Source organism: Aricia agestis, chromosome 3 (assembly GCF_905147365.1).
Source record: "Aricia agestis chromosome 3, ilAriAges1.1, whole genome shotgun sequence".
Classification (NCBI taxonomy): Eukaryota; Metazoa; Arthropoda; class Insecta; order Lepidoptera; family Lycaenidae; genus Aricia; species Aricia agestis.
This window is the reverse complement of record NC_056408.1, coordinates 12,152,717-12,209,839: the sequence shown is the minus strand read 5'-3', so window position 1 is coordinate 12,209,839 and position 57,123 is coordinate 12,152,717. Positions and strand designations below refer to the sequence as shown.

At 36.3% G+C, this 57,123-nt stretch overlaps 2 protein-coding genes across 6 annotated transcripts; one reads left to right on the top strand and one right to left on the bottom strand.

Moving 5' to 3' along the window:
- Positions 1 to 16,139: 16,139 nt before the first annotated feature.
- LOC121725409 (eukaryotic translation initiation factor 4B) lies at positions 16,140 to 24,364 on the top strand. Of its 2 annotated transcripts, none has more exons than XM_042112377.1 (14): positions 16,140 to 16,228; positions 16,681 to 16,791; positions 17,259 to 17,455; positions 17,529 to 17,636; positions 17,751 to 17,839; positions 18,034 to 18,164; positions 18,824 to 18,920; positions 20,623 to 20,691; positions 20,826 to 20,893; positions 21,145 to 21,328; positions 23,105 to 23,189; positions 23,293 to 23,332; positions 23,602 to 23,966; positions 24,092 to 24,364. In XM_042112377.1, exons 1-14 carry the CDS (start codon positions 16,147 to 16,149, stop codon positions 24,146 to 24,148), a joined length of 1,683 nt encoding a protein of 560 aa, XP_041968311.1. In that variant the 5' UTR covers positions 16,140 to 16,146; the 3' UTR covers positions 24,149 to 24,364. The 2 variants fall into 2 exon arrangements, with proteins under 2 accessions (XP_041968311.1, XP_041968310.1); XM_042112376.1 differs by having other exon boundaries at positions 21,142 to 21,328.
- Positions 24,365 to 27,824: 3,460 nt separating this feature from the next.
- On the bottom strand, positions 27,825 to 32,444 carry LOC121725410. 4 transcript variants are annotated; one of them, XM_042112378.1, is made up of 6 exons: positions 32,217 to 32,444; positions 30,776 to 30,854; positions 29,743 to 30,003; positions 29,503 to 29,620; positions 28,694 to 29,337; positions 27,825 to 28,579 (listed from the first exon to the last, which is right to left on the bottom strand). In XM_042112378.1, the coding sequence occupies exons 3-6, from the start codon at positions 29,911 to 29,913 to the stop codon at positions 28,001 to 28,003; spliced, it is 1,512 nt and encodes a 503-aa protein (XP_041968312.1). In that variant the 5' UTR covers positions 29,914 to 30,003; positions 30,776 to 30,854; positions 32,217 to 32,444; the 3' UTR covers positions 27,825 to 28,000. The 4 variants fall into 4 exon arrangements, with proteins under 4 accessions (XP_041968312.1, XP_041968313.1, XP_041968314.1 ...); XM_042112379.1 differs by having other exon boundaries at positions 27,825 to 28,576; XM_042112380.1 differs by having other exon boundaries at positions 27,825 to 28,573.
- Between the last annotated feature and the right edge of the window lie 24,679 nt (positions 32,445 to 57,123).

Sequence of the window (57,123 nt, the reverse complement as noted above, 5' to 3'; positions counted from 1 at the left end):
TCGTTATGGAGTTTGAGTCAGGAGAACGACTTAAGATCGAGATTCGGGAGTGTTGTATCCGGAAAATGTACGGTTGCTGTGCTGTAAACGAATCCAGGTGGGATAAAGTTCTACAAGTGGTCAAGTGGCGAGAAATAAAAGCTGCGTCAGTCAATGTTTATGCTTCATTTAGAATTCAATTATTTAAAATTGATATTTTTTATGCTTACGCAACACCCGACTTTTTCTTACAGCTCAGCGGGGCTAAAATGGTCGCTTTGAAGAATCATGATATGAATCATAATATGATTCATTTTTCTAAAATCGCAAAATGCAACTCTGCTTGCAATTCATTTCTGTATTTTTGTACTGATTTGACATTTGTCAGTTTGACAGTTTTTTTTAGCAATTTTTAGCAATTCCTCTCAATTAGAATTGATTGAGAGGAATTCGCCCATGACCTGCCATGACTATTAACAATGTCGGATGTGAAAAACGACAACTTTACAGGAGAGCGATTCAAAGTCTAAATTGTGCATAACTTTTTACTTATTTCAAGGAGGATCATGAAATTTCAGGGTAATATACTATAAAAGTTATTTACGTTTAATATGTTATTATGAGTATCTCTTATTTTATGCCTAAATATGAGAAAAGTCACTTCTGACCTTTTTAACGGGGTACGAGTAATGCTGATTTGTCGGAAGTGCCAGGACCGACATTGTTGCTTGTAGAAAATCGATGATTGCTTGTCGGACATTTATTACTTAGCAATGACGTAAATGCCACTCATTTACGTCATTGTTAAGTGATAAATGTTAATTTAAAAATATGTCGCATATAGAAATTACCAACAAAAACGACAACAATTTAAAGAAAAAAAATAGTTTTATGGACTTCTGTCAAATAAAACGTAAAAACAATGTACGTATGAAAATACAAAACATTTCTTATGATTTAAATAATTCGGAAAATCACATTTTCATCCGAAATGAAAACTTACTTAAAACATTGAAATTAAAAATTATTACCAACACTATTTTGTTGACTTTTTGATAACATAACTTAAATTAACTAAACAAAATAAAAAATATATATTAATTATAAAGAGAAAAAGTTTGTTTTATTCGTATGTTTGTTTGTATTGAATGGGCTCAATAACTACTGAACTAATTTAAAAAAATTCTTTTACTTTTGGAAAGCTACATCATTTGCAAAGAACACAGGCTATGTATTATTCTGAAAAATATTAGGGATCCTACCGAAAATAGCAAAAATATAACCCAAAAGTGGTAAAAATTTGCCAAAAATTTCATTATTTCGCTTCCGCTACGAAAAATACTGATGATACATCAAAATAATGTTATACTTGTTTATAGTACTCATCATTATCTACAAAAAAGCCCAGGGCTGCTTATATGTATCTTTTATAGTTAACGAATAATAACCATTACTTTCATTAAAAAATTTACTTCAAATCATCTCCTTCTAGCGTGACTTTTTTGCATATTCGTTGTTAATCCTAACATCCTACATAAATATAAAAAATATTAATTGGAATTATGTGAAAAATAGAATTGTCCTTTAAATTATTACCATGGGCCAAATATTTTAGAAGTAAGGACAGTTTGATTAAAGCTCAAAATAAGGCGCCCGCGCCGACGCGGCAATGGCGGCGGCTACCACGAATGTGTAATGGAAAATATTATATTTGCAAGTCGAACGACCGGCTATCGATCTCATCTAGATCTTCCAAATATGCTGGAGAGATGATAGTGCCTAAATGTGTGGGGAATACAGAAAATACTGACGAAGGACTGACTGTTTTGCAGGCCCATGAAACGAAGTTCGCGGAGTCAAGTAGTTCTTAAAAATTTCTACATTTTAGGTCACTTACGTACCACCACAGCCTTTGTTTACATGAAAAATTGAGATTAGTATTTATTAGATTAATTATTCAAAAGCAGTCTTCTTCATCCGAGATTTTCTCTGATCCATTGTGGTATTTTAAATAGCATTTTAGATATTATTTTTGGGAATTATGTCACTTTTACATAATTTGAGTAAATTTTTATGTTTGTTGCTTACCTGCGTAATAGCAAAATGCCAAAAAAGTCTGGCTTTATTGAGGCTACTAGTCACCAAATCGCAAAACCATGAAAAATACGATTAATAAATAAAAATTGTATAAATTCATTATGTATGACATGTGCCAACAAAAACCTAATTTTCGCACAAAAATTACCCATTTTAAAGCCTTCTGAAATTTCTTAAAAGTCGGTAAGCAACGACAGATATGGTACAAACTACAAGCGCCATTTAATCAATAAGAAAACTTAATGAAATGATTATGATTTAGTACTACCGACATTTTACCAATTTATAAATCCACATAACAATGTCAGAAGTGGCACTACCGACAATTTAACCATTTATAAAATCGATTAAAAATGTCGTATGTGGTACTACCGACATTTTACACATTTGAAAAACCGGTTAAGAACGTTGGATGTGGTACATCCTACAATTTTAAGTTACCGACGATAAATTAATATTGATGAAGTTCAGAATTCATCTCAATCAAATCTAAAGCAATAAAACATAAGCTATACTGTTAAAAATATTTAAAAAATATTATAAAGAATATAAATACCATTTTTCGCACTAGCGTTAGCTTTGGACATAATATTACCATCAGCATTTTTTGCCTTTTACTATATTTTCCTTCATTTCATTGAGTACCAAGTTTTAATTGGCCGTGCTGATCTTGTAGACATTGAAAATGGCGTCGAAAAGTAAAAAAAAATATAACTATGGTAGCAAAAAAACAAGTGACAGCGCGACGTCCATTCTTTCCGTTAACATAGTCGGATGTGGCACATCGTGCGCTCTTACTCGTTTCCGCGTTCCGTTAATAACGTAGGTAGTAACTATCCGACATTGTTAGCGGGCTATCTTAGTAATATACGACATTTTTAATGTGGCTATTTCAGAAACTACACATAATATAGATTTTTTCTTTTCAGCTCATGATAGTCTTGGTTATAAGGACATATTTTATGAAATTAAACAAAAATGACGATTTTGCACATCCGACATTGTTAATAGTCATGGGCGAATTGCTAAATGTGACCATTTTAGCCCCGCTGGTAGGTAGGTGCTACTGATATATCTACTTAATATAAACTTGTATAGTCGACTTATTATCATCTTAAAGTAAATTATACATAAAAATAAAGCCTTCTTCAAATTAGAGAAAAATGTGGAAAAAACGGGTAAAACTATTATTTGAACTCGCTAATCTTACGAATTATTTGACCGATTTTTATGTTGTTTAGCACACATAATTACATATTATGTATATAGTAGACCACGGGAAAGGGTACCTTCTTTATTGTGGAAATGTTTCCGCGAAATATCTTAATTTAAGTCGCGGGCGGAGCCGAACTCGAACGGTACGTCTAGACCGATCGGAAAACTTTTTCCTTCGCGTGCCAATATAATCCTAGCAAAATATATGGCGGGCCAAGTAGTTGCATTTTTTATAATTAAGTACAGAAATCTATACTAATATTATAATTGGGAAGAGTTTGTTTGTTTGAACGCGCTAATCTCAAGAACTGGTCCGATTTGAAAAATTCTTTCAGTGTTAGATAGCCCATTTATCGAGGAAGGCTATAGGCTATATTTTATGGCGCTAAAACTAATAGGAGCGAAGAAATAAGGAAAGTGTGGAAAAAACGGGAGAAATTGTTTGAAATGGCTTATTTGAACGCGCAAATCTCAGGAACTACTGGTCCGATTTAAAAAAAAAAATACAGTGTTAGATATCCCATTTATCGAAGAAGGCTATAGGCTATATTTTATTACGCTAAGACTAATGGAAGCGAAGAAATAGAGAAAAATGTGGAAAAATGGGCGAAATTATTTGAAAGGGCTTATTTGAACGCGCTAATCTCAGGAACTACTGGTCCGAATTGAAAAATTATTTCAGTGTTAGATAGCCCATTTATCGAAGAAGGCTATAAGCTATATTTCACCACGCTAAGACTAATAGGAGCGAAGAAATAGAGGAAAATGTGTAAATAAACGGGGGAAATTATTTGAAAGGGCTTATCTCACGAACTACTGGAGCATTTTTTCTGTTATTTGGCACAGATAAGAAGTAGACCATGTGAAGGATCTTAGGTTATTTTTTGTGGACTAATTTGTCTGTGAAATATCTAATTTACGCGGGCGATGCTGCGCGGGACGTTATATTTCGCGTGGTCACGACATCACACGTAAACAGCTGGACCCATTTTGCTGAAATTTGGTATAAGTAAAGATACTTTGAGTCCCGAAAAAGAACATAGAATATATTTTGTCCCGGAAAAATGTACGGTTACTTCACAATATACTTTTATGTTTTGCGCGTAAACTATTCAATCTATTTTGATAGTTCAATTTGGTATTGAGATACTTTGAGTCTCGGGAAAGGACAAAGGAATACTAATTTTGTCCCGGAAAATATACGGTTCCCGCACAATAAACTTTTGTGATTGTCGCCTAAGCTATATTCAATCTATTTTGAAGAAATTTGGTATGGCAATACTTTCAGTCTCGGGAAAGGATAAGGGCTACTTTTTATCCCGCAAAATATACGGTTCCCGCACCTTAATCTTTTATGATTATCGCCTGAAGTTTAGGCGATAATCATAAAAGTTTATTGTGAATATACTTGCTCTAGAGTCGTCTAGACTCTAGAGCAAGTGTATTTTGAAGTTGGATACAGTCGAGTATAAAATCTTTTGGGGGGATGGACGGGAATTGACGGGATGGTCCAGTTGTTTATACATTTTATAGTACGATAGTAGTCCCTTTCGATCACCTCCATATAAGAGGCCGTAAGATCTAGTGAGTATCTAGCAGAGTTCTTCGTAATCTTATATCTTTAAACGAGCAATTCTTGTTTATGTTACTGTAAAAGCTCGAACTTCGGTAAATCTTAAGATTTAAGTGTAAATCTTAGGATTTACCGACACAAGTTGGTAAATGTAATATGACGATTTTTTCGAACATTTACCATTACAATTCGGTATATGCTAAGTTTTACTACTGTCAACTGGTAAATGTTGGTTTTAGGAATAAAACAATGAGTAATTCATAATTACTTACAAACTGAACTATTAAACAAAACAGGTAGACACATAATGCCATGATATAAGCTCATGATATATGGCTTATAATAGTGATAAATTGGCTTTCAAATTATTTTTTTCTCCAACTTTTGAAAAAAAAAAATCTCTGGCTTCATACTAATCTGACCACCTCATCATAAGAAAATCGTTATAACTTCTAAACTATCTGACTGAAAACATTGAAGTAAAAGAATTTTGGAAGATTTATGGAAGAAACTTTTCCTATCTTTTAAAAATAAAAAAGAACCAGTTTAATGTCCTAGATTTTTTACAAAAAGCCATTAATAAAAAATACACAATTTTTTTTTCTTAAACTTGGGTTTTTCTATGTTTAATTCCACGAAATTTATAACATATTGCCTGTGTAAGCATAGTCCACAAATATAGCTATCAAATGAGACCTTTTTTATCTTCATAGGATATTTACAAGAGCAGTTCTGGTCAGATTAGAGTGAAAGCCCGAGAAAAACTAAAATGGCTGCCATTTTACAACCATGAGAGAGAAAAAAAATTTGAGGGCCAATTTGTCGATAAAATATGCCATAGATCACGATATTAAAGGATGGGACACCGGTGTCGGGACACATTGTATATTTTAAATTTCACTTGATTTAATGAAAGTTAAATTAAGGTTTATCATTAATGACGTACAAAAAAAACTACTTGCTCGCTCGTTCAAACCAATTTTCGTTGGTAGTTTTTTAACCCCCGACAAAAAAGAGGGGTGTTATAAGTTTTACGTGTCTGTCTGTCTGTTTGTCTGTGTGTGTCCGTGGCATCGTAGCGTCCAAATTGGTGGACCGATTTTGATCTAAGTAGTTTTTTTTTTGTTTGAAAGCTGACATGATCGAGAGTGTTCTTAGCTATAATTCATCATCATCAGCCTGCTCAGTGCTGGACAATCAGGGTTTATCTGGTTCATGAAAAGCCGTTAGCAACTTTTAGTCGTTTGATGGGTTTTATATTTTTAGACGTGGGAGAGCCATGCTGCGGCATGAATGGGCCGGCTCGACCGGAGAAATACCACGTCCTCACAGAAAACCGGCGTGAAACAGCGCTTGCGCTGTGTTTCGCCGAGTGAGTGAGTTTACCGGAAGCCCAATCTCTTACCCTATTCCCTTCCCTCCCTTATTCCGTTCCCTTTCCATCCCTACCTTCCCCTATTACCCTATTCCCTCTTAAAAGGCCGGCAACGCACCTGCAGCTCTTCTGATGCTGCGACTGTCCATAGGCGACGGAAGCTGCTTTCCATCAGGTGACCCGTTTACTCGTTTGCCCCCTTATTTCATAAAAATATATTAGGTACATTCTAGTAGTACATACAATATACTTACGTAACACGTATAAACATAATAATGGAAAGTTGACCTGGTGTTGCAGCATCACCTGGTAATCAATAGGATATCCAACTCCTCGCCAACTTAGAGCAGAGGTTTCGTGTTTGGGCTCATTTTGATTGCGACAACCAGTAAGAAGTATATAAACACTTAATATAAATTACATGCTACTGCAGCATCACCTGGATTCTATAGGAACCAAGCTTCGTATGAACCCAAAGTGGAGGTTTCATGTTTGAGCTCATATTAACGGCCTCATCGAAAAGGACATTGATAAATGGTAATCATGAGAATATGATTTTGTAGATAGGAATTAATATTCTGCACTATAACCAACACACGTTTAAAAAGTATGAAATAAAATAAAATTAAGAAATTAAAAAAAAATCCCCGCCAAACTTTAAAAAGTAATGAAATGGGGGACAGCTGATATAGATGTATGATTTCACATAACAAGTTTATGGATATTTCACAGCGAACTGAATCGAGATAATCAGCAAACAAAAATCAGCAGTTGTAGGTTGTAGTTTACTTAGCGGTCCCCCGACACACCGTGACAACAATTATGGACTAAAATATTACTTTACACAAGTTAGGAATTATTTAAACTTGAAGGCAGTAAAGCCAAGTCGAGCAAAAAAGCGGCACGGCCGTACCATGCTTTTCTCGAACCATAAGTAAATAAAATGGACATCATCATCGAATGGACATGGAGTCCAATTATTCGACGCGACGCTGGATTTACGACTTTATCACGTAAAAAATAAGTTACAGCTTGTACTTTTTTTAAAATAAGCCGGAGTTGGTAGTTTTAAAGGGCTTTTGGCCGCCTTGCATGGCCTTGCCGTCATAATGGGTGCCCCGGGTTGGGGATGTGCCTCACTTAGCTGAAGCACACCGGGGGTATGTGAGACTCTTACTCAATAAAACCCCTGCGGTTCGCCTTCAGCCGTATAAAGGAGGGATGTCCCGGATCTAACAAACACAGGACTCCCTCCACGACCAGCCGGTCTACCTCAGAAGGGACCGGACTTCCACCAAAGTTAGGGAACGCTTCGGCAAACTAAAGTGTTCCCCTCCACGTCGGGACTGGCTAAGCCGGGGAGGTTCCCATCCTCTCCCAGAGCCCTGTTAGACGAGACTTAGGTGGTTCGCATAGCATAGCCTCCGCCCTCCCGTCCCTCCTTCTGCGCTTCTTTCAGCGACATAACAATTTCCGCCGCCTGCCAGGCCTCATCGCTCTCGAGCATGCAGCGCACCATGCTCGGGAGCGAGAGGTCCCCTCCCAGCACTGCCACGAGATCGTGGCGCTGCACGGCCCAACGATCGCACACCTCAAGGGTATGCTGGGCCTTGTCTTCCGCAGCGCCGCACTCATGGCAGGCTGGCGTTGGCTCTCTCCTGGCGACCTGGTGAGTACCTGCGTAAGGCGGAAGGTGAGGGGTTACTTCTTGCGGCGCATCCACGCCGCAAAAACTGAACGCAGTGCCTCAGCGGTACGTTTACGAGTACCATACCGGGTCTGCGCCAGATCCTCTGCTCACCTCCTCAGCACCTCAGCAGCAGCAGCAGCACTGCTCTCCGAGTCTCCGGAACCACCTGAGCTCTTCCCACGAAGAGGCTTCGCCATTCGACCTCCCCTGAGTGATGAGGAGGTTCAACTCGGCGAGCACCCTCGCCGTGAGCTCGCATGGCGGTTCCCTCGCTAGAGCAGTTGCTGCCGCCCAAAAGACTGTACGGTAGCCCCTCATGACTCTCACCGCAATGACCCGCTGCATTTTGTGCAGCAGGGCCCTATTACGCACGGTGAGAGCATCCACCCATACTGGGGCACCGTACAGAGCCATACTTCGGCACACCCCGGAGTACCTGTACAGCTGCCGACAGGCTTGACTGGGCCCTCCTATATTCGGCAGGAGTCGACCCAGAGAGGATGCCGCTCTTATGACCTTCGGTCCCAGCTGTTGGAAATGGGGACCGAAGGTCCACCTTTCATCCAGGGTGAGCCCAAGATACTTGATGGTGGGGCTCACCCTGATCTCCTCGTCTCCGACACGAAGTAGTGCACCTGGGGGAGGTCCCCTTTTACCGGGTCCGCGAAACCTTTAAAGATATTATTATTTTTAACAAAAAATTAAAACCGACTTCCAAGGTAAAACAATAATAATATGAACTAAAAAGTATTAAATAACTCTTACTCTATAATATGCCTTTTTCAGAATTCGTCTAAATTTCAACTATTTCTGTACTGTTTGTGGACCGATTTTCAAAATTCTTGTGTTGTTGTATAGGATATAATCTTTATTTTGTATAATAATTACGAAAGTGGTGAGCTGATGATGGGATATATGAGCAATCGAGGGAAATCCTTGAAATTTATCAAAAGACTCATAGTGGTTAAAATGTTGTTTCTAGTAACTTAAACATATGTTACGAATAAGAGAATGTTCATGCGAAGGTGTCTCTTGGTCCAAAGGCACTGAACAGAACTCCTGAACCTTTAAAGACTGCAAGCATTTACGACAATTTCGCTTATAACATAATGTGAATAGTTAACATTCGTAGTGGTTATTTACGCATAAAGCCTTATCTTGTAAATAACTAATAGCCTAGTAAACGAATGATTCTGCTTGGAAAAGTCGAAAGCAGAAATTTTGACTTTGGTACTTTGTATAGACTAGTTAGGAGATAAACATACTAAAAGTCCTAACCCCTCCACAGTGTTTTAGAAATCCCCAAAATCGGACATGACTAAGTTAATGCAATGAGTCGATGGCGTCTTATATTTCAAATGCAAGAGTAGAACTCCCGTGTGCGCATTTTACTTCGTTTTTGAGAAAATCAATTTTTAAATTAGTCATTTTTTGACTCCCTGAAAACGAAATTATTTTATATAAATTAATTACGAGGGTTTGTAAACTTGCTACCCAGTTGATTAGATTAATCATTAAGAGATACAGATTTTGTACTTTATTTCATTCCTACAATTCAAGTAGTTCCTGAGATTTTAATGTTTTTAAATATTTAGACTTTATTTTTTTTCTGCTTTCCTATATGATTACCGCATTTCTGTCCAAACTGAAAAATACTTTGATATAGTCTTTACACTACAATATTTTTATTTTTTGTGAATCGCGTCTCATACCAGAGATTTACGAATTTCAAATTTTTATTTGCGCCTTAAAAAAATTAAGAGCAAACAAACATTAAAATCTCAGGAACTACTTAAATTGTAGGAATGAAATAAAGTACAAAATTTGTATCTCTTAATGATTAATCTAATCAACTGGGTAGCAAGTTTACAAACCCTCGTAATTAATTTAAATAAAATAATTTCGTTTACAGGGAGTCAAAAAATGACTAATTTAAAAATTGATTTCCTCAAAAACGAAGTAAAATGCACACACGGGAGTTCTACTCTTGCATTTGAAATATAAGACGCCATCGACTCATTGCATTAACTTAGTCATGTCCGATATTGGAGATGTCTAAAACTCCGAGGTGAGCCCGATGGAGGGGGTGGCAAAGAAAGTCCCGTTTTTTGTTTTTTTGCTTACTCATCATAAACGGTGCTTCGTATAAAATTTTTTGTACTACATAATAAAAGCTAATTAAATTCTCTACAACTTTGTCCTTTACACTTTGTATCTATTTCCAATCATTGCCTCGCTATGAGCTTCTAAAATTGGCCGAGTGTGTTTTTTAGGGTTTCGTACCCAAAGGGTAAAAACGGGACCCTATACTGAGACTTTAATGTTTGTCCGTCTCCCTGAACATCTGTCTGTCCATCTGTCTGTTCGTCTGTTTGTCCGTCTGTCTGTCCGTCGGTCTGTCCTTCTGTCTGTCCGTCTGTCTGTCTCCGGCTATAACTCAAGATAGATCATAGCTAGAGAGTTGAAATTTTCAGAGATTATGTATTTCTGTTACCGCTGTAACAATAAATACTAAAAACAAAAGAAATAAAATATTTTAGGGGGGCTCTCATACAGCAAACTTGATTTTTTTTTGCAATTTTTTGCTCGATATCTATCATGGCATAAGGTAGCCTGAAATGTTCACAAAAGATTTAGTTATATTTATACTTTAATAATTAAAAATAAATTTTAAATAAAATAAATAATTAATTATTAATTTTTAAAGGAGGGGCATATCGTCGAAACTAATGTAGCACTTTGAGACATACGTAAAATAAAAGGGCTTAAAAAGTTGAACATTTTATTGTATGACGAAAAATCTCTAAACCATGGGAGAAAAAAGTTAATGAGGGTAGAAGGTAAGAAAAAATCACATAAAAACACCCTATATTATTGCATCAATTTATAGTGTTGCTGGTTAGGAATGACTTCTGGAAAGTAATCGTATATGGCAAACTTGAGGAAAGTGTTGTATTTTATTATATTGTTTCACATTTTTAAGAAATGTATGAGAAAACAATTAAACCTTAAAAATCTAACCTTTCCTGGATGTTACCGTACATCGTTACCTTGGAGAATTTGTTTATAATAAGCAATACTAGTGAATGGTGCAATAATACACGGTGTTTTATTTTTCCTAAGAAATAAAAAAACACCCTTTATTTTTGCACCATGCGCTAGTTTTGCTAATTATAAACAATTTCTCCAAAGTGACATTAAACGAAAAAACCAGGCAAAGGTTCGATATTCAACATTTTATTGTTTTTAGTATGAAAAAATCAAGTTTGTTACGTATGAGAGCCCCCCTAAAATATTTAATTTATTTTGTATTTATTGTTATAGCGGCAACAGAAATACATAATCTCTGAAAATTTCAATTCTCTAGCTATTATCGTTCTTGAGTTACAGCCTGGAGACAGACAGACGGACAAACAGAAGGACAGACAGACGGACAGACAGACGGACAGACAGACGGACAAACAGACGAATAGACAGACGGTCAGGAAGACGGACAGACATCAAAGTCTCAGTAATAGGGTCCCGTTTTTACCCTTTGGGTAGGAAACCCTAAAAAACACACTTTTGAAAATTGGCCAATTTTAGAAGCTCATAGCGAAGCAATGATTGGAGATAGATATAAAGTGTTAAGGACGAAGTTGTAAAGAATTTAATTAGCTTTTATTGTGTAGTAGAAGAGAATTTCGTACGAAGCACCGTTTTTGATGAGTAAGCAAAAAACCAAAAAACGGGACCTTCTTTTTTATTCTTTATAAACACCTAGCTTATAAAAAATCTTATTTGCCCCCCCTGGCCCAGAATCTGCGTAATTTGAAATCGAATAATGAAAACGAATTAATACCGATGTTGTGATGATGTGATATATAGTATAGAACATGAAATTTAAAGTAAAATTGAAGTACTTAAGCGATATAAAATTTACGTTTTGGGGTTAGGCTTCTTATCGTCAGTCAAGAACTCAAGACTCAAGAGCACATCATGGTCAAAAACGAAAAAAACTTCAATCTACAAACAAATAACAATAGAGTTTGTTATCTATTTTATATTGGAGAAATTTGACAGTACCTATGTGGTAACTTGATGTGCTGTTATAGTTCGTCTGGTGGAACGAAAAAAGCCACCGCTTAGAGTCCTCACCCTTAACCTTTGATTTGATTTGATTAAGCGGCCGGACAAACTGTACTTTTACTTTTACCCATTTCATTTTGACCGCGCGCATGCTTGTTAGGGGGCGCTAGGGTAATGTCTGCACACGGGCGCCACATGGGCTAGAGACGGCCCTGTGCCTGTGTAAGCGTAGTCCACAAGTTTGGCTATCAAATGAGACCTTTTATTATTTTCATAGGATATTTTACGACAGTATATTATAAGTTTATGGGAGATATATATATATATATATATATATATATATATATATATATATATATATATATATATATATATATATATATATATATATATATATAAAACTAAAATTTCACAACCGTGAGCATAAAGTTAATATACCTGGCGGAATAGAGAAACAAAGGCCTAAGCAAGAGAGATGTCACTATCAGTAACACTGCGTGGTAAAAAGAGACGTATGATATAATATGACAGCAGCACTCTTTTTTTGACGTGTTCAATCATGCTTGTGTAAGTGTATACGTACACATATTTTTACACACAGATGAAACCAATTTCGGTTTCGTTTGACAGCTCGAGATTGTTGCTCTATTACGCTAGGTACTTATATTAACTTTATGACCGTGAGAGAGAGAAAAAATTTGAGAGCCAATTTGTCGATAAAAGATGCCATAGATCATGACATTAAAGGATCGGACACCGATGTCGGGACATATTATTGTATATATAAATACAGTGTGTAACAAAAATAAGTTATAATATTATATTAATATTTCGATTTTCGTCTAATAACGTCCAATAACTGATTGTCTGCACCACTGACCTCTATAATACACTGGACAGGCTATGCCGTACAAAATGACAGCTATTTCTAATGCCGATTTGAAGCGCTGCGGTGAGCGTACTGTGAACTAATTTATATAGAAAATGACAACCGCCATTTGCAAAATAGTAGTTCCAAGTACACTCACTACTGCTTTCACATAGCAATCAGCGCCAATATGGCGACTTTCAAATAGGAATATTTTATTGATAGCGATCGCCTGTCCAGTGTATTATAATAGAGGTCAGTGGTCTGCACTTTTACAATACCTTGTATCTAGTAGGACAGGCAAAAAAAACATTTTATAGTCTGTTAAGAAAGTCATGAACTCATGACAAGCGTGAAAATTTTTATACGGTATGAAATAAAAAATAAGAGAACTTTTCGAGATAAAAATGTGCAAGGTGACAATAGGTATTTAAAATGTATTATGCGTTCTCTGTGAAAATACAAAGAAAAAAATACACCATATAGGCGTGATTACGTTTAGAAAATTTTCCCGCCTGTCATGACTTTCTTGAAATTTTGACACATATATTGACATCTTTAAGCCGGAAAGTAGTATGAACGTAACAGATCTGTATAAGTACACACAGATACAGATCGTTGGTATCAGTGCATTTTTTGGTGGTCATTATATATTTTGTTTCCATAAAAAATAATATTAAGTATTAAAAACTTTTGCATGTTTCTTAATTTTTTCTTTTCATTTGCAAAACCAATAAGCACGTGATGACTCATGAGTCATGACCATGGCGACAAAAAGATCTGTAATTTTGGTTACACCGCAATCTGAAAAAAATACTCTATTTTTATTGTAACGTGAATGCCCCTCAAATTCAATATTATTTACTTCGTATAAAAACCACAAACTTTTATTTTTACGATCAAAATGTAAAGTGTCCCAACGATTCGTATATTATTGGTATATTTAGGGGTTTCGGAGGTGATAAATCGATCTAGCTATATAGGAATCATTTTTAGAAAATGTCATTTTATTCGTGTTTTATCGAATACCGAGCAAAGCTCGGTCAAATAGCTTGTAAAATAATAATATAATATTATGTACCTTTTGCCAACACTCCTAGTCCTAGGCGGGCGCCAGACATGGGCTTCAAAGTTTGAGCAAACTTTGCACAAATAGGAAAATGCCAGGAATAACTTTCACTGATCTCCATTATACAAGTACACTGAATCTATGATACCCACTTTTTTTTGTGCCATTTGAAGCGGAATCAGCGCCCCCATTATTAGGACAGAGAACTAAATTTGATGTAACCATTGGTAACCATGTATGTATTTTAATAATTCTCTATGGCTTAATCGTTCGAATTGTTTTCGTGTTTTTAAAGTGTTTTAAAAGGTTTTACGCGATTAAGTAATATATAAATAAGTGGTGGTAGTTCATAGTTAAACTATGAAAGGGTGTATGTTATGTAAAACACGGTACAAAAAGGTATGTGGGGTTACATTTCACAAGTAAGTGATTTTAACAGCTCATTTCTACGATATTAAACTTTTATTGATAATATAGGCACTTAAAAATGTGGCACTAATCTTATTATACCGTATTCACCACATATTTACCTTTGTTTTACCAATTTTTGATAAACAATAAAATTCAATAGTGCTGGAGTTTTCTGTCGATAAAACTTATCGATAACTATAATAATTGTATTGAAATCTCCAATAACGGATTTTTATTATCAAATACATATTAATTGCTCTTAAAATAATTGACAGGTTTCCGTCTGACGAAGGAAGACTGGAATTATTACGACAGTATATATTAAGTCTATGGGAATTATGGTTGAAAAAAATTGAAAAACCTGGTTGGCGTCCGAAAATTGCTACTACCGCTTGCCGTTACTATTTGAAGTGTACAAACGTTCTCTGTGAAAATACAAGGCGCAAAACTACCATTTGATCGTGATTATGTTTGGAAAATTTATTTCAGCGTCTACTCTTTCTTAACAGACTGTAACTGTGTAACGGTAACTAATAAAATATAATGTTAAAGTATCGCACATTTATTTTTATTATTTATATACCTTACCTACTTCACCCCAATAAAAAAATGTATTTGAATACATTTTTTCCATATTTATTTATGGATCGCATTATCCAATTAGTTAATTTCCCTCGCACTTCTCCAATAAGCGCCAAAATGGCGAAAATCAAATGAGATAAAGTAAATCGATAAAAATTGGCTTGCTAGATCCATAAATAAATAGGGAACTTTTATATTATTACTAGACTTTCCGCACGGCTTCTCCCACGTAAATATCTAATTACACAGACAAATTGGTCCACAAAGAATAGCTTATATAATCCTTCACGTTATACATTTACCCGCTTTTTCCACATTTTCCTCTATTTCTTAGCTCCTATTAGTCTCAGCGTGATAAAAATATATAAAATGGGCTGTCTAACACTGAAATAATTGTTCAAATTGGACCAGCAGTTCTTGAGATTAGAGCATTCAAACAAACTCTTCCGCTTTATAATATTATATGATGAGATTAGTTAGATTAATCTAATCACACAGAACACTTATTCAGCTTTTTTCAGCTTTAATAAGATACACTGAAGCACTACTTTGATAATATTAGAAATGAAATTAGAAAATACAATACAACAAAGTTTTCGTTAGAAGCTTATCTTCAGTTTTGTTTTCAATTATTCGTGGTGCTAACTGGTAAAAATAAATGAATTATAGATAGGTACTGCTACTTTACGTTATCTACGTATGAAATCGTTGTTAATTTATTACGCCTATCTAAATAACGGAGAGGAAGTCTACGTATTTAGATAGGCATATCTTTAATACAAATATGTAGCGTTTGTATTATTCAATTTAATATTTTTGTCCTAATGGTCGACATTATCTGAATCTGGAAACATTTCATCGATAATAGAAAAGACAGTTGTACATCACTAGTATTAGTTCCAAATACTCCCACTACTGCTATCAGCGCCAATATGGCGACATGATGGCGACTTTCAAACGTCATTTTTACGTCAAATTTAGTTCCTCACCCTAATAATGAGGGAGCTGATTCCGCTTCAAATAGGCACAAAAATTAACTGTCATTTCAAAGGGTATCATCAGTCCAGCGTACTTGTATAATGGAGGTCAGTGAATAACTTTGCACAAATAGGCAAATGTCAGTGCCACACTTGGTGAATTTGCGTATTTGATCACATGTCTGGCGCCCGCAATACATCTCCTACAAGCCTACATATTTTTTGAGGATGTTTTATTTTTCATGTTAGTAACATCCCTAAAACTGCTGTGCTATCAAAATCATTGGCAACACCGGCCTCAGCCTTGTAATATGGCCGCTACAGGTTAGTTTTATTAATTTTGTCATTTGAAAAACTATCGAATTTGGCCATATTTATGTAATTTATTTCGCATATTATTTAATTTTTAACTAGTGAAATCCATTTACTTATCATTTACACGATTTGTTTTTGAAAAATAATGTATCTTCATGATGCTAACGTGTCATCTATTCACCTCTGCAGACGTTTGGATTTACCGCGTGGCCTTTTATTATAATTTTTAGATTGCTTGATTATTCCATGACCTCTTTTTTACCTAAAACAACTGCCTGCCTTGGAACTGAAAACTTAGATTATGAATTTCATCATCTCAAACCGTTCACTATAACCGCTGTAAAAATCATAGTAGGTCGTTCACATACAATGCGTCATCAATAAATGTCCTTACAGCGAACGGGCACAGTTTTTTTTTTTTCGCTTACAAGCTATTACTAAACATAATTTTATTTCCCCAGGCAAGAAGTCAAAGAAGACAAAATGGGTGAAAGCCAGCGTCACAAACTTTATAGCGGACACCACAGTCATTCCTGCCACAAACAATTGGGCAGACTCTGTAGATGAAGAAAGTAAGTATCTATTAGATCTAGAAGCAATCTATTACACAACCTAGACTAACTCCCAATGATGATAATGGGGCAAAGGCAAGCTAATGTTAATCTCGTACATGGGGCTCACTAACCGGGTGTATGTCACTCTCTTAGCCTCGGGAAGGTCTGAGTAAAGGTCTAAGTGTTTCCAAAACATTCTAGCCGGATGCTTTCCTGAAAGGAAAGGTGAGGGAACCAGAAAATACGGAACCAGGGCGAGCTTATGATGTCTAACCAGTGCGTGAGATGGAGGTGCAGTCTCGGTTCTGTTGGAAACCCTCATGACCAGCAATTTTAGTCTAATCTACGAGATGACAAAAGTCATAACTCAATTCAGACTAGTCTTTCATTGGCTTGCTCCCTGAAGTTCTGAGGGGCTGGGCAAATCATTTTAGAACTATGTTAGGTTTTTTTTTTCTTTTCTAAACCAGTGTATTTGTTTCCAGCCAGCACATACTCATCATATGCGTCGTCCCGGCCTCGCCCGCCCGTGGTGCTGCCCTCAGCATCGCGGGCGGCGCGAGGGGACCTCGGCGTCGATGATGAATCCATTCCCCGTCGCCCACCCTACATAGCACATATTTCCAATTTGCCTTATGATGTTGATGAGAGTGCAATCATGGAGTTATTCGCAGGACTAAAGGCAAGTTATTACAATAGAGTTTTGTTTCTCCCTTGAAGGAAGAATGAGAATTAAGTCTTTAATTTTTTTGCAGATAAACAATTTGAGACTTCCAAGAGAAGGTGAACGATTAAAAGGTTTTGGAAATGTAGAATTTGAGGACCGAGAGAGTCTTGTCAGTGCCATGAACATGCCTGATTTAGTAAGTAGCTTGATTTCTTTTTCATCACTTAAAAAAGCATAATTATAATATAATTTGTTTAAAAAAAATTGCATTGATATACTTTATATGTATGTACTTAAATAATATTTTTAGACTGTTGGTGGAAGGAGAATAAGAATAGAAGTATCTAATCAGGACAATGATCGCCGGATGGGAAGGAACAATAGAGGAGATAGAGACAGGTAAGACAAGTTTTTAATGAAATAACATTCTGTACGAAATTATAATAATATTATCAAATCTACAAGGAAAATAGTTTGTTTATACAATATAGGCTATAATGTAATAATAACGGGCATTTTATGAGGAACACACATCTTTGTCTTCACTTAAAGTGAGAACATAATAATTAATGTATTTATTTCAATATTTTTAGGGAATATGATCCAGAGCGCACTATGGGTGATTGGAGGTCAGGCCCCCGAGCCGTACCTGACTCCAGCTCGCGTGCGCGGCCTATGGAGCGAGATGGAATGCGCGATCGCGACAGAGATCGTGAAAGAGAGTGTAAGAAATGTGCTGTTAATCTCTTCTTTAGAATCAATATTAAAATTGTGCAACACTTTGTGCATTAGAGATGTTTGGGAGAAATATAGGAACCTAAGAAAAAGATAAAACTAAAGCTATGATGATTGTGTTTGAGTGAGACTTAATGTTGCACTTGGGACTTACGCACAGAGTACTTTGATCGTTATTATTTTTGGCTGGTGAAAGTTATAGTAAGAGTAACATTTTAATTATATTTGCCAAAACAAAAACACAAAGTGGGATATTTCTACTGCTTTTACTAGGTACAAAAGTGAGTCAGAACTATAAGGTAATGATCACAGTTACTCTATTCAGTCTCGGGAAGGTCTGAGTAAAGGTTTTGTTGTTCAATACCCTCTAGAAGGGGGCGTCGCTAAAGCGACGGCGGTGGTACAAGAAACTTTTAGCAGCGAGACTAGTCTAGGACTCTGCTGGTTACTACAGAAGAGACGAAATCTCATTTGCTATTGGGAGGACCCCGTTACCAGCAATTTTAGTCTAATCTGTAACACGGAAACTCCGTAACTCAATTCAGACTAGTCTTTGTCTCACTCGGCGCATTTCTGAGCTGCAACTTTCATTTCGTTCTTTAAACTTCATATAAAATGTGGTTTATATCTGTTAATATGCAATTGCAGCTAGCACTGATAACAAGCCGGGCGCGTGGCGCGATGCGGAGCGCGCCGAGCCGCCACGAGCGCCGTACGGCGGCCGAGACTCTTACGGACGCGACAGGTAATCCTCGGGTGTAAATACTAAATACACTTATAGCGAGATAACTGACATAATAACATTGACACAGGTCAACAAAATTAACAGAAAAATTTGGTGCTGAGATCTTGTTACGGCCGTTCCCAATATTTGATCTATCTCTGGTTTTTCCTTACTAGAGATAGGAATAGCTCACAATTGACATAAAATAGGTATATGTCTCTAATGTCTAATGTGAGCTATTCCTATCTCTAGTAGGGCAAAACCAAAGATAGATCAAATATTGGGAACGGCCGTTAGTGGTTTTGTAATTACGCATTGGTAACATTAAAAATATGTTTTACTTTTTTTTCCTACATGCATCATGCAGTTTTATGTCTATGCTGTATTTAAATTTGCTGTAACTAGTACTTTCGGGAACATGTTTTTAAGTTTTATTTGAATTTTTTTATAAACAAATCCATTTTATTGTCATGTATAAGTATGTAAATAAAGTTTAAAATTTTAATTATTTCACACTAAAAGTGCTCTTCGCTCCGCTGCCAGCCGCTGCCGATCCGGTGTGAATTGGCCCTTACTGTGGCCCGGGACCCATACTAGGCGTATTTTGTTGTCCATTCCTAGCATGTTCAGCGTTTCAATGCATTCCAGAACCAATTTCGACGAAACTTCTGCAGCAGGCAGTGCTTTAAGTGCAGCTTGACTATCAGAGAAGATAAAAATATTTTTGTTAACCAGTGCCATCTCTAGGCTTTCTAGTAAGCAACCAATGATTGCGAAGACCTCAGCCTGAAATACGGTCGCAAACCCCCCAAACTGGCATGTTTGCCTCTTGGGGGCCTGCCTCTGTAGAATCCAGCTCCCGCACGGTTGTCTTTCCTTGATCCATCCGTGAACCAAACTATATCGCTAGGGCGAACATCAATTGGGATTTTTCTTCCCAGTCCTCCCTGGCAGGTATAAGAACCTGATATTGCTTCGTAAAGCTATGCACCTTGATCATGGCATCTGATGGCATGACCATGATGGGTGATTCACGAAGAGACTGTTCTAGCTGTCTAAATGGGGTGGAGGCCCAATTTGTCCTGCCGCCGTCCTGGCCCTGAGAGCCGCCTTTCTGGCTTCCATCTGAACAAGCAGAGGAAGCGGAGTTAGATTGATCAGGGCCTCGAGGGAAGCAGTGGGTGTTGACGAGAGCCCACCCGTGATTTTCTCTTTTCATACAAAAATTGTTACTCCACGTAGTATGAGCTAGGTAAAGCATTTTAAAAACCGTCATAAGATTGGGGAAATTAGTCATAACTCATTGAAACAAGTTATATTCTTAATAAGAAGTGTCTCCCTCTGGCATACATTTATCAAAACTAATAAAAATTAATACTTTCAACTGCAGAATACAGAATACAGAATCACATTATTCTGAAATGGGCTAAAATGCAGGATTTTTGAAATTTTGGCATGAAATATCTTAAAAATTTGAGCTGATAGAAAGAAAACTTTTTAGAAACATATATTGTGTACACAAAACTCTTATAGAAACTGCTATTAGTTGCAGGCAACAATTTTTTTAGATTTTGTTGACCTGTGTTATAGACTGTAATACAACTAAGTACTTAATCAAGTTTAATGTGAAAAATATAATTTTACACTGAGACAATTTCGCGAGTGTGTTTGTGGCTTACAATCAAAGTTTCTTCAATTATTCCAAAATCTAATTTTGTTTCAGAGAACGTGAACGTGGGTATGGAGGTCGTGATGGATTCCGAACTGCAGAGAGGGATGGTGGTGGCTTTGGGTGAGTTTGTAGAATCTAGAACAATCAGTTTCTGATTATTAGATAGTATTTTTGTCACTTTCTTGTAAGAAAATATTTTATACTTAATATTAGGTCACAATTCCACACAATAACACGCAACATTTTGTGTTTAGTGGCCGTGAAAGCAGAGGGTTTGGAAGTAGAGGGTTTGGCGATCGAGATCGTGATCCACCCAGAGAAGGTATGTTTCATTTATCAAAATTGTAATTTTTTCCAAATTTGCGCATCTAAAAGCACTAAAATAATTTTATTTTAGTTGTTTAATCATCTGTTGATCATGCGCCAGACTAAATTCGGCCAACTAGACACCATGTCATAATATAAATTCATGATTTGGTCGCTTTATGCCTACAGTGTTTCTTGTCAATAAATATGTTAATGTGGGGACAAAACTATTTACAGTGTATTCAAACTGTTGTATTATATTAACAGACAGCAAGCCGCGTGAGCGCCCGAAGTTGAATTTACTGCCCAGAACTGTACCCAGAGAGGTAGAGACTCCTACTAAACCAGCTGATGGTGCACCCATAGAAAAAATTGATAGCAAACCAGCACCAAAGCCAGTGTCCGCTGAAAAAGTTTTCGGCGCCGCCAAACCTGTGGACACTGCAGCAAAGTAAGTTTCTTTTTTTTTCGCGTTTTTTTTTCCAAAGAATAGGTAAATAATAAATATCTAATAAGTCCTGTTGAATTGCAAAGAATTTTTTAATAAAATATACAAAAATCTAAAAGCTATAGTTTGTTCAAAAACTCATAATAGCACTTTTAAAAGCAATCAAATCAAAGTTGGTTTGCTTGTTTTTATAATTAACTTTGTGTAATGTGCTATATAAAGTAGGGTCAACTAGACACCATATCCTACTAATATTATAAAGGCGAAAGTTTGTTTGGATGTATGGATGTATGGATGTTTGTTACTCTTTCACGCAAAAACTACTGAACGGATTTTAATAAAACAACAATAATATAGCTTATACATCAGAATAACACATAGGCTACAATTTTAACCGACTTTCAAAATGGGGGAGGTGTTATGTTCGTTTTCTTATATTCAACGATTACTCCGCCGTTTGTTAACCGATTTTCAAAATTTTTCTTTTGGTATATAGGGTATCATCCCAATTTGGTATCATATTCACAAAAGTGGTGATCTGATGAAGGATCCATAAGTAATCGAGGGAACTCCTCAAAACTTATAGGGAAACATGTGGTGACTTCGGTTTCGTGAGAAGTATTCTAAGCATATGCTACCAACAAGTAAGATTTTGCACCGAGATATACCTGGTATACCGTGGTTCGGAAGGTGCTGAGAGAACTACTGATTCTTAATAGATACAAGTTTGGGAGTTTCGGCGTTGTTTTAAGAACAGAAAGCATATTATGCTACTATGCAAATTACATTGATCATCATCATCATCATCACTACCATATTATACCATTTCATAGTCTTAGATCGAGACTCGGGTTTGTCAAGCGATAATTTAAAAAATTCTATACCTACCTAATATTATATAAGTACCTGAAGAGTATGTTTGCTTGAACGCGTCAATCTCAAAAACTACAGGTCCGATTTAAAAACTTACTATAGGTTATATCATATTATTACTCTAAGACTAATACGACCGAAGAAACTCAGGAAAATGTGGGAAAAACGGGGGAAATATTTTTTATGAGAAAATGTACGGTTTCTGTAAAATTCCTAATTTACGCGGGCGAAGCCGCGCGGGACATCTAGTTATGTAATAATACAATATAATATGGTCGCTTGAAACCTACATTATAGTCAATGATATTCTACTTATACAGATATGTTACGTCTATACTATTTTCCGGCTTAAATCTCTTCCGAACAACTTTCAAATTCAAAATTGCAAACATTGACAAATTTGACAGATAAGTGAAACAAAAGATACGTATACCATTTACATAAAAGAGACAGTTCTATTTTTAAACGTCGAATCGTATCGCTGTCTCTTTCTTCGCCTGAACTATGACGAAAATTCGATTTTTTCCAGATTGTTCGAAAAAATATTTGAAAATGTAAATAATCGAGGTATTTAATGCAATCAAGACATGTGGTAAGAGATTCCATGTGTTTTTTTTACTTTCGAGTCATAACTGGTACATTTTCGATACACGCACGACGTCATTTTCGATTTATTTAGGTAAGACAAGACGCGGCACGTTCATGACTGCGCTCGATGTAGACTAAACAACATCTGTTGGCTCAATTGGGCCGTATTTGAATCTTCACAACGCACGCGGTAGTAACATATCTGCTTTAAGTTTTTCATCATTGATTATAGTATATGAATTTTAAAATAAACATTTAATTTTTACTATAAAACCTCCATATTCTAAACCATCACTCTAAATTGACAAAATTTTTAAGGGAAAGAGAAATAGAAGAACGCCTACGTAAGCAAGAAGAAGAAAACAGACGTGCAGCAGAAGAAAAGGAAAGATGGAGTCGTCGGGTAAGTAATTTTTTTTACTGTTTATATTAAAATTTTACAAGCAAAAATAAAAACGTGGTGTTCTATGCAATATATTTAACTCTTATAATATTTTTTGTTACAGAATGATCATTCAGATGACCGACGAAGTGGCGCAAGACGAGGTAAATGTTTAGTATTAAGCATAGTAACATTTCTAGTAATTTACTTGAATCGTGTCGTAATTTGTACGTTAATGATTGTTCTCATTTTCAATGTTGTGTTATTCTTCCACTTCCACACTACTTCCACAAAGTTAACACTGATAGCTAAAATCTGGACTTACTGATGAAATCAATGACGTAGTCGTAGTTTAAAGTCTGGATTTACTCATATTTTGTCATGGCATGCAAAGCTATAGCAAAAAAGTTTAAAGTTGCGTTATAACTTTCAGATGATCGAGACCGCGGGTATCGCAGCAACTACAAGGATCGCCGCGACTACTCCCGAGACGACAAGGACAAGCGCGATTACTCTAAAGAAGACAGGGATAGAAACAGCTCCCGCGACAGTAGAGATCGTCGCGAGAGCCACGATCGGGAGGAGGGGGACCGGCGCGACAACAGCCGGCGGCGGGACGACGATGATGACCGGCGCGACAACCACGACAGGGACGAGCGGCCGGAGTCCCGGGACAGGGAGCGGGACCGCCGCTCGCCCAGCCCCAAGAAGGAGCAAAATGGCCGCGAGAGCCGCTCTCGCGACCGCCGCGATGTCGACGAGCGACCGCTGCCCAAACTGAAGGAACAGGAAAAACCGGTATGTGAAATGTTTACCTTCATTTGATTTTTATGCTGCTGGATATGAATGTAAAATAGACAAACAATACTAACCTCTTTTTTGAAATTCCATTTAAATCTAATTCTGTAATATTTTCTTTTCAGAACTTTGTTGCATCAAACAAATTTAGCTTCCTAGATGCTGATGATGTTTCCGAATAACACATCCTGAATACAGTGCTTCATAATATTACAGTGTCCATTTGACAGTGGCTTGTGTAAAGTGTAAATTACAGTAAAGTGTCTGTAGCATAGCAGTTTTTGCTGCAAAATATGCTAGAACTGCGATAGTGTTAGTGTGGAGCGGTGTTTGTGTTGTCTAGATTTGTAAATGCTCACACTGCTGCGAGGCATGCCCCAGTCTTTATTGTGCTATCTAACGGCCATTCCCAATATTTGATCTATCTCTGGTTTTGCCCTACTAGAGATAGGAATAGCTCACAATTGACATAAAATAGGTATATGTCTCTAATGTCTAATGTGAGCTATTCCTATCTCTAGTAGGGCAAAACCAGAGATAGATCAAATATTGGGAACAGCCGTTAAGCAGTAACATATTATACAGAAACCATTTTAAATATTGATTGTAACTATTGATATTGCGATGCTCATGAAGATTGTCACAGTAAAGACTGGGGCGTAGCCACAATCATTATATAGATTGATGTAAATTTTTTAATGGATTTGTTACGATATTGTGAGTGATAAATAAAAATAATTACCAGATATCAATGATATGTATCCTCTACTCCTACCTTCTGACATTAGCTACAGGTGCTGTTTTTTGTTTTTTTTTTAATTAATTTATTGAAACATGTCATTTTACTCCCGGAAATTGTTCTTTTTTGTTAAAATATGCCTACTATATTGTTTAGATTTGTAATTAGAATGTTATTAGTATTATTTATATATACACTCCAAGATTTGCTGTTTTTCGCATTAGTGCATTAGCATTTCTGTCTGTATATTACTTATATACATTAATTAGGAAATAAAGTTGGTCACAAGGATCATGCTCTTTTAAATGCTGCGAAATATAAAGATTGTTTCTAAATCTCACGAATTTTGTTTGGTACCTTCAATATGAATAATAATTATTATAAATAAATTACTCTTTTTACAGCCATTTGTTGCTTTTATTTTTCAATGCCTTTATGAGTATAATGTTGATATAAGTTACATATATCTATATTCTAATGGTGTAACAAAACTAATAATTATACAATAAAGGGTGCAATTAAACCTACCTGCCAAATTTTTTTTGGGGCTTAGGTATCATTGGGTGAGTCCATTAAACCAATAAGAATAGGGTGTTAATTTTTTTAAAATAACATTTTATCCCAAAAAAAATCGATGCACAATGGTCACTTCATAAGTTCATAATAATTACGATTACCGCTAGTACGTCGCGCGGTGCGCCGAACACATCCAGTCGAAAGACCGGTAAAGCGGGGGTGACGCGCGGGTTGGGAAGCGGGAGGCCCGCCGGTCGCCGGCGACCGTTTAGTACCACGCGCGTAGTTGTATAGCTAACACGTAATTATTTTGTTTGTCACGGCCCCCCGGCCTCCGCGCTTTAATTATTGTCTGTTAAAATGTACCGTAACCACGATCGATGGTTTAGAAATGTGGAGGTGCTAGATTTTGAGTGGCGAAAGTTTACGCGGAACCCAGAGACTACGAGCAAGAAAGCCTTCCTCGTCTTCGTAATAGCTGATTGATGATTCTCGAATGCAGCAGCTGTACCCTAAATCGGAATCGCGAAACAAAGACTCGGATTATGGACAGTTCGCACTTCGCAACACCTGCACACGCCTAGCCAGCCTCGAAGACATGCCTCTGACGAGGTTAAAAGTGACAAAGTTGTGCTTAACACATGACTACATAGTCGTGGAAAGTGGCGAGAAAAGGAACTGACGCTTCTTTATGATAGAAGCAAAGAAGTTCATTGCTTCTATCATACACAAACGTCATTTTTGACAGTTCTCCTTTACGAGCAGCCTCTGACCTCTTTAATGTTATTCTGGACAGGCTAGTTTTTATTATTCGTAGGGACAGGCCATTGGTTTCCTTATTCATTGGGACAGGCTATGCCGTACAAAATGACAGCTATTTTTTGTGCCGATTTGAAGCGCCGCGGTGCGCGTACTGTGAACTAATTACATAGAAAATTGCAACCGCCATTTGCAATTTTCTTTTTTTTTTATGAAATAAGGGGGCAAACGAGCAAACGGGTCACCTGATGGAAAGCAACTACCGTCGCCCATGGACACTCGCAGCATCAGAAGAGCTGCAGGTGCGTTGCCGGCCTTTTAAGAGGGAATAGGATAATAGGGGAGGGTAGGGATGGGAAGGGAAGGAAATAGGGGAGAGTAAGGAAGGGAATAGGGTAGGGGATTGGGCCTCCGGTAAACTCACTCACTCGGCGAAACACAGCGCAAGCGCTGTTTCACGCTGGTTTTCTGTGAGAACGTGGTATTTCTCCGGTCGAGCCGGCCCATTCGTGCCGAAGCATGGCTCTCCCACGTGTGACCAAAATAGTAGTTCCAAGTACACTCACTACTGCTTTTACATAGCAATCAGCGCCAATATGGCGACTTTCAAATAGGAACATTTTATTGATAGTGATCGCCTGTCTAGTGTATTATTATAGAGGTTCAAGTACAAAAATGAATTATAAAATCTACACTTTAGGGTTAGTCGCCCCCTTAATATACTGTGTTGAAAATGTTCAATACCAGTATACTAACTATAAAGGAACGGCTTCGCAGTATACTAAAATGACGTCACACTCTGCAGTGGTTGCAGTACATAACGGAACATAGCCACAGACCACAGTTCGACAAGGCAACTAGCCGTGTTCGTTTCGTTTTTCAATGCATATTGCGCATGCGCAAAGTTAAAAATTGGTGTCAGTGTGAGTGTCATTTTCTAAAATACCTACCTGTCAAATTTTCTAAAATCTGACAGAAATTGATGATATTTTAGAATATGACACTCACACTGACACACAAAAAAGCCGCGCATGCGTAGTTGAAAAATGAAACGAACACAGCTTTTAATTGAATGTGTCAAAGTCAGTCAATGTGCGCTACTGGTAAAAAGGCCCATTTATTGCAGGACTGCCGTGCAGTCCTGCCGGGAATGGGCCTCTTAAAGGAGAACTGTCAAAAATTACCGGAAGGGAAAAATCCATATTTCTCCAAAACTTTTACATAATAAATAAAATTTTGTATTCGACCTGAAAGCCTATTAAATAAGGTATATTTCAAGCCTTTTTCCTGATCCGCTGTATCGATATTTTACCTACAATAAAATAATTTTCATTTTTAGGTTTTTATTTTTTTTATCCTAAACCAAACAAAACGCGCAATCGAAAATATCGACAAATTAAAGGTATACAAGTATTCTATACACACAAAAAAAAATCACCCGTTCGGCCTAGTGTGTTTAGACACTTATATTATGACGTGAATTTTAAGTAAGTGCCATAAATACCTCTTTAAAATTAGGTTTTCAAGAACTAAAAAGCAATGTTAGCGGAAAATAAGAAAAGTCAAGTAACAGTAAATCATTTATTTCAAATATTATTTTATAACATAAGAGCTATTCAACATGCATTATTTTAAAAATATATAATCATAATACATTTATGAATAAGTAATAAAATTCAATGTTATTGTTATTTTTCTTAAAATCATTTCGAGATTTTACAAATATTTTAGTCTTAAGATTTAACACACTTTATTTAAACATATTATCAAAGTGTTCTCAACATATAAACTTAATAGCAAATCCCTTAATCTACTAGAAGTCAAATCCAGTGTTTTTGATTCTGACAAATCCTAAGTAATAATATGAGATAATAACAAAGCATCAAAGCCATCGAGCATTTGTCATGGTATAAGCTTTCGCTACACCTACGTTCATAGATTACGTGATGGTTCATAGCCACCAATCTTTGAACAAAGATTTATTAAAAAGCGAATGCACTTCTTCCAAAACGTGATCTATTTAACTGCCTTTCTTTTGGGCTACCGCGGACATGAACGCCTCTCTAAGCTTTTTAGTCATATCCTCTAATAGTTCCGCGCGTACTCTGAGTTTTTTGTTCCTCTCTTCCAACTCGTCGGCGAGTTGTTCCATTTGTAGTTCTTTGAGCTTTCTGTTCATCCTCGATCGCTTTGATGCTTCGTTATTTTTATCTCTCAACTCTCTATATTTCATTTCGTGTGTGGACACGGTGGAGGAGTTCTCGCTGACCGTGGACACGGTGCTCTCGCGCCTCTTGGGCGGTCTCCCCCGACGCGCCTTAGGGAGCTGCTGCGAGCCCTCTAGGACGCGTATCATGTCCTGTATAGGTATGCTAGGCTTTCTTCTCTTGTATTTACGAGGGGACGCTTCTGTGTACGGCGTATAAGACTCGTCGGAGTCCTCGCTGGTGAGACGACGCCTCTTCCTCTTGATCTTCACATCCTCGTCTGTATCGATGTGATGTTCACTTTTTGGTGTAAACGGTGGAGATTCGACCGAAGGAGAATTGACTATGGACGTGCTTTCGACGGAAACATCTTGGACTGGTGAGTTCTCCTGTAAAGAAATAAAAACAAACATTTCATAATTTTTACTATTTTAACTTTAAGGTAGAGTTTACTCTCCCTTAAAGTTAGTACTCATTTTTAAATGAGAAATTAGAATAATACCTACCACGCTTAACAACGGACATTTTTCTTTTTCCAATTGTTCAACGCAGCTAAGTACTTCGGGCGTACTAATAATATCCCCAGGCCAAGGTTGTGATCTCGCAGCCACGTTGACGGACAACCCTCCCCCGAGTCTCTCTTTACTCTCCCGTGTGTGATGACCCCCTGAATCCATCTCGTTGATGACATACTCCGTTAAGAAGAAGTCATTCGGTTCCACGTCTTGTGGAGTGACCGTTACGAGTTTTGCATCCAGGGAGTCGTCCTGGTCGATGAATGGTTGTGTGTGATTTGTGTAGTTCATGTCGTACGTGTTCTGACAATCGGGCCCCGAGGTTTGCCACGGGTCCATATTATTATTGACTATGTTTTCGGACGCAATGTCTTTTATGACCACAGGCAAATTGCTTATGTCTAAGAATTGTTCTTGAAAAGGTATTTTGTTATTAGTGTATGTGTTTTGTGTGTTGTAGGGGTTGGTGGGTAAGTTTATGATGTCGTCGATGTTGGGTGACAACGGGTCGATGTAACCCTGATTGTATGTAGCCTGGGCCGACATACTTGCGTCCAAAACATCCCAACCCTGGGGTGAGAAATGTGTGTGCTGTGTGTCAGTGTTGAGTGTCCTCTCCTCATTTATTTTAAGATCTGTAAAAAAATAAACTGGTTAAGTAGAAATCGCCATATACACGCTTAACAAAATTTTTAAGTCATCTTAGATGTATTTTGTTCGATTGTTGAGTATTTAAATGCGAAAAAAACTATTTTAACAGAAAAAAGTGGAATAGTATCTTAATCTACGCCAAGTCTTACCAATGGACTGTAGTGCTTCTTGCTCGACAGGCGGGCACCATTGAACAAGATCTTGGAAGAACTCGCAATCCTCGTGAAACATTTCGCTCTTGAACTCTTGTTCCGATTTGATAAATTCCTGAAATTACAAAAGACACGTTAGTTTCCCTGTCTGGAGCAAGACGGTAGCTATACTTAGGTAAAAAATGCAATAAATAAGATGACTATTATACTACTCACGGTTCTGCTGACCCCGCTTACCTCGGAAAAGCTGGTCGTGGCCATTGGTGATGGTGGTGTTGACTCGGTACTTTGGTCGGTAACTACTCCGCTTAGGCCGTTCACCTGTTGATTCTTTTCGGACTTTAAGCGATCTATCTCTACCACTTTCAATAAACTTTGAGTCTTGAGACTCGTTTGCGAAAAAACCATGTCTTTCGCTGTTTGAGTTGAACTGATTTCCAACAACGTCTCCGCGACAGGGGCAGACGGTGATCTTTTGAGCAACCATTTTGTATAGAACTACAAACAGAAATGATACGACGTAACATAACGTGAATATTCAAATGACGTGATGCTTTCTAAAATGTTTGTGCGAATGAAGAAATTAAAAAAGAAAATGTATATGGGATAATAAAGCAGAAAGTGAATTGTTGCGTATAGATATTTATATCATGTATTGGCCCCAATTTTTTGCTCTCAGATTAACAGAAGTCGACTCGAGTATCGTTTAGTTGTTATCGCTACGTGTGAGATTCCTACGATAATTTTATCTATCACGAAGAAATGTGTTTTAAACTAACAAAAAAATTGTAAACAAATGTTATAAAATGCCTGTGGTAATAATATGGAAGGTTTATATTAGGTAGTAATTTGATGTAAGTAGGTATATTTGCATGTAGAATGAGAAAAATATTATAAGGAAAAGAAAGAGGAGATAAATATATAAAATGCAAGTTATATTTAAGTGTAATATAATATTAGAAATATGAATTTGATGATATTATAAGCGTTTTTTTATTACTATTTAATATGCTAGTTAAAAATCAATTCAGAAATGCCTAATTTTTAAATTATCTCCCACGAGTATCAGAAAATTTTATAGTAATTGAATTTGAGAAAAATAGTCTAAAATTAAATATATTCCGAATGCTCTTTCTAAATGTTAAGTATAATAGAGAGGTTTGTGTTGCGTCGTAGGAACTTCTAGTCGATGTCGATGTTGCGCTCTTGTGCGATCCTGTAACACACAAAATTGATTAGGGGAACAAACCGCCGAAGCGGTGTTACTTACTTTTTTGAACTCTTCTTGAGTTCCTAAGGAAATTGTAACCCTTTAGGCTCGCAACCAAGAAACTCTCACAGGTGTAGACCTGAAACAATGGAAACAACGATTAAGTTACGTCTGCTAATGAACGTCTAGAATAATCCATAGATGAGAAATATATTATAATAAATAATATTTTACTCTTTAATGCTTATTAAATAACAACTGAGTTTTAATTTATTTAAAACTTAGTTAATTTTTTATATGTAAGTATATGTGACATACTTTTAATTTTAAAAGTATTCATAAACATAGGTTCAAGGTAACACAAAAATCGACACGTGGACTCGGTCACTAGACATAATAGAGAAATATTTTATTGGACTGGAGACCGCCAAGGTCTTTAAAAGCGTCGGTATTATTGAAATAGATGATATTTACACGCAGTATTTTTCCATGACAAGATAATATTTACATACATACTTTTTAAAATAACATTTATGGTAAACAAAATATACATTTTCATTCAGATACATGCATTAGTTTCAGCAACAATAATATTATTGAACAAGCACAGAAAGTCAGTAAATATTTAGGTAATAATTGTTTTAGTATCATGATTCATGATCGTGACGCCCGCGCCTCCATCAAATAAGGATTATAATTGAACATTTGAAAAAGTGTAGGACATAATAATATAATAAATTCTTAATCCATCTTAAGGATAAGAAGTATAGCCACTCACGCCTGCTGATAACCTGCTAGAAGTTATTAAATAGCCACGTTGTCGACGGGCCCGCAGTGTACCCTATGTGATAACTCGAACGCTCCACACACGACTAACAATATTATTCAGATTCGAAATGAAAACGCGACCAAGAAATTACAAAACCGTAAAGAAGGTCATATCATTGATAAGTAGCTCAAAGTTAAAAAATGTTTAAAGCATCAAAATGGCATACTTGTTTGCCTTCGACTTTTACTTCCCCCTACCAAAAAATGTGAAGTTAATGTAGGCGGTTCACAAGGCCACTGATGACGTATACAGAGTAGTAAATCGATATGAAAGTAGGTATTGCTTAATATTCAATGTAATATTCCATCAATTGACCTTTGAGCCCACTGCCCATCAAATAGATTAGAACAAACACGACACAACAAACATTAAACAACTGAATAAAATTAAGAAAACAGGACTCAATATGATAATCAACATAAGTGTAGATGCTATTAAGAACTACCGTTGCAATACCAAGAAATTAAAGAAAATCATGTTCGATAAAATCTATTACGCCTCAGAAAATACCTATATTCTCCGAGATCTAAACAAGTTTCAACATGCTAGCGACTCACACAATGCGCATTTTTAGAGTGTGTATCTAGTGGAGGCAAAATTCATACGAAAGCAAGAATTAGGAGTTAAACATAGTCCGACGTTTCACTAATCAAGAAAAGTTTATGAACTTACCCAAAAATGATTTCTGTTTTGAAGATCCCAGTCTTATAAAACGTAAGTCACTCTTTAAAATATATGAAAAAGTAGTAACTTCTGCGATCAAAGGACGCTGTTAACACGTTCTCTTGTTCCTTTACTTGATTAAACGTATTAAAAGTTTTCAAGGGAAACACTCAGGGAAAGTTAGCATGCGCACGCTCGATGTGAGCTCAGAAAATGTTGTGCAATATTCACAGCCGTGGCTCGTAGCAGTGCCTCGGTTTTCCCAAGCCCCTCCACAGTGCGATCTAATAATATCTACAGCGGAACGCTATTGGAGCTCGCGTATGACGTTGAAATTCCAACCAATGAGAGAGCAGAGATTACGGTAGTCACAAGACCCACACTTACTATCTATAGATAGAATAACTACATGTTTTTGTCGACGCGGAGTAGGTCGGCCCGACTCGCCGGTATCTGCGAGTTTCACCGGGGATTTTACGTAGACGATAATATACAAACAATACAATATAGAGAAGCCGGCAGTTTTAGCTGCAATGCGAACTGACTCATTTTTCGATAATAAAACAACAAGATAACAAGTAGCCTGTGGCAAAAAATTAATCCAAATGAAACAAAACTACACATTTCTGCAGTAAGAGAAATACTTAAGTACATACTTATTTCTTATTAGGTATCAAAGTTGAAACAGAATAAAATCTCTAAGTCTCAAGTGCATTAAACTTAAAAGAAAGACAATCTATAATTAAAATGTAGAAAATAATGTCTACGATTATTTTTTAGTCATTATTTTACATTTTTACAAATTTGTACAGGAAGAATATTTTAATGAAATGCAACAATATGATAAGTACTTAATAATAACGTTCACACAATACTGTACTTTCGTCCTTCGTTACCTATTTTTTGTCGTTAGTTACGTATTTTTTGAAAAGAACTCTAAACTTTTAAAAGAGCATTCGAAAATTGAACTAGGGACATGATCGACCTTCTATATTAAACTGCTAGTACCTGCTTATACACCGTGCAGTAACTGTGCAAGTCAATTCTTGTTTCAACTTGCCGGTTTCAGCAGTCATCAGTCTATTTTTCCATTCTGTTTGTGCAGAGTGCAGACTAATAATTTTGGTAACCCTTTAGGGTAAGATAGTGACGAAAAATTGTTTTAAAACTGAATTCAACAGACTGAGAACGAGTGCACATGAAGATGAAGTCAATACTCAAAATGGACCATTTTGCAAAAAAAATTAAAAACTTAAATCTAGTGTTCTACAAGGTAGCACAACATAGTTAATCCAATACTGTTGTAACTTGTATATCTAATAAAATATCAATTACTATGGAGTCCACAGCCAGTTATAAATGATCTGGATAAATTAATATACAATTTGGTTTAAATCACGAGTTTCACGAGTCACGACAAAGACAATATCACCAAACATAATATCATTAGTGGTGACTTACTAAATAACATCCATTTCGACATTTTTGTTGTTGTTGAGTACAAACGCCTCTATTTTTAATTATACTATGTCTATTCAAGGTTTCAAAGTTTACACGTGTTATCTTGTTATTGCTGTGTTGTGTAAGTATATTAAAAAAAGTCAAATTTTGTGTTTTCTTCCCAAAAAATTAATATTCAGAAATGAATATATTTTTTTTGTAAATTTTTATACTTTATAGGCTTCAGGAGTTATAGCTTTATAGGTTTATAGCCTTTTGGATGTTTTCAAACGAATAAGAATGTTTCCTCTTCTAATAATTTATTGTCTCCATTAGATAAGAACGTAATTATTATAAATTTCGCATTTGACCTCTCACGTTTTTATATTTTCGTGGAAATAAATAGCGAATGACCAAATGCTGAATAGAGTACAAATTTAAATTCGTAATTATGTCATTGTCATCGTCAAGCATAATTTATGTTCAAAAGACCTTTAAGTTATGAGTTATGACTCATGTGCTCTCTCGCATTTGAAGTTCAATACACTTTACTATTTCAGATTAACATGTGACGTCATATTATAATGGATCAGCCATAAACCTATAATGCTATAATATATTAAGTCTATAGGATCAGCAATCAGCATTGATATAATTGAGATATTATGATTCTGTCATGTTTTTGTTGTGTCATTGAAAAACTGTAGCGTCATAATATTATGTGGGTAGGTATAGTCAGGTATAGTGGTATTAATTATATTGACCATAGTACATAGTTCTATTGTCATGCTCATTGTAGACCTTGTTGCCTGCTGTCGTTATTTAACGTACTGGTGCTAAAAATATGGTGACTTTTAAATTCGTAACCTAGAAAATGTGAGTAAACTTAAAATTCGTTTGAAGAACGACGAATATAGTGCTTCAACTCCCAAGCGGTCACATTCAACCGCGATAACAATAGATTTCCACGAATCCACGATGAAATAGAATCAGTTGAGCGCTTCAAAGGATTTTCGAAATACAACAAGAAATTTTAACAATAAAAGCTACAAGTAGTAGCTATAAAGTATTTAAAGTAGAACTCAAGGGTCACCACATCCACATGATGTGCATACATACGCACGTTGTGTATTGTGGTCAAACTTTCAAGCAAATAGCTACAAGAACCTTGAATTTTCTAAAACAGAAGCAACGTGCACCTGAATCTGAAATTCTGAACCAAGACGTACTCAGAGACAGGTGGAAAACATCAACAGTGGATAGAATGGACAACAGATAGTGTTTTTTTTAAATAAAATGCAAACGAGCAAACGGGTCACCTGATGGGAAGCAACTACCGCCGCCCATGGACACCCGCAACATCAGAAGAACTGCAGGTCGTATAGGTCCGGAAATACTGCTGGTGACAGTTCGTCCCAGAGTTTTACAGTGCGTGGCAGAAAGTTATGCGAAAAACGCACGGTGGAAGTCTGCCACTCATCAAGGTAATGACGATGATATATTTTTCGCGTGGGGCGATGGCCAAAAGTTGCAGGAGGTATGATTCCGAACAATGCCTCAGAGCACTCCCCCGTGATACAACCAATAGAGAATGCAGAGTGAAGCTACATCTCGGCGTAATTCCAAGGGATCCAAGCTGTTTGAATTCTTTGAAACACTATGGCAGTCAACAATTCGAGCGGCCCCTCGTTGGATACGATCCAGAGGGAGCAGTTGAGAACAATATTCCATATGAGGCCGAACCTGCGCCTTGTAGAATTTTTCTTCAATTAATCATTAACCCCAAAATATGCAGTAGTCAGCAATACAACGTCCCAATTCTCACTTACTGGTTACCAATTAAAATGTGTGGAAAGACACCTTATAAACCATAAGATTCATTAAGCATAGATTGCAATATTAATCATGCAAACCAGGAAATTCAAAGCAATTAACATAATGATAAAATGATGACACGGGCATGCGATGTAGTGATAAATGTGCACCATAATTATTATTATTCATCAGAATAACCAAACAAGCCCACTATTATATAAGTACATATTTAAGTACATAATAACTTAGACACAATGTTACGTCATTGGCGACCTTCAGCCAACTTCCACAGGTGGGGATTATCATTATCAACCACAAGGAGATAAGTTTTGTGATGTTTGAGTATAATATGTATGAATAAAAATCGATGAACGATAAAATATTATGTATTAGGTACCTACTACTCTTATTATTGATTCATCATCAGGCATCATCTCATATTTCGACAGTAGCAAAGCCGCTAAGATTTTTCCTGACTGCAGTCATCTATGATATCTAAATATCTTTAAACGGGCAATTCTTGTATATATATAATATCCATACTAATATTATAAATGCGAAAGTATCTCTGTCTGTCTGTCTGTCTGTCTGTCTGTCTTGCTTTCACACCAAAACTACTGAACCGATTGCAATGAAATTTTGTATACAGTTATTCTAGAGTCTGAGAAAGGACATAGGCTACATTTTGATGTGGGAAAATATCTTATTTCCATGAAAATTTCGATGAAAATGAATTCGCATTGCGCGTGGCCAGCGCTCATCCCGGGGGTCCTGGGTTCGAGTCCCGCAGGCGGAACAAAAAGTTTTCAATTTTCCTGGGTCTTGGATGTGTATTAAAATAAAATTTCAAAAATCTTAAACATATTTTATGTATAATATTATAAAAAATCCAGAAATATATCGATGGAATGAACATTTTAGTTCTAATACGATTCAACAGATGGCGTTTTATTTTTTACTTTATTGTAACATAGAACTAATCATACTTATTAGTTAGTATGTTTTTGTTTATAGTTTTTAATACGTTAGAATATTATCTATACTAATATTATAAATGCGAAAGTATCTCTGTCTGTCTGTCTGTCTGTCTCGCTTTCACGCCAAAACTACTGAACCGATAGTAATGAAATTTTGTACACAGATAGTCTAAAGCCTGAGAAAGGACATAGGCTACTTTTTAACTGGAAAAAGGGGTTGTAAGGGGGTGAAAATGCGTAAATTTGGTCAAATTAACTTAGTTCCAAAAACTTAAAACAGATGGCGCCAAGAGTCCCCTAGATCGCGCTATTGCTTGCTCATACGTATTTCTATAAGAGGTGGTACCATATTGAGCTAGATTTTTCGATTCTTTCGATTGTTATACACGTTATTAACTAATAACTCACCTACCAACTTAGACATCAAATTCAAAAACAACAGCGCCAAAACTACTGAACCGATTGTAATGAAATTTTGTACACAGATAGTCTAAAGCCTGAGAAAGGACATAGGCTACTTTTTAACTGGAAAAAGGGGTTGTAAGGGGGTGAAAATGCGTAAATTTGGTCAAATTAACTTAGTTCCAAAAACTTAAAACAGATGGCGCCAAGAGTCCCCTAGATCGCGCTATTGCTTGCTCATACGTATTTCTATAAGAGGTGGTACCATATTGAGCTAGATTTTTCGATTCTTTCGATTGTTATACACGTTATTAACTAATAACTCACCTACCAACTTAGACATCAAATTCAAAAACAACAGCGCCAAAACTACTGAACCGATTGTAATGAAATTTTGTACACAGATAGTCTAAAGCTTGAGAAAGGACATAGGCTACTTTTTAACTGGAAAAAGGGGTTGTAAGGGGGTGAAAATGCGTAAATTTGGTTAAATTAACTTAGTTCCAAAAAACTCAAAACAGATGGCGCCAAGAGTCCCCTAGATCGCGCTATTGCTTGCTCATGCGTATTTCTATAAGAGGTGGTACCATGTTGAGGTAGGTTTTACGATTCTTTCGATTGTTATACACGTTAATATTAACTAACTAGCTGTTGCCCGCGACTTCGTCCGCGTGGTCTTTAGTTTATAGCGCGCGGTGTGAACAAAATTTGTGTCAAATTTAAAAACTTTTTAAAACCCTGGTAAGTGTTACCCCTCTTAGGGCCGCGTTACACCGGAATGGCAGCGCTGAAAGTGCTCGCCTCGCCGCTGCCATTCCGGTGTAGCGCGGCCCTTTATTAATCAAAATACCCAAAAACAGCTGTGCAGTGTGCACATAATCTATACTAATATTATAAATGCGAAAGTATCTTTGTCTGTCTGTCTGTCTGTCAGTCTCGCTTTCACGCCAAACGCCAAAAGTATCTCTGTCTGTCTGTCTGTCTGTCAGTCTCGCTTTCACGCCAAACGCCAAAACTACCGAACCGATGGTAATGAAATTTTGTATACAGATAGTCTAAAGCCTGAGAAAGGACATAGGCTACTTTTTTACTGGAAAAAAGAGTTGTAAGGGGGTGAAAATGCGTAAATTTGTTCAAATTAAGTTAGTTCCAACAATTCATAATAGATGGCGCCGTGCGTCTTCTACATCGCGCTGACGCTTGCTCAAAAGTCTTCCTATAAGACGTGGTATCATCTTACATTTAAGTTTCGATTTTTTTCGATTGTTATATCTATTCTACGGTATTAAATAACTCAGTACTTTATCTGTGCAGTGACGTAACCTTAAATCTATCAATGATAAATAGTTTATGGGTAAAGTTGTGTAATCGGAGGGCTAAATAAGCTTTAAAATTTGGCATAAAATATAAAGTTTAATATAAAAAAATGAAATACTTATTGTGTGCACACTGCACAGCTGTATTGATTTAAGGGGTACCAGGGTTTTTTTATAAAAGCTTTTGACACCAATTTTGTTGACATCGAGCGCTATAAAGTACTATAAACTGAAGTCCACGCGGACGAAGTCGCGGGCAACAGCTAGTCTATACTAATATTATAAATGCGAAAGTATCTCTGTCTGTCTGTCTGTCTGTCTGTCTGTCTGTCTGTCTGTCTGTCTGTCTGTCTCGCTTTCACGCCAAAACTACTGAACCGATTGCAATGAAATTTTGTACACAGTTATTCTAGAGTCTGAGAAAGGACATAGGCTACATTTTGATGTGGGAAAATATCTTATTTCCATGAAAATATCGATGAAAATTACTTCGCATTGCGCGTGGCCAGCGCTCATCCCGGGGGTCCTGGGTTCGAGTCCCGCAGGCGGAACAAAAAGTTTTCAATGTTCCTGGGTCTTGGATGTGTATTAAAATAATATTTCAAAAATCTTAAATATATTTTATGTATAATATTATAAAAAATCCAGAAATATATCGACGCGATGCAATGAACATTTTAGTTCTAATACGATTCAACAGATGGCGCTTTTTTTTTACTTCGTTGTAACATAGAACTAATCATACTTATTAGTTATTATGTTTTTGTTTATAGTTTTTAATACGTTAGAATATTATGTTTAATAATATTATCACTTGCTATAATAATAATCAATCTATCTGATCTTATAGAACTCCTACTGCATTTCTAAGGAGTTCGAGTGTGTTGTGTTGGCCTATATTCCATCCAGAAAATATTTTTACATTTTAATTCTAATATATGAAAACAGATGGCGCTTTATTTTTTACTTCATTATTATAACAGAACTAATCATACCTACTTTATTATATATTATTGTTTTTATTCATAACTAGCTGTTGCCCGCGACTTCGTCCGCGTGGACTTTAGTTTATAGTGCGCGGTGTCAACAAAATTTGTGTCAAATTTAAAAACTTTTTAAAACCCTGGTAAGTGGTACCCCTCTTAGGGCCGCGCAGCGCGCTACACCGGAATGGCAGCGCTGAAAGTGCTCGCCTCGCCGCTGCCATTCCGGTGTAGCGCGGCCCTTAATTAATCAAAATACCCAAAAACAGCTGTGCAGTGTGCACATAATCTGTACTAATATTATGAATGCGAAAGTATCTCTGTCTGTCTGTCTGTCTGTCAGTCTCGCTTTCACGCCAAACGCCAAAACTACCGAACCGATTGTAATGAAATTTTGTATACTGATAGTCTAAAGCCTGAGAAAGGACACAGGCTACTTTTTTACTGGAAAAAACGGTTGTAAGGGTCGTAAATTTGTTCAAAAAATTCATAATGGCGTTCATATGGCGCCGTGCGTCTTCTACATGGCGCTGACGCTTGCTCAAAAGTCTTTCTATAAGAGGTGGTATCATCTTACATTTAAGTCTCGATTTTTTTCGATTGTTATATCTATTCTACGGTATTAAATAACTCAGTACTTTATCTGTGCAGGCAGTGACGTAACCTTAAGACCAAATTTCACCAACGACTGTTAAAGTTAATGCTCGAATTAGTATCACGTTAGCTGTTTCGTTTTTCATATGAATGAAAGAGAAGACAGGATATTTTAACAAGCTGTTAACACTAACAGACGTTGGTGAAATTGGGGCTAAACCTATCAATGATAAATAGTTTATGGGTAAAGTTGTGTAATTGGGGGGCTAAATAAGCTTTAAAATTTGGCATAATATATAAAGTTTAACATACAAAAATGAAGTACTTATTGTTTGCACACTGCACAGCTGTATTGATTTAAGGGGTACCAGGGTTTTTTTATAAAAGCTTTTGACACCAATTTTGTTGACATCGCGCGCTATAAACTGAAGTCCACGCGGACGAAGTCGCGGGCAACAGCTAGTGTATATTATATAATTGGAATCTCGGAATCGGCTCCAACGATTTTCATGAAATTTAGTATATAATAGGGGGTTCCGGGGGCGATAAATCGATCTAGCTAGGAATCATTTTTAGAAATTGTCATTTTATTCGTGTTTTATCGAATACCGAGCAAAGCTCGGTCAAGTAGCTAACGTATTATTAATACGCGAGCGAAAAACTTTGGACTTCTTTTTACGAAAAATGCGGAAACGACGTAGGAGCATGAAATTTCGCACAGTTGTAGTTTATATGGAGAAGGAGTGCATCGAGCTTAGGGATTGCAATCCGGATTCTTCGAAAGACTTCGAAATTTGAAAAATCCGGATAATCCGTTTTTTTTGGCCTATGAAAATTCCGGATTTTCGGTTTTTTCGAATAAGTATTAAGTAGATAATATTATGAAAAATAAGCTTTTACGTAATATAAAATTAATTTAAATATGTATATCATGTAATATCTGTAGGGTATGTTATTCGAATATTCGAATACTCTTTTTATTCGAATATTCGACGATTTTATTATTCGAATATTCGGCAAATTATTTTTCGAATAATTCGAATAGTAAAAATATTTTTTATTTTAGTTTAAAATGCTATCAAAATAAAATTAACATGGAATAAGAACATATTTAAGTTTATTTCAGAAAAATAATATTATTTATGAATATTCTACATCTTTAATGATATAATAATATATAAATCTGTCTGTGTAGTCTAACTAATGAGTATACGACCATTCATCGTCGCCGTTGACTATGTTTCAGACGTTATTTTGCCTAAAGACATGAAGATATAAACTCCTTTCAGTCATAGATTTCAGTAGGTATCGTCAGTAATGATCGCCCACGATCTGTATCCATTGACTTCTTTCAAACTTTCTCAAATTTTTTGTCTACCGTGATAACTATACAGTGTGTAACCAAAATAAGTAATAATACTTTAAGGTGTGTACGTGTTCCTTGTAGAGAGTTGACTGTGAAAGTAGCAGCTCTGAAAGACGAAATTTTTTTTGTCACTTTTGTATGGGCAAGGGCCCGAGCGTCATACAATTTTCATCACATAAAATTTTCCCCATACAAAAGTGAAAAACAAATTTTGGTCTTCCAGCGCTGCTACTTTCACGGTGAACTCTCTACAAGGAACACGTATACACCCTAAAGTATTATCACTTATTTTTGTTACACCCTGTATATCGCGGGCTTTAACCCATCAATCCCTTAGCGGCACCCGGCTGTCGCATAACGATTGAACTGCGATTCCCACGATCGAGGTATTACGCCAGAAGGGTGTATATGGAACAAACTCCATTTTTAAGAAGGGAATAGATGTAAGTGCAATATTGAGAGTTTTAAAATATGTAGTTAAAATACAAAAGATCATTTTTTATACGCCCTTCTCGCTTGAAGCTCGCGATATGTGATCTATGATTCGACAAGTTGATGAAAATTTGCTATTCAATAGCTTTACCGCGGCAGTCCTCGACTAATAATTGAAACATTTAGTACAGTATCAAAAAATGTCGATGGCTCCTTAATATCATGTTATTGGCGTTATCAAACTTCAAGTTACTAAAGTCACCAGCTCTAGGATTGTTTCACCCTCCCCCTGGGCTTTATTGCAATTTTTTTCTTTTTTGTGGTGTTTGTTTTCTAGTGGCCCTTTTTTATAATTTCGAGCCACGTTGACACAGATGAAGCCGACTAGGTGAACCAGGTAAACATGGATCAAAAATATCAAAAAGACGGGTGAGCTGGCTTAGTAATACTTAGTATTGATGAACAGATATTATTACATCGAATATCATAATTCATATTATTATTAAATTTCAACTGCTGCCTAGCAAAACTAAGCATGAGAAAAGTAAAAGGTGCTACGATCGAAAACGGTTTACACTTTACAGCCTTTCCTTTTATTGCCTAGCTGTAACCTTAAAATATACATTTTTAAAATGTTTAACAACAAAAATTAACTATGTCATTTACAAAGATTGATGTTGATTAAAGTAAAAATAAGGATTGCTTACTTCATAGTATTAACAAAATAGGTTGTACATCGTTGTTCGAAGCTTTTTGTTACTTTTATTCAGAATTTTCAGAATTTTTCAAATTTTTTGAATTATTCGAATAATATTCGAATTATTCGAAAACTTTTGTATAATATTCGAATTATTCGAATAGTAAATTTGTCGAATAATAACATTCCCTAAATATCTGACATACAAATTCACATTTGTTTAAAGGCGCTATCACAACTTTGCGTGCGGTCTACACGTACCAAAGTCAAAATTTTGTATGTCTTACATTCCATTGTGTAGTTATTTGGTGGTTGTAATTACATTTCTTTACATTTTTTCATTTTATCAGGGCGAGCGAAGCGAGCCCCTGTATATCCCATAATCTGTACATTTTGTGGTACACTTTACGGAAAAAACTATCACGCCTACTATAGCTAGGCTTCTGGAATTTTCACAGATTGTGTATATCTGTTGCCGCTATAACAACAAATACTGAAAACTAAATAAAATTAATATTTAAGGGGTGGCTCCCATACAAGAAACGTGATTTTTTCGCTCTATATCAGTAATGGCAAGAGGTAGGCAGTCACTAGGCACTTGAATTTTTCGCTCATTATTTTGTCATAATTATGTGTACTTTAATATTTCTAATATTAAAATAAAATAAAAAATTTAGGGGGGCTCCCATTTTCAGCCTATTTTTGCTCTGTATTGGTACGGAACCCTTCGTGCGCGAGTTCGACTCGCACTTGGCCGATTTTTTTATTAAATCTGAAATAGTCAATACTTTAAACGGGGAGCCAAAAGAAGAAGATAATTTTTAAGGTCGAATTTCGACCATTGGGCGATCTTTAGTATTCATAGTTCTTCAAAGCTAAACTTGACTTGAATCTTTTGTTACAAAATATGTTATAATAAAGTTTAAACATTGACTTGAATCTTTTGGTACAAATTAATATGTTATAATAAAGTTTAAACATTGATTAGTAACTCAATACGAGTAGATGCTAATCGTGGCGCTAGAGATGATAAAATATCACGATTCAAGCATGCTGCATGATAAGCAAAAATTATTTTTGTCGCTTGTTGTTTCTATGTAAATATTATGTACTTATTGTACTCTACCTCCGTAATATCAACTAAGCCGTTTGCAACGAATTTACTTTTAAAGGGCGATCAGGAAATATTATGGCATCTTCGAAAATTGTTTTGTATCGCTAAGAAATAATATGCTACATGCGATGCCTTTTACTAAAAAAATCTGTACAGTTTCGTAAACGACCCTTATCATAGTACTAGACGTTCCGCGCGGCTTCGCCCGCGTAAATTAGACATTTCACAGACAAATTAGTCCTCAAAATCGTACCCTATGATCTTCACCTGGTCTGCTTCTTATCTGTGCCAAATAACACAGATAAGAAGCAGACCAGGTGAAAAATTGCTCCAGTAGTTCGTGAGATAAGCTCTTTCAAATAATTTCCCCCGTTTTTTCCACATTTTCCTCTATTTCTTCGCTCCTATTAGTCTTAGCGTGATAAAATATAGCCTACAGCCTTCCTAGACAAATTGGCTATTTAACACTGAAATAATTTTTCAAATCGGACCAGTAGTTCCCCCCCTCCCCCCCCCCCCCAGATCATGTTGACGTCGCTACTAAGTATCTTATCTAGTACTTAATTGGTTTAATGTAAATATATTACTTTTAAATTCTAATAAAACAAAATGTTAAGCAAGTGCAAACCAATTTGCAATTAAATGATGAGATAAAATTAAATTAAGAAATTAAAAAAAACCCCCGCCAAACAACTTTAAAAAGTAATGAAATAATATGTTTTACTGACTTTAAGTTTAAATAATTCCTAAGTGTAAAGTGATATTTTAGTCCATAATTGTTGTCACGGTGTGTCGGGGGACCGCCAACAGTGTCTTTTGCATCTTGTATCGCCATGTCACTGATTGTCTCGATACTATAATGTTTTGTGAAATCAAACATCTACATTATCGGTCCCCCGACACACCTTGACAACAATTATTGACTAAAATATCACTTAACACTTAGGAATTATTTAAACTTAAAGTCAGTAAAATATATTATTTCATTACTTTTTAAAGTTGTTTGGCGGGGTTTTTTTAAATTTCTTAATTTAATTTTTTTTCATGCTTTTTAAACTTGTGTTGGTTATAGTGCAAAATAATTCCTATCAACAGGATCATATTATATCCCAATGAATACCATCTAGGAATGTCCTTTTGGATGAGGCCGTCACGCGTCAATATGAGTCCAAACATGAAACCTCCACTTTGGGTTCATATGGAGCTCGGCTCCTAAAGAATCCAGGTGATGCTGCAGCAGCAGCAGCATGCAAAAAATTATTGGTTATCTACGTCTTACTAGTTGTCGCAATTCAAATGAGCCCAAACACGAAACCGTTGCTCTAAGTTGGTGAGGAGTTGGGTATCCTATTGATTACCAAGTGATGCTGCAGCACCAGGTCAACTTTCTATGAACTTTCTACGAACTAGAATGCAATAAAGCCCACCAAACGACTGCAAGTTGCTAATCGGCCCTCCACGAACCAGATAAACCGCGATTTTTCAGCACGGAGCAGGCTGATGATGATGAACTATAGCTAAGAACACTCTCAATGAAGTCAGCTTTCAAACAAAAAAAACTAGATCAAAATCGGTCCACCCGTTTGGATGCTACGATGCTACAGACAGACAGACAGACAGACAGACCGACAGACAGACACGTCAAACTTATAACACCCCTCTTTTTTGTCGGGGGTTAAAAATGAATCTTGTTGACACTACTGTGTTTTTAGGAGATTGTAAACTGCAGTGGGGTCCGCATATTGCCAAACTGGCCGATAAGCTCAGTTCCGCAGCATATGCATAATATACACTTGTTTTGTTCGATAAAATTTAGCATGGACAAGCGCCACGTCGTGGGACAATGGACATTATACTCGTATTTTACGGAGCATTGACACCTACTTTGAGGAAAATGCGTAGACCCAAGCTTGTGGATATTCCACTTCACAAAATTTCTCGACTTTTACATATTATGTTTCCGCCTTGTTGGTGAAAGTTCTCATTATAATAATTATTATTAACTAGATGTTCCGCGCGTCTTCGCCCGCGTAATTTAGGAATTTCACGGAACCGTACATTTTTCCGCAAAAAATAGCCTATGTCCCTACACGTGGTCCATTCTTCATGTGTGCCAAATAACATAAAAATAGCTCCAGTAGTTCTTAAGATACAGGGGCGGATCTACTATAAGGCTTTTTGGGCTGCAGCCCCGCGAATACAGAGGGCCCCCAACCGAACTGAAACCAATAGACGATATTGTCAATAATAATAAATTATAAGCAAAAACTTTTTGAGAAAAAGCTTTTATTTAAATACTTACATAAAAAAGAAGAAAATAAATTTCCCCTTAAAAATTCTAACTATTCAGTTATAACCTCAATATATTATACAATTTGCATTATAATAAAAGCTTGTCGCGTGATTTGTTAATAATATTATAAACTGATATAAGTAATATATTTTATTACTAGCTGTTGCCCGCAACTTTGTCCGCGTGAATGTATGTTATTATAATCGAGATTTAGAAAATTGAACACCCATCTACGACTATTTTAGTTGGATCTATATTACACACGAAATTGTTAATTTACATGTCACCGTTTTTAGGGTTCCGTACCCAAAGGGTAAAAACGGGACCCTATTACTAAGACTCCGTTGTCTATGTCCAGGCTGTATCTCAAGAACCGTTATAGCTAGAGTTCTGAAATGTTTACAGATTGTGTATATTTATTGCCGCTATCACAGAAAATACTGAAAATAAAATAAAATAAATATTTAAGGGGGGCTCCCATACAACAAACATAATTTTTTTGGCCTTTTTTGCTCGATATCAATAATGACAACAGGCAGGCAGTTGAAATTTTCACAGAATTCTTTATGTGTACTTTAATAATTAATAATAAAATTAGAATAGGATTAAAATTTAAGGGGGGCTCCCATACAAAAACACAACTTTTGGCCTATTTTCTCTATAACGGTACGGAGCCCTTCGTGCGCGAGCCCGACTCGCACTTGGCCGATTTTATTGTAAACATGGTATCAAATTCGGGCAATCTATACAACAAAAAAAGAATTTTGAAAATCTGACCACAAACAGCGCAGTAAACATTAACTCCTCCTTTTATGAAAGTCGGTTAAAAAAGTATTTAAGATGTAAGGTATCATCATGCCAAATTTAATTGAAATCGGTCCAACGGATTCAGAGATTAGCCTGTACAAACAGACAAACAGACAGAGAAACAAAGATTTCAAAAACAGTTAAAATGTGTTCTACTACTCTTCTTACATGCCCCTGACTCGATTTTTTAAGTTTATTTTCAACGTACAAAAATTTTACCTCTACGATTTTATTATAAGTATAGATATAGATTTTATTAAAGTACTTAATTAAATATTGACAGATTGATAAGTCTCGCAACAAGCTTTTATTATAATGCAAATTGTATAATATATTGAGGTTATAACTGAATAGTTAGAATTTTTAAGGGGAAATTTATTTTCTTCTTTTTTATGTCAGTATTTAAATAAAAGCTTTTTCTCAAAAAGTTTTTTTGCTTATAATTTATTTTTTGTTTTTTAGTTAAATCTCTGACTAGATTTCTTAAGTCTGCTTGATTGTAGTTTGTTTTGTTTCAAGAATTTGTTAAAATCTGATAAACTGAACTTAAGTCTTTAAGAAATCGTACTATCTAAATTTTACGACTAAAAAATGAAATATCACTTAACAAAAATGACCGGATTGAACCAGGCATTTTCTAATGCCTGACTGATTTTGACTTGACATAACAAGACACGACACGACACGTCATGACACGACACGACACGACTCTCAATGAGCCTTTTTGTTTGATACCCATATCGCAGAAGTGCTTTAAAAATAACTATATTCCCCTATCTTAGATGAGCCGTCATATTGGATGTAGAATAACATTACATTCGTTTCCGAGTTACTATCAGTGAGCCCTTTCATTTGATACCCATATTGCAGAAGTGCATTAAAATAACTGTATCCCCCTACCTTGAATGAGACGCCATATTGGATGTCGAATGACATTACATTCGTTTCGAAGTTACTCTCAATGAGCCCTTTCATTTGATACCCATATTGCAGAAGTGCATTAAAAATAACTATACCTCTATCTTGGATGAGCCGCCATATTGGATGTAGTATGACATTACATTAGTTTTCGAGTTACTCTCAAAAAGCCCTTTCATTTAATATCCATATTGTAGAACTGCATAGGAAATAACTATTTCACCATCTTGGATGGTCGGCCATATTGGATTTAGAGTGATGTCACATACAATATCATGTATTGTCATCCAAACTTAACGTGCCTGCAAAATTTCAGCTCGATCGGTTAAATATATCTACTTCAAAATTGAATTCCAAGATTCCACCCGAACATACATACTTACATACACACAGAGCAAGTTAAATAAAAGCTTTTAAAAATTATCTAGAATTTTAAAAAATCCGATCATAAGGTTGGCGCATTATCTAAATGCCGTAGACGAACATTTAGTGAATGAGTGCATTCAGTTAAAATCTTACTTACTGCAGTCTAAGACAGAGTCTTACACCTCTTGCAGTGAAATTTTTTGGCTAATTTATGAAAAGAAACTTGTTGATGTTTTCCCAAACTGCTATACCATTATTTAAAGATCTTTTAACGACGCCGTCACTAGCACACGGGGAGCAGAGCGTTCTTTCTCCAGGATGTCGTATATAGAAAACAAATACAGGACAACAATGTCATCAATAATTATCAGTTCTTTTGATAAATTTCGATTTAACAAAGGACCTACCACGGAGCTCATACGAAGAGGAGCTGGCCTAAGCAACTGTGCACTGTGATTTTCAACTAGGTCCTGACGTCATCATTGTGGGCGGGGCTTAAGGGCCGGGACACAAAAACACGGCACGACGTCGTACGGTGCCGTACGGCGCCGTGTCGGACGCGCGTCGTAAAAAACCACGGCACGGCGCCGTACGGCGTCGTACGACGTCGTTCCGAAGAAACTCATCTTGAATTTCTACGTGAGTTTCTACGGCTCGACGTCGTACGACGCCGTACGGCGCCGTGCCGTGGTTTTTTACGACGCGCGTCCGACACGGCGCCGTACGGCACCGTACGACGCCGTACGACGTCGTGCCGTGTTTTTGTGTCCCGGCTCTAAGTCAATACACTTTCAGCGTTTGTCAGGTGCACACGTAACGAGACTCCCAATAAATTGGTGTTTTCTACGTTTTTAACAACGAAAGGATGAAGTATTGTGTTTCACAATGTCAAAGTTACTCAGACAGACTTTCTGATAATATAAATAACATCACATTGCATCTGTAAATAATTTTAAATGTAATTTAAATATAAAAGTTCTAGAACATTTCAGATTTCAGCGTTAATTATACTACTTGAGTCAAGTAACTTGACACTAGAATCTAGATGGCCTAACCTTTGAAAGATAATACAGACGTAAATGCGTATAATTTTGAATAAGTTTATTGGAATTTACATACTTGAATACTGGTAACTGTTATACACTTAGGGCGGATTCGACCAAACTGGAGTAAAATTTTACTCGAGTGTAACTGTCTCCTAATCTAAGAGTAAGCTGGTTTTGCGTTTTTCCAACTTCTAATCCAAGAATGAGGTAATTACACGGGAGCAAATATTTACACGGGAGTAAATATTTACACGGGCTATTTTGGTGGAGTAAATATTAAACTGAGAATAGTTGCACAACAGGGTTCAACTGTCACGGTCGGTGTCATTGTGAACTATAATTGACATTTTATTTCATACTCTTTGAGTAACTTGGTAAAATGCAAACGATAATACCCTAGAGTAAATTAAAAGAGTAAAATTATTCTCATGATAGTTATACTCGTGTAACTTCAAGTTTGGTCGAATCGGGCCTTAGTCCTAAACACATTTAATAGCTAAAACCGTAGTTATATAGCTTTTATTATTATACTACTTATAAACCGCCATCTGTCGTCATCTATGATAACTATTTGAAGCGTAACTAATATCCAGGGCTGTATTCAGAATTATTATTTTATTAACCGATTCAGTGCGGATGACACGGTAGCCGTGTCATACATGTTTTAACGTGTGGCGTATGACACGTGAGCCGTGTCATTTACTCCCTCAAATTACACTTTAGAAGGTTCTACTCTGAACAAAATCATCTTAATTTTCCACGTAGAACAAGCCTATAGGCTTAGCCTCATAATATTCTGTGAATTAAAAAAAACTAGGGGCCGTCAACGTTTTTTAAAGGTGCATTAATTGCGGATTACACGGCAGCCGCGTCTTATGTGTTTTTAACGTGTGGCATATGACACGTGAGCCGTGTCATTTAGAAAGCGATTGTATCAGCTCCCTTAAATTACACTTTAGAAGGTTTGACTCCGAACAAAACCGTCTTAATTTTCCATGTAATGCGTTGACATCAAATTATTACTAATCCACTAACGATTTTTGTTTTAATCTAAGTTGTTTCTTTCGAAAATATTTTTAACTAGCTGTTACCGCAAACTTCCTCATCCATAGGAATAAAACGTTTCCCTGCGGTTAAAAGTGGTCTTGTACCTATGAGCTTTATTACTGGAACTCTCCTCCTTTTTGGAAGTCGGTTAAAAAACTTAACAACGAACTTGTTTAAATTTATCTACGAACGAATAATAATTTACATCGAAAACCCCGATTATATTTAGTATACTCATTTTTCTAACTTTGAAACCTACATAAGGTTTGCAACATCTGAATAAAAAAATCGCTTACCTGCCATTTTCAGGTTAACACTTAGTAAAAATACTCTAAGTCAACTCAAAACAACGTAGCCTTCCGTTAACATCAATGGTTTGGGCTCAACTAAACAATAAACCTTTTTGAACGTAGCGGGTGACACGGTAGCCGTGTCATCTACTTCTATGGCGTATGACACGGATAACCTGTCACGAGAAAATTGTGTGCCGCCACGACTGAAAGTCTTCAAAATTGGGCGCCGCATTGAATCGGTTAAGTATCGCAATGACAGTTTTGTTTGCTAATTTTGACGCGCGCTGACATTTTTTTTTTATGAAATAAGGGGGCAAACGAGCAAACGGGTCACCTGATGGAAAGCAACATCCGTCGCCCATGGACACTCGCAGCATCAGAAGAGCTGCAAGTGCGTTGCCGGCCTTTTAAGAGGGAATAGGGTAATAGGAGAGGGAAGGGAAGGGAATAGGGGAGGACAGGGAAGGGAATAGGGTAGGGGATTGGGCCTCCGGTAAACTCACTCACTCGGCGAAACACAGCGCAAGCGCTGTTTCACGCCGGTTTTCTGTGAGAACGTGGTATTTCTCCGGTCGAGCCGGCCCATTCGTGCCGAAGCATGGCTCTCCCACGTATAAAATGACATTTGGCCAGCCGTAGGTAATTGATTAGAAATTTTTTCATGAAATTTTTGAAAAAGAGTACTTTCCTATTACATAGTACCCACCCCATTCCCTTCCCTACCCTATTACCTCTTAAAAGGCCGGCAACGCACCTGCAGCTCTTTTGATGTTGCGAGTGTCCATGGGCTACGAAAGTTGCTTTCCACCAGGTGACCCGTTTACTCGTTTGTCTCCTTATTTTACATTAAAAATTCGGTCAAAATTCTAACCCTAATTTTAATGATTGACCTTATTATAATTAATATAATTTTTTTAAAGTTCTGAGTACGTCCCATAATATTTAAGTATTTTGACATTTAGTGTAAGATAGCTGAACTACGTAGTAACATCAACATCGACCTAAGCTAGTAGTTTTGCTTTTACACGATAGGTGAAATATGGAAAAGTGGGCGGAGCTTGACACCCCCTCACCCCGAAAATTGTCACGCGTTGTTTCTTAAGGAAATTTGATTACCACACCTCCTCTCTGTATTAGCTCCATGGGACCTACAGTGCGATGACCAAATAAAATAATTTGCAGTTTGTTTGTTAGTTTGAACGCGCTAATCTCAGGAATTGAAAAATTCTTTCAGTGTTAGATAGCCCATTTATCGAGGAAGGCTATAGGCTATATTTTATCACACTAAGACTAATAGGATTGATTTTTTTTTAAATCGGACCAGTAGTTCCTGAGATTAGCGCGTTCAAACATGAAACAAACAAACAAACAAACTAACTAACAAACTCTTCCGCTTTATATAATATATTATAGTTATTTAAAGCGGAAGACCTACATCACTACAGAAAACAGTTTCTTGTCAAAATGGCAATTAGTTGAGAAATAAGGTAGGGCCCCTAAGCAGTATTAGCCCAGGGCCCCACAAATTCAAGATCCGCCCCTGTTAAGATAATAAGCAATTTCATATTTAAATTTCCCCCGTTTTTTCCACATTTTCCTCTGTTTCTTCGCTCCATTAGTCTTAGCGTAATAAAATAGAGCCTATAGCCTTCCTCGATAACTGCGCTATCTAACACTGAAATAATTTTTCAAATCGGACCAGTAGTTCATGAGATTAGCGCGCTCAAACAAACAAACAAACTCTTCCGCTTTATAATATTAGTATAGACTATAGAGTATAGACTATAGATTAACGTAACATCGAATAAGACGACGGAAGAATTCAATGGTCTTATAGATTTCTAGATGAAGCCCGCAACTTCGTTGCGCTAAAATTCATTTATCGCGCACGGGAACCGTACATTTTTTCAGGGGTAAAAAGGATCCTATGTCCTTTCCCGGGACCAGGGACAGGGACATCTTCATAACAAATTTCAGCAAAATCGGTTTAGCGGTTTGGACGCCACGAGGTAACAGACAGACACACTATCGCATTTATAATTTTAGTATGGATAATTAGTTCAGTCAACAAAGTAGTTGTAGAATGCGTGAGCGGGAACCTAAGCGATTTCTGCAGGAACTTATTCTGGGGGGTGAGCCAAAATCTTTTCGTTTTCGCTTCGTTATAGAATCGCCGATGAAAATGTATGGAATTGACATAAGCGTTCGTTAATATGACGTTGTCGTTCGACTCGTCTTATGTCAATTTCATACATTTTGAGCGGCGATTCTATGACGAAGCGAAAACGAAAAAGTTTCGGCTAAATGGCCAGAGTGGTTAGGGACAAAACATACTAAAAGTCTTGACGTCTAGGAGGTGAGCCGACAAAGGTCTCAATTTTTGTTTTTTCGCCAATTACTAAAAAACGATGCGTTGTAGCAAAAATATTCTATGATGAAATTAATGCTTATTAAATTCTCTATAATTTTGATTCTTTACAGTTTTTCCAAATTCTCATCCGTTTTCGAAGTACACGCTCAGGGAAAGTCAAAATTAAAAAAAAAGCTTTATTTTAAAATTTAATACTATGTAGGTTTTCCTTTCTAATTCTGTTTGCAGCGACAAAATATTACTGTATGTTTCGCCAGAACAATGGAGGCATACTGTAGATTATTTCCTGGCCTGCTTTTCTGCAGCCACACATGCTTCACACAGAAAACTTTTGCATTGCATCCGCAGAAAATTCATTTCATGATTGAGGGGTGCTGGAGGCTTGGAAGTTTGTATTGGCATCCAAATGCTTGCAGTATGCATTTTCCAGCCCCAATCTTCAGGATTTTGATATTTTCCGAGCCACAATTGGACCTGATACTCGAAGACTGTGAAAATGAGCCACATCTTGTGTTGCAGGCAGCAATGATAAATTAATGTTCAGTCACTGTCTTAGTAAATCTTTTGTATTGCCAGCCATCTAGTGAGTCGTCTTTATAACCGCAGTATAAAGCTATGAAACAACATTCACTCCTCCTCACTCAGGAATAGTGCAGTACCAATGGGCATTGTCCAAAAAAAATCACATGTACTTTTTATATTTTTTTTCGTTAAAATAGAGTATTTTAAGAATATAAATTAAATAATTTTGAAATTCATTGGCTAGTTTTTTCTCAATAAATGTTTAAAGTTTCGCTCTGACGTCATCATCGGCCGCCAATCGACCTCTGCATATGTTTTAAATTTCCTTTCAATCTTATTTATAATGGCTGGTTCGTCAAATGCAAGTTCTCATTATGTGAAAGCTGATACGAGAAGCTCACCAAAAGTTGGAAACGTAACGTTGGTCGAATTTATTGCTAATTTAACGCCATTGAAGGTCAAACAAAGGTTAAACGTATTTGTTCAAAAATATAAGTAACTAATGGGTATTTTTTTCGTTTATGTACAGAAAAACGATCCCTGACCTTATTCCTCGAAATGTTTTTGTAATGAGCAAAATTAAAAAAAAATGGACAATCCCCATTCAGGTCTTAGGTAGTTTTTTGTAAAATTTATTAAAAAAAGTTAGAGGAAAAAGAAAATTAAAAACAAATCTCACTTTTTTGCTATAACTTTTTTAACACCTCCATCATGGGTATCGCAGACACAATAGATTTTCAATTGTTATGCGGCAGCCAGCTGCTGCTTGGGGATTGATGGGTTAATTTTTAATTTAGAGTAAAAAGTTATATAAGTAAACAATATTTGTAGACAAAATAATTTGCAACAAATTTTGATTTTACAAATTTTTTGTAAGACATAGTTTCCGATATATATCATAAAACTATTCTTGTCACCCCTTTTTTCAAGATGGAGGCTGGAGGACAAGAGTGACTCCACAAACTTGAGGTTAAGCTTCTATTGACCCCCTCACAAGTCTCAAAAACAAAATTGCGTCCTCGAAAAAATGCAATGCTCATGTAACATTTCAATGGACTACAACACAGGCACATTAACTTCATGCATGGTTTGATGACGTCATTATGAAGCGGCCAGGTTATTGCATTCCAGTGATGCGTCAAGTTAATTTGACCATGTTATATATTTGTGTAGACATTAAACTAATCTAAAAAAATCACATCATAATAAGATTGCAAATACTATTGGATATGTTTATTGAATTTGTTTGAAACTATTTCAATAAAAAATATCCATATTTTCCAGTTTCCATTCTCATTCATCGCTCATCAAACTATACACTTTGCAAATAAAATAGAGTGTATCATAAAGAATTAAATTAAAGATACTTACATATTGACATGCATTCTTCTAAATAAGCCTGTTGTTGTCTTAAACTTCTCAATCTTGTTTTTTCTCATACAAATGTTTTGACGAGAAATAATTTGAATATGCTCAAACTTATTCTCTAAACAGTAATGTATTTTATTCTTCAAATAAATCTCCTTTTGGCTTTGTGCGCAGCACATGTTACTTATTGCAAGAGTGATCCCTGTTGGGAAAGAAATTCTCAGATATTTGGTTTGAACCACGTTTGAACTGAGAAACTGAAAAGGTGCGGAAAGTAACAAAAACTTCGCACTAATAGTTAGTATTAGAGAACCATCTAAGATTATCCACTATCTGTATTTTGTATTAATATATATTATTTTATTTGTATTTTGCTTGTATATTCAAACACAACAATCGTTATACTCGTAACCGGCACTATTCTGTATTAACTTTAAATTCAAAATGATTCAGATCTTAGAATACATTGATATTTGATTGATGATTCAGATTCAATTTCAAATAACCAAAGGAAGATGAAGTATGAACGGAAGATGACCAGATCTGCCAGATCACAGGTCAAATGTCATTAAAATTGTCAATGTCAGTTGTCAAAACTATATTTCGAACGTTAAGGATGCACAGCGCAGATTTTATGAGTGTAAAAGAAATAGATATAAAAACAGTAGTGGGTCTCGTAATTACGTTTCGTGCAACGCAATTGCTGTTTTTTGAAACCATTCTAAAAGGACGTAATACAATTTGAATAAAATGTCTTAATTAAATTATGTGATATCGGAAATAATGGTCATTAATTTACTATGGCTTTATTTTATAATCAAATTAAGAAATATTTTTCTTGGTAGCTTTTGAGGTTACCAAATTTTAACGCATCGTCGTAAAATGGAGTTTGAGATTGCGCGTCGTTGCCAAAAACAACGCAGCGCAGTGCTCTGACGTCATTTAGCACTCTACCTATAGTACCGTACCTATCTATATGAACATTGAGCTGACGCAACTCTACCAACAAATTACACTAGCTTGCTTTTCTGAATACTCTGTACTGACCATTACCATACAAATCTACGTGTTTCCTAGAGTCCTACGGCAGGATTTTGAGACAGATCGAGTAGTCTGACTAGGAAGATATAGGCCGTAGGACTCCTGGACTAGCCGCGCGCCGCGCCGTACTCAGAGACATTTAATTATGATTAACCTTCAATTTAATGGGGGCTTATTCAATTATTATATATCTATAAAACTCTATATATAAAACTCAAAGGTGACTGACTAATTGACATAGTGATCTATCAACGCACAGCCCAAACCACTGGACGGATCGGGCTGAAATTTGGCATGCTGGTAGATGTTATGACGCAGGCATCCGCTAAGAAAGGATTTTGATCAATTACACCCCCAAGGGAATAAAATAGGGGATGAAAGTTTGTATGAAACTTTGCCAATTTTAAATCGATCAGGCTGAGATTTTGCATGCATAAAGCTACTATGACGTAAGCATCCTCTAAGAAAGGATTTTAAAAAATTCTACCCCTAAGGGGGTAAAATAGGAGATGAAAGTTTGTATGCAGCTTTGTCAATTATAAACCGATCGGGCTGAGACATGCATGCATGCAAAATGCATAAATCTACTATGATGTAATGTAAGCATCCCCTAAGAAAGGATTTTAAAAAATTCCAGCCCTAAAGGGGTAAAATAGGGGAAATTCTACCCCTAAGGAGATGAAATAGGGGATGAAAGACGAAAGTTCCTCCGTAAATGTAGGTATTATTTTGTAGTTTTGAACCTATCAGTACCTAATCTATACATATTATAATAAAATCGTAAGAAAGTCAATTCTGTACATTGAATATTTAAAAAAAATAATACCTGGGACGTCATATATATAATCGACGAGCTTTTGCCCGCGGCTTCGCTCGCGTTAAGAAGTATAATAATTCATGTCACTATATCATAAAAATTTCAACTATCTGGCATTATTCAAACCAAAGTTACGAGGGCTCAAAAATACGACGAAACGTTTCCAGAAAAGGTAGGTAGTGCCCTTGCGCGCTTCTCTTCGCTCATCTTGGCGGGGGCACTCCCGTGCCCCCAGATTCATTTTGCATTATATGTATAGGTGTACTTCTGATGTATCCACCAATAATTCTCATAATATTGTTCTGAATGAGTTCCAATTTTTTTTAATGAACTTTGCATGCGTTATCAAACAAAAAACAAGCATATTCTAATTTACGAGTACTTCGGATGAGAGATATATAAAGATTCCTGAGATGTTTTTGGTGGACGGGGTGTCCAAAATCCTGAGCCTGAAAGAACTTTAAATATGTTTACCGTCTTTGATACTTTACAACAAATTTCATTTATATGTTTCTTCCAACGTAACGATCTATCCAACCACAATCCGAGATATTTAACATTTTCTACAACCGGTAAGATAATATTATTTATATTTATATTAACTTCCTGTCTAAAAACCCCTCTTTTAAATACACAAATTTTACTTTTAAAACTTGAAATATCTAAACCTAAACTACTTAACATACGAGTGAATTTATCTAAGGCAGATTGCAACAATGTAACTCCTTCGTTAATATTCTTACATGTAACATATATGGAAAAGTCGTCAGCGTATTGAGAACTATCGATATTACCTAAACACGAAAGTAATTTGTGCGTCGCGATATTGAACAGGAGAGAGGACAATGGGTCACCTTGGGCCAAGCCATGGTCGGTCCATCTACATAATAT

Coding starts and splice junctions, on each gene's coding strand:
- LOC121725409 (XM_042112376.1), top strand. CDS start 16,147: ATGTTAGTAACATCCCTAAAACTGCTGTGCTATCAAAATCATTGGCAA. Junction 20,692..20,825: donor AGGGATGGTGGTGGCTTTGG/GTGAGTTTGTAG, acceptor TTTTGTGTTTAG/TGGCCGTGAAAGCAGAGGGT. Junction 23,190..23,292: donor AGGAAAGATGGAGTCGTCGG/GTAAGTAATTTT, acceptor TTTTTGTTACAG/AATGATCATTCAGATGACCG.
- LOC121725410 (XM_042112378.1), bottom strand. CDS start 29,913: ATGGTTTTTTCGCAAACGAGTCTCAAGACTCAAAGTTTATTGAAAGTG. Junction 29,621..29,742: donor CCACGACCAGCTTTTCCGAG/GTAAGCGGGGTC, acceptor TTGTAATTTCAG/GAATTTATCAAATCGGAACA. Junction 28,580..28,693: donor AATGTCCGTTGTTAAGCGTG/GTAGGTATTATT, acceptor TTTATTTCTTTA/CAGGAGAACTCACCAGTCCA.